The 64629-nt window shown below is 38.9% G+C and overlaps 1 protein-coding gene across 7 annotated transcripts; it reads right to left on the bottom strand.

Moving 5' to 3' along the window:
• Positions 1-4762: 4762 nt before the first annotated feature.
• On the bottom strand, positions 4763-61638 carry fgfr2 (fibroblast growth factor receptor 2). 7 transcript variants are annotated; one of them, XM_067421629.1, is made up of 18 exons: positions 61101-61638; positions 58206-58447; positions 49239-49505; positions 48560-48634; positions 45029-45198; positions 43098-43221; positions 37619-37809; positions 37185-37323; positions 33506-33708; positions 31339-31478; positions 27780-27901; positions 21736-21846; positions 20301-20491; positions 19511-19633; positions 16458-16528; positions 11634-11771; positions 8747-8852; positions 4763-6530 (listed from the first exon to the last, which is right to left on the bottom strand). In XM_067421629.1, the coding sequence occupies exons 2-18, from the start codon at positions 58369-58371 to the stop codon at positions 6366-6368; spliced, it is 2502 nt and encodes an 833-aa protein (XP_067277730.1). In that variant the 5' UTR covers positions 58372-58447; positions 61101-61638; the 3' UTR covers positions 4763-6365. The 7 variants fall into 7 exon arrangements, with proteins under 7 accessions (XP_067277730.1, XP_067277731.1, XP_067277727.1 ...); XM_067421630.1 differs by having other exon boundaries at positions 33512-33708; XM_067421626.1 differs by lacking the exon at positions 37185-37323 and adding an exon at positions 36428-36572 and having other exon boundaries at positions 4764-6530; positions 61101-61636.
• Positions 61639-64629: the final 2991 nt, after the last annotated feature.

The raw sequence follows: 64629 nt of genomic DNA, 5'->3' as shown, positions 1-64629 counted from the left end.
GGTTAATTACATATATGAACAAACCCCACAGTAAAAACCTTTAGAACAGGAATGAAACTGTAAAGTTTGGTGTATGTAAGTGCTGCTGAAATTGAGTTTTGCCTATAGATGAAATACACACATCCTTTAAATTTATCCTAATGTATCAAAAGACTCTTCCAACAGATCATGCTTTAAAATTACCCAGAGAAATTTCTCTACAGAAGTTCACACAAACTTTTGCAAAGAAAGCATCTAAACCAGCTTCCTGCCCAATGTGGTTTGTGTTACTGATTAACTCCCTTCCACCGTCAGCGGTGTGTGTTATCCGTGAGTGTGGGTCTGTCTCGTCCGCTCACGCCCGGCTCATGTTGACATTCCAGAGGACTGGACCTTGAGCAAACAGCCTCCTGACAGATGGAGGGTACGAGAACGGGTAGATTGAGATGGTAGTCAGTGCTCTGATGGGCCTCCTCACGTATTTCAACAGCTCTGAGCTGAAGAACTCTATGTGGCAGATGCTCATCGCAGTCTCTCATTAAGCGGATCATACAGGCTGCTGGAGACCAGTAATGGGGTCTGAATGCTTGTGTCACTGATGGTCATGACAGGTTTCAGTCACCATAGTTTTTGTCCCATGACCCCAGTAATCTCATTGGTGTTTCATCTAAAGATCACAACAAGCTCTAAAAACAAGGGCCTAAAATCAAAAATCTGTGTTGGAGATTATATTAAACAGTGTTAATCGAACATGAACGACACTCGGACATTTGACAGGTTTTTCTCATCATAGTCGCGATGTTGTCCATCACAGTTTGGTATAGGCGTCAGAACCGCGTCTCTTCACAGCAGATCTTGGTTTGTGTGTGTGACGGGGGGATTCCTGTCACTGTTTTAAGTCCTTTACACATTTTATAAGCTCTCAGGAGTTCTCAGCTGGTCAAAATACCATCATATAGCACATACAACAAGTGCATTTATCCCAGCACACAGCATTGTTTTGGATGTTCATAAGTTTGGTCTCGAAATATACATAATAAAAGCCAACCAATCAGCTTGTGAACATATCCCTATGCCTTAAAGGGGGGGTGAAATGCTGTTTCATGCATACTGATCTTTTTACACTGTTAAAGACTTGGAATCCCATACTAAACATGGACAAAGTTTCAAAAGTTAAGGTGGACGTTTGATGGGAGTATTTCTTTGTCAAAAATACTACTTCCGGTTAGTCATAAGTTTCGGCAAGTTTTTTGAGATCATGCGTCCCCTTTGACGTTAATGGGGGCGGAATTTCCTTGTATGGGCCGTACGGACAATTCTACCGGAAGAGCGTGAGAGAGAGCGAGGGAGAGAGCGAAAGTAACAGGCTACGCCCATCAAAGCGCTGGCTCGTAGGCTGCTGCACAGGTGATGTGCACAATTACAATGTCACCAAAAAAGTGCGTTTTTGGTTGCCAGACCAAGACAGTCCTGCACAGATTCCCCAAAAACCCCGCGTTAAGGCAACAGTGGATGTAATTTGCTTTTCCGGATCAGCAACTGAGTTGCGCGAATGTTTATATCTGTTCGCTGCATTTCGGTGCCGACTGTTTCATAAACAAGGCCCAGCTCGACGCCGGATCGCCTAATGCTGAAGGATGGAGCAGTCCCAACGATAAAGGTCCCAACGTTAGAACCGCAGGCGGTGAGTGAGACTGCTTCAAATGTCTGTGTTTTTGCCTATGCTCATCAAGTAGCCCAAACATGATCACGTATAGTTAATTGATCAATGGAGCATGCGATGTGTAGTGCGTGTACATTTGTTTAGCTGGCCACTATATGTGTAACTTTATGTTTGTGTATTGTAAAAGCACTCCAAACAACAATACACAAAGAGTGGGGAAATATGTTGAACTAAATAAGCGCGCTTCTTCATTCAAATGCGCTACTATTCCGTGTCTTTCTATGTAAACACTAACTTAGCCTGCCGTGCAAAACCAGTCCGCTTACTAACGTCTACAAAAACCACGCGTAAACACACACACACACACGTGCACAACTGCACTTCCCACATGTACACCTTCAAAGACAAAAATACGACGATATAATTCAAGTATAAATATGTAAATAACACAAGTCGCTAAGCATATTATATAGTTAGTGTATAACTTGTACCACATAGAGACGTCCTGCTCTAGTCGTTTTTGCTGCTGCTCCTGTTCAACTGCAGCCTCTGGGTCTGATTCCGGATCATAGATGTATAGCTGTATCTGATTAAAAGCCATATTTTTATTTTGAATAAAGTTTTTTCCCGCTGTTAGGGATGACACAGCTTTACGACGCACTCGACTCAACACAATAGCAGCAGCGCGCACACGTCATTATTTAGCTCCGCTCACACGATACGCCCCCACCCGCTCGGCTTTTTTCGGAAAGACTCGGAACAGCGCATCTTTCTTATATAATTATAAAAAAAATAAAGACTTTTCGGAGATATGCAGGATGCAATGCTACTCTATAGGTACTCAAGATTGACATGACACTGACTGAAACTGAGTGTTTCACCCCCCCTTTAAGGTTTGGTATCTTTAGGTTCGGTGTTAAAATCCAATGTAAATGCTATGCAGACCAGGACAAATTTTTTCTTTTAGTCCGGACCAAACAAACCAAATGAACCGAACTATCTGTGAACACACCCTAATGCTGCGTCCCAATTTGCCAACTTGTACTAACGTTACATCCTGTATGAACTCTTTTTGTGAAGAAAAAATATATACTTTTGAGAGTGTAGCAGAAAAGTATGCAAGCTTGGGATACTACTTCGCCATCTTCAACGGACTCTGTCGCTTAGTTATGTGTATCCCGTCACCGTTTAAACTGCTCTGTCAATCATCACAGTTCAATCCTCCACATTCAGTTTAATCTCCTACCGTATCGGAGAGAAATGTAGCTGCACGTTGATCTGCCATTCGTGTGTCTTAAATGCAGAGACTCTCCTCTTGTGTTTGCAGTTTAAATATAATGATGCATTAAATGGCCAAACGTGTCATTACAAAAGTTCACAATGCTGCTGCAGGTGAAATATAATGTGGACAACACAGTTATTTAACGCTTTTTATCCGCGTTTGTAGTTGTAATCGAATCCTCGTCCAACTCGTGGGTTGTGGGCAATATCAGCCGTTAGAGTGCGCATCGATCCACACTTGGAATTCGGACCAGAAATAGTAAACCATCCGGGTATCTTTGGAATACTCTTTTAAGCATACTACGATTTGGGACATACTAATTCTATTTTCGAGTACTATTTATTATGGATAGTATGCAAATTGGGACGCAGGGTAAGTCTTGCCAATTTAAATATTCAAGAGCAAGAAGTTGCCAAAGGGAACTCAATTCATTAGGCTACTTGCACACTGTGTGGGAAGTTTAAACATCCAAAGCGTGCCAGAAAGCCACGTCTCAGACAGCACAAGGATACTAAATTGAGCTCTCTTTTATGTCTTGGTGCACTTGAATGGACAAATTCAAGTCTCGGTGAGTGACAGTCTTCCAGGGCTGGATTTAAGAAACCAATCCGTGTATTTGGTGTTAAAGGAACTGTATGTAAGAAATGTATTTCAATTAATCATAAAATGGTCCTGATATGTCACTAGACATTAATACTTCTATCACTGACAACAGTAGTCTGGCTAGGATATTATCATTTAGCTGTTGTTGCAGCCCTCAACTGATGTTGACATGTTGTGTTTTGGCCTGAAGCTCCGCCCTCCACCTATCGACTAATCACAAAGTCAGTAGTGTTTGGGGTCATCCGGGTTGCCAGATCTGCTCTAGTAATCACAGCTGCAGCTACAAATGTTCCTGCTGATCCTGCAGCCAATCTGGCAACTTCGAGTCAGGGGGAGGGGGAGAGGGATACACCGCTCTACAGTCATTTGAAAGTGATTGCAGGACCAGTTTTGGCCACAATCTTACATACACTTCCTTTAAAGTGACAGCAGCCTGATATACCTGCTGCTCCCTTTGTTTTTTTTGTTAAAAAAACACTAACTGCTCTTGACTGAATAACTTTAATAAGGATTACAGTGCTATTGTATATTATTTACTTTCTCTACCTGAAAATGTTGACTTTTCATTGGTAAAATGTTGGTTTCCTATGTGCCTGTTTTTGCAAAAACAGTTTCATGGACGGTAAAAAACATCACATTTCTGTCAGGACCACTCTGTTTGATTAAGATTAACATAAAGAGTTCTGAATGTTATTCAGCAGCAGGCTTCGCTCTGAGGGGTTCAGCTTTTTTTAAGCTGAACCCTTTAAAACCCCCCAAAAATATTGGACAATATTAAGCCAGAATGAGCTGGATAGATAAATATATCTCCGTGGACAAGCAGCTGAGCGATCATGTTCCGGCATAAGGAGTTGGAGTTTACTTAAAAGTAAAGGTTCTAGATTGGCACATATGGCAAAATAGAAATTAATGTCAGATATCTCAGTATGAATAAACATTTCTTATCAAATACAAACAAGGATATGTGTCTATGAAGTACACCAGAAAAGGATTGATCACATACTGGATCTAATAACTAATCACACAAAATTCGTTTTATTTTTTCATCATTTATTTTTACAAATCTGTCAGGAACATTTGTTGAGAACAACCTCATCTCATTTGTCTGGAAGAAAATGAAACACTTTGAACAATTAATACTTTTGTGTTTTGAAAACCCTATTGTTGATGTGGGTAAAACTGCAATATATATATATATATATATATATATATATATATATATATATATATATATATATATATATATATATACACACACATACATACTGCAACCTTTTTTCCAGTATTTTGTCAAATTCAAATGCAAACTTCAGTGTGAGTAAAATAGCAACAACATCCTCTACTATAGAAAAGGGATTAGCGGACTATAAAATGTACGTTATTTTTGCATTTTAACTTACCATTCACATTTGTGTATATATATATAAAAACGTAAGAAATGCAAATCTTTTGAAACCAGCTACAAATAATTCTTTGTACCATTGCCTCACTGAAATGTCATTTTAAATTACAAAATAAACATTGCGAATCATCATTATCTTTTCTACTGTCATCATTAATATTATTATCTCTTTTATTATGATCTTTTTTTATCCTTTTGATTCTTTTTAACATAAGTCAATAAATTAACATGCTATCTCTTTCCCTGAAAGCCAATACGTGACTGTGTCAGCAAGTGAGAGTTGTGCAGGACCCGACATTAAACGTTTCCAGGATTCAAACCAGCACCACAGTTCAATGCCTCTGGAACAAAAGCATGAACAACTGTGCCAAAATAAGAGTTTTGTGGCTTTTAGTGCATGTTTTGTTAGTTTTGAGGTCATCTAAATGCTGGTGAACTCCTAATAGAAGACAAAGAAAAGAATTTTCCTGTTTTAACAGGATATACCTCAACACGCACACACAAAAAAAGCAGTTTTTAATGTCGAGTCCTGCTGTATATGTGCGAATGTTTGACAGGGAATGTAATAGAAACATCTAGACGTGTCTACATCCATTTTTGACTCTGGAGAAAAAGAGGGAAAGGGGAGGAATTGTTCGGAAGTCCATACAAAAAATAATTCATTGTAAATATATAATATATATTTTTACATATTTGAATATATTTACAAATATACCCAGCACTATATACCTTGTATTATTATTATTATTATTTTTTTTTTTCCAATAAGGATAACTGCTTGGGCTTTTGTATGATAACTGAGTTATCATGGTAAAAACGGAGCATTTAAAAATAAAAACATTTTAAAAACCAACCGGAGGCAGTGATATGTTTTCTTCTACTTCTTCTTCTGTTAGTTGTGTGTTTCCATATAGTACTCGTTTCCTATTTTCTCCTTTTTGTCTTGGATTTAGTCTCTGAAGAGTTCTGTCCATGTGCTCCATTTCATTTCACTTGGGAACACAGACTCCTGGAATGCCAAGCAACGGAATGATGGCAAGAATGGAAGAGAATTCCAACATAAACGGAAAAAAAAAATCTGCAAAATAAACAAAACAAAAAAAGAGAGGTGGGCCCTTGGGAACAGTCACTTTTCTTCGGTCCTCGTCCTCTTCTTAAGAGCTTGGTCACGTGTTTTTGTGTGCGCAAGTGTGTTTCCACAAAAAAAAGAAGCACCTGCGCTTCACACACTTCAGTTTCTTTCCGGAAAAGCAGCACTGAGGCGTCTCTGCCTCCCCCGGCACGCTCCCAAAGTCCAGCGGGAGCTTCGCCGGGAGTCTTGAGGCAGCGTATGGTTCTGGGTGGGTCAAAGTGAACTGTGGGTATAAGTCTTTCACTCTTTTTGAGAACTGGAGGTGTAGCTTGGATGTGGTGAGTCTGGAGAACGTTGAAGGGGCTCATGTTTTTATGCCTCCGTTGATGTGCTGGTACTTGGGAAGACAGGGCTCGTCTGCTAAGGGGTCGTGGGAGAAGACGGAATCGTCTCCGGAGGAGCAGGAGCTGCGTGTGTCGGGGAAGCTGGGAGAGTACTGCTCCACTGGGGCGCACAGGTCCAGATACTCCTACAGACACAAAGATCAAGATATCAGAGGATGCATTCTTATGAGAACAGTTGAGCTGCTGCATTTAATAGGAAAAAACATACAGCCATATAACAGAAATATTTCAATTAGTCAATAAGAAAGGAAGTATAAAAATAAAAAACATTTCTATTGGGAAAACGCATTTGAAAAGAGTGTTATTTTTGCATCATTACTATTATAGTTTTTATTAATATTTGGAATTAGATTTTAGTTATACATTTTCTGTTTTCATTAAAAAATTTGTTCAAAAGTCAAAGGAAATCCCGCGGTAACACTACATTTTAGGGTTCAGTTATTAACTATTAACACCTTGCTTATTAGCATGCATATTACTAGGATATTGGCTGTTTATTAGAACTTAAAACGCACATATTAATGGCTTATTCTGCATGACCTTATTCTACATCCCTTAATCCTACCCAATACCTAAACTGAAATGCTACAAAAACTGCCTTACTAACTATTAATAAGCAGTAAATTAGGAGTTTATTGAGGCAAAAGTCGTAGTTAATAGTGAATATGTGTTCCCCATACTAAAGTGTTACCAATCCTGCACATTATCAATACTTGCAAAAGGTATCAAAAATGTATTGAAAACGTTGCGGTCTCATGACCTTCATAGGTATATGCCTGATGGAGCTCATCAACGCTGACCCAAACGCTGCCAATACATTTTTGATACCTTTTGCCAGTATTGATAGTGTGCAGGATTTCCTTTGACTTTTGAGATTTTTTGTGACTTTGTGCCTTCTTTCCTACGCAACTATCTATTACCTGCAGGTGTGCGATAGTAATTCTAAATTAATTCTCGAATAATTTTGTTGTTTTATTTTCATTATTATTTAAATTATGTATATTTAGTTTATATATTTGTATATAGTTTTCTTATATTAACAAAAACCATATGATATATATGATATAGCATTTGATACATCATATGATATATGATAAGTCTCTTATGGTCACAAGGCTGCATTTCAAAAATACATTAAAAACAGTAATATTGTGAAATATTATTGCAATTTAAAATACCTGTTTTCTATGTAAATGTAAGTGTAATGTATTCCTGTGATCAAAGCTGAATTTTCAGCATCATTACTCCAGTCTTCAGTGTCACATGATCCTTCAGAAATCATTCTAATATGATGATTTCTTGCTCCGGAAACATTTTTGATTATTATCAATGTTGAAAACAGTTGTGCTGAAATCTTCAATCTAAAAATCTTACTGACCCCAAACGTTTGAACCATAGTGTATATAATTAAATAATACTTTCCACTGTGGTTCACCAGCAAAAACACTCATCTACTAGCCGCTTCCTTCAAAATAAAGTGCCTTCAATCCGAGTTTAACCAAGCTGGAAACCACTGCGCCAGAGTCCACATCTGAACAATCTCCTTCAGAATGTCAAGTCTAACCAATATTATCGAAATTCAGTGATTCAATAACAGAAGGGACCACACGTGAAGATATATATATATTTCGAAATACATCATATAAACATCCAATGCACATGAATATACAGTACAGAAAAATGCACAGAAGGGTGTTTTTTTCCTGGTTCATTCCTCAAACAAAATTGGAGCCATTTTCTCTTTGCGGCTGGTACTGAGCTATTTGACTAGAGGAAAGGGGGGGTTTTAGGTTGCTGAAAATGAGTGTTGGATTGAACTCTCGCTGCTCAACACAAGGCAGCTCACATTACTAAAGACCTTCACATCTGTGAGCAGTTTAAGACGGGGGGAAGAAAGCAAAGGCACTTTATTACATTTCTAAAGTTCAAAACGACGAGCGAGAGCGGGGCTTTTGGCATCGTCTCTCTTCCACGGCTCAATCCACCCTTCGACAAGTTCTGACAGATTTCCATCCCTCAGCCCGCCACACGGATATCGTGGATGACAGCTGGGGAACGGAAAGAATCGTCTAGCTTTCTGTCGTAGGGATCCATCTGACAATTGAGCAACGCTAGCATGAGGGCCGTGCTCAAAAAACGAAGCCTGGATGAAATCAAGCACGTGCAACTCTCGACCTGTACGCTGACCGTAAAAAACGCTTCCTTTCCCTCGCGGATCTTGCGAAATGTTGGAGCTGGAGCCAGCGTTGGCATGGCTTTGATGAATCCCAGAACTATACAGAAAGCGTGAATGATTTCAGGTCTGTTTATGCACGCGTGTGTAAATGTGTGCGCGCCTCACCTCGTTGGTTGCCAAAGTGAGAATGCGGTCCAAATCCTCAACCAACTGTTTGAATGTGGGCCTGTGGGATGAGATCGCATGCCAGCAGTCCTTCATCATCATGTACCTGAGAAAGAGATAAAGACAATGTGACATCATTTATTTATTTCAACGCTTTGTTTTGGGAATCAAGTGTGGTGCAACCCTTTGAGTAATCAGACATGCTCAGGCATGTGCTAACTAGCTGGCAACATCTCAAAGCTACTGCAACGTCTCGATTTGGCAGTCAATCAGTGTGAAAGTTTGTTTTTGAAAGTTTGTGAAAGTGTGAAAGGTCACTGACATTATGGCTGGTAGACACTTTTTGGGGTTAGGGTGAGAAGGAGCTCATTGGTCGGATGCTATGAGATTCTGACCAATGACTGCCAATGTGAAATTACAATCCGTTGGTTGTTCTCTGGTAGAGCCAATTCACACCAGCTGGGAAACTAGCTTCAAGTTGACATCAATGGCATTTTACCATTTTACTTTTATAATGGAATGTGTTTTTGTGTGAAACTGAGGAAAAACAACAACAACACTAGCTTGAACACACACTAAATGTCAGCCAAATATTGGTAGTGGTTGGTGGGACACTGGCTTAACTAGTACATGGAAACACTATGATGCAAACCATTAAGCTTTACTAACTTTACAAGACAAAAACGGTATAATAAGAAAATGATTAGTGGGATGTTAGCTTAACTAGCGCAGACAAGCTAAGAGCAAGCCATAAAAAAAGAAATCTACTGTAGGAACTTTCCCCAGGAACTATAGACTTTGGGGTGGTACTCTGTGTTTCGACCGCATGGACCAGGGTCTAAATGTAGCTTAGAGAAAAATGTCCCCATCAGAAAGTCCCTGCTCACGAGGTAGTACTTTTTCAAATTTCAGGAACTTTCGGGGGTGGGACTTGGCCGCTGAACATGCTGATTGGTAGAGCTCATGCAGCATTTTATTTCAACCACCATTTTTAAAAGTCTGTTGTGTGTGCAGTAAGAATTGTTTGCTATTCGAATTATCAAATGGAGTTTGAAAAAATAAGGCAGATGAACCAGCGGTTCAGGTTTTATTAAGTTTATATGTGGAGGACGAAATCAAGTGGGAAATGGAAAGTTGTGCGCAGTCCTTTGTCACTGGACTTATTTGCCTAATCATTACTGTACTTCAGACCACGATGGAAACGCATATGGCAACAGGTCTGGGAGTTATAAAAAAAGTCCTTGGACAAATTGTTCCGGGTAATTTTGGCGGAAACGCGGCTTAACTAGTACTTGGGGACACTAAACGCAGATATAAAAATAAAAGATTAGTGGGACATCAGCTTAACTCTGACAAAAAATAATGGTAGAAAAGAAAAGGATTAACAGGACGCTAGCTTAGCTAATTCTCTGACACTTAAAATTAAGTTTAAAAAAATGCTGAAAAAGTAAATGATTTGTTTGGGCACTAATTTAACTAGCTCACTGACAAGGTAAATCTAAACCGAAAATGCCAAAACATTTAATAAAACTGTTATTAGGACAGTTTAAAGGTGCAGTAAGCGATTTTTGAAAAATGGCCAACATCAGCTAACATCAACTGTTGGATTTTCCGTCATTTTTTGTAATATCGTTTTTTGTGTTCAACAGAACAACGAAACGCATACAGGTTTGTAACAACATGAGGGTGAGTACATGATGACAGATTTTTTATTTTTGGGTGAACTATCCCTTTAAGACCCTCAGAATCTGATTCTGAGGTTGCTTTGTTTTTTTCTCAATATGTGAGTAATGTTAGTTTTGCTGTGTTTCACAGAACTAAGATATGCTGTTTTTTGCTTGAATATACTTGTATCATCTTTGCTTGTTCGTTCATTCATTTGTAATATTACTATTATGAGCCTGGAACGTCTAAACCTCCTCCACCCCCCGTTTCGGCGCCCAAGCATCAGAATATGTGTCAGAAAAGTGAGATAACATACTCCTAATATATATATTTTTTGCTTTGGTTCCCCTTTTAGGGATCGCTATAACCCCTTAATCTTGTCACTTGTAATATCAGTTACTTAGACTCGTGTTATGTAAGGAGCTGTTCATGAAAACTGGGTTTGTTTTTTGGGGAGGGAGGATTTTACCATCAAAGGATTTAAGAGGAGCTAAATAACAATTAGACATTCAAACTGAATTATCACATTAACACAAATTGCTTTCACTTATTGTTGACCTCATATTCTCAGGCAGGTGGCAGGCACAGCAGATTTCACCATTGCATAGTTGCATTGTGTGTACGTGAATGTGGGGGCGTGATCCTTTTGAGTAGGTGCATGTGTTCAGTGATTTCAAATATCAACAGCGTTTACCAGAAATCATTTTAAGCACCTTTAGCTAGTATATGGACACACTAAATAAAAGCAAAGATTATGATTAGAGTGTTAGACTGTACCTTAACTAGCTCATTGACAAGGTAAATGTAAGACAAAATTGGTAGAAACAGAGGTAGCACTTTATTTTACAGTCCTGTTCCCCATGTACATACTATGTACTTATAATAGTTATTTCAATAACTAGATAATAACTAGGTGCCACTAGCCCTGAACCTAACCTTAACCCACGTAGTTAACCCAAGAGTACTTTTTTAGGTACACATAGTATAAAATAAAGTGCAACCAAAATAGAAAATGATAAGCAGGATGCTAAATGAACTGGCTCACTGACAAAGTAAATGCAAACATGAAATAAGGGTTAGTAGGACAATAGTTTAACTAGTAAAATTGAATGTAAGTGAAAGGTTAATGTGACTCAACAAACTAACAGGCATGCTAAATTATCTAGAAAGTTTGCTATTACAAACCATACATCATGAAACCTTTGAAAAAAAGAACACTCACAACTCATTGGTGCAGTTAGCAGGTTTGTCCATGCGATGACCCTCTTTTAGTAGCTTAAAAAGCTCCTCGACAGGTATTCCAGGATACGGAGAACCGCCGAGCGTGAAGATCTCCCACATTAAAACCCCGAACGACCAGCTGGAAGAGACAAAAACACATTCATCAGATCACTTTCCCAGTACAACACACAACAAACACGTTCCTCATCACCAGTTCAATCAGCGTTTTATGCGAGTGTATTGACGTGCGATTGAAATGTTGAACAATCAGCATTTTGTTTAGTTATTCTCAATTATTTAACAAATGCCGTCAAAGGGAGTAACCCATTCCAACCTCTTCTGTGGTACCATCACTTCACTAGCCCCAAATCTAGATGAGGAACGCTCTGTGAAATGAAGCCAGGACTCCAAATTTGATCCATTTACAGTAGTGATATTTGTTGGCGCTAACAACGCAGTAGCTGTTGGGGTCTAAATGCGGTCTTTCTGCGAGCGGCTGAGACTGTGGGACTGCTCTTACACGAATCAAATTGCTCTGGACTCAAAGCTGGCTTTTGTCCTCTGTGGAACGCCACAATGACACATATTGTCCAGCCAAAACAAACATTAGCGAGACCCACAGGAAACAAATGTCCAGAGGGTGGAAGATTGTACCAGGGAATGATTTTTCATCACATGCCAATTCCATGTTGCTTCATCTAAGATGGGGGGGGGGGGGGGGGGGATACTCAAATGATGATAAGAGTTTCCACAGAGGGTTCGACACCTTTGAGAGTAAAACGTGTCCCAAAATAGGCCAATGATATGCAGAGCTTGAAAACCTTATCATCTGCATACGCTTTATTTATCCTGCTGAGTTAACAAAAGCATTTCACAACAACAAGATATAACGCTTTGAAATCATTGATGCATTACACAATGTGCTTGAGATTCTCAAAAAAGATCTCTACAAGCACACACACACACACACAGGCTATAAAAAGAAAAGGCTTAAGTGAGATCTTTGAAACATCTCAATTGCTCATTATAATGAGATTCAAAGAAGAGCAAATTGAGACTTTTGCTGCAGGCTTCTGCTTCTCAGATGTCTCTCCTGTAAGTGTCTCAAAATTTCTCAGATACCAAAGTTTGAAATCAAAAACCAAAGAGCTCAATATGAACTCCAATATAGTATATACATACATTAAATAGCTCTTATACAGGGTCCTTCACTCTTTAAAAAATCTTGGGTTATTTTTTCTACCCAAATCCCAAGTTGAGCATTTTAGGTTATTTTTGGGGTTATTTTTGTTGGTATTTGGGTGGTTTTTGTGTAACCCAGCTCCTGGGTCAGACGTAACAACCCAGTGATTGGGTAGTTTTGTGTTACCCAGCTCCAGGTCAGACGTAACAACCCAGTGATTGGGTAGTTTTTGTGTTACCCAGCTCCAGGTCAGACGTAACAACCCAGTGATTGGGTGGTTTTTGTGTAACCCAGCTCCTGGGTCAGACGTAACAACCCAGTGATTGGGTAGTTTTTGTGTTACCCAGCTCCAGGTTAGACGTAACAACCCAGTGATTGGGTAGTTTTTGTGTTACCCAGCTCCTGGGTCAGACGTAACAACCCAGTGATTGGGTAGTTTTTGTGTTACCCAGCTCCAGGTTAGACGTAACAACCCAGTGATTGGGTAGTTTTTGTGTTACCCAGCTCCTGGGTCAGACGTAACAACCCAGTGATTGGGTAGTTTTTGTGTTACCCAGCTCCAGGTTAGACGTAACAACCCAGTGATTGGGTAGTTTTTGTGTTACCCAGCTCCAGGTCAGACGTAACAACCCAGTGATTGGGTAGCTTTGTGTTACCCAGCTCCAGGTCAGACGTAACAACCCAGTGATTGGGTAGTTTTTGTGTTACCCAGCTCCTGGGTCAGACGAAACAACCCAATGATTGGGTAGTTTTTGTGTTACCCAGCTCCAGGTTAGACGTAACAACCCAGCGATTGGGTAGTTTTGTGTTACCCAGCTCCTGGGTCAGATGTAACAACCCAGTGATTGGGTAGTTTTGTGTTACCCAGCTCCTGGGTCAGATGTAACAACCCAGTGATTGGGTAGTTTTTGTGTTACCCAGCTCCTGGTCAGATGTAATTATTTTATCTATAAATTTGTTGTTGTGTTGTATATCATTTAGTTTTATACAAAGCACCATACAGGGACATGATGTGAGTCACTTAAACGAGTGTCGCGTCGGTCTTTTCACGCGATGAAAACACCTGATTCCTTGCATAAAATGTTAAAAGGAATACAATATATTTAAAAAGGAATATAAATATGTTCTCAGAACTGTACACTGTTTGTTTATGGACAGGTTAAACACAGGACGGCGGTATGAAGTTAGAAGTTCTGCCGCTGAACAAGACACAAGCCTCAGGACAATACAGACTGGCTGATAACACTTGAATTACTTTAAATGTTTCATTTTTGCTTCTAATATTTGTTAAATGAACTTAAATGCTGGCAATATGTATTAAAATATATAAAATATGCTAAAATGATCGAAAATATAAGAATTATCATTTAAGCCAGTGGTTGTGTCGTGTATTTAAAAAAAGGTTTTGACTATTTAAGTTCACCCATAGACATTAAATCATTTATGAAGTAAAAAAATAATAATACTAATAAAAAAAAAAACTATTCTTCAACATATCTTCTTATGTGTTCAGCAGAAGATAGAAATTCATTCAGGTTTGGAACAACTTAAGGGTGTGTAAATCATAACAGAATTTTTATTTTTGGGTGAACTATGCCTTTAAGTCTCCTGAGCAACACCATTTTTTTCTGGTCGTACTCCTTTCTGGTGACCCGCAGCAATCACAATACACAAAGACTCTGCTTTGGTTTACTCCTGCGGTTACCCATCCACGTGTTTGTTTACATAATCAGTTACCCTGTTTGTCTTTTTCTGTCTTTATCTAGCGCCGCATCTTCTCTGACATGTTTTCCAAATTCATCAACTCTATTCAGTCACCCCATGTAACCGCGGCTAACCTCCTCATGATCAATCACTCACACTGAGCGCACAAAAAGGGTCATTGCAATGCCCTCTTGAACCCTTACGCTTCAATGCAATAAGCCGCAATCAGCTTGCGTCTACTATTCTCTAGCTGTATGCTAGACTTTGCCTGCTAATTAGCAGGAATGGGTGAATCTCACAAACATTCACCTCAAAATTAAAAAGAAATCATATTTTGCTTGAAGAAAACATGCTTTCCCATTTTCTTTGATGGGATAGTGTGTCCAAACTTTTGTACTGTATATAAGGGTGAAACCTTGCTAATCTAATATAGCGGACCCTGCATGGGGCCGGATGAACTTAACCATAAAAGCCATCAATTGAACATCCAAAACAAACAGGAAATCCACACATGCATCCATATTTCCATTTTTGCAAGCTCTGCATCTTAAATCATCCCATTCCCCGGGGGTCTTGTTTGTCAAAATATGCCAATTTTTATTATAATTTATGTATTCATTTAATATGATGTCATATATAGATTGTGTCTGGCTTTGAGCCAATCAGAGAGCTCAGGACCCAAGCTGAGATAAAAGATTCAAGAGTTTGCCATCAATAAGGGTCTCTTTGGTATTGATTTAATTTTACTGCACGGACCACACAAAGAGCAGACACACTCGACAAAAGATAATGACCTGCTAGAGATTGCACAACACACACACTTACAACATATTTCATTAAGGGTGGACAGTATGGCCAAAATTTTAAATGATAATGTCTGTGTTTGTACATTCCAATGCATTAAATACTGGACAAATGAAAGGTTGATGGGCGCAAACCAAAAGATCAGATTATTAATAACAAAAGAATGTAGAAACGACTGCAGCCCAAGCATGCAACCAAAACTTCAAAACGCCCCGCAGAGGCTACGTGAAAAATCCAACATGCACCAAAGCGTAACTTCCGGTTCGTTTCATCTCTTTATGAGACTAAGAAAAAAAAAGTAAGCTTAAAATGAAATGAAACAAGCATGTACTAGCGGATAAACGCTAACTCAAATGACAAAAAATAGGATTATTTCACTCTATGGAAAATAAAAAGAGGGGAAAAGACTTTCATGTGTTCAAAAAAAGAAACAAACACAATGCGGTAGAGACGAGCTGGAAAGAGGAGTGTGACGGGCCGGAGTGAAGGGAAGACAGAGGGCATTTCCGTCCGGGCTCTGGGAGGTGAGAGTCTGGCCCTTCTGAAGGGCTTTGAAGCTGCGCAGATTAGTAACACGGCACTGGTCGCAAGTCGACCGTGAAATCTCTCGCTTTTCGGTGCAGCGCTGGCTGCGAACGGCCCTTCTTCTCTCTCTGCCTTACAAAAACACTTCCTTAACTTTCCATCACTTTCCAGAAGGGAATCAATTCTCGTACCCTCAACTCACCTGCCAGCCGTTCCTATTCATTCCCAAACTCCTCGCTTTATACAAACACACAGCGACTCCAATCACAGTAGAAGTGAGTCCTTTTTTCAATTTGTAGAAAGACAAACATTTCTAACAACATCATTTTCAAAAGCCATCAAGACTTCCATTACACCATCAAAAGCACTGTGCAGAAATATTAATAAGCTATTGGGGTTCTATACACAAATGTCCTGTTATAATTGGCTAGACTCTTCACGTGTGGGTTCATGGTTGTGAGGTTTATTTGCAATTCCTTAGGTTCGTAAATAATATGCACTGACTAGGGAGGGAGTTTGGCTTCAACTTCAGGAACTTCAGCAAAGCTCTTGTTTTCTATGATATGTCCACTTAAAAATAAAAAAATGAAGGACAAATGGTTGACTTACACATCACTCTGGTGCGTGTACACACGGTCGAACAGCGCCTCTGGGGCCATCCATTTTACGGGCAGACGACCCTACAGACATCAATATGAGAAAAGGTCAAAGACGGTCGACACACAACAACATGCAAAAATCACATCTCTATCTGTACGAGAGAGACCCTTGTTAGCCTGAAATTTCATTAAGCCCCAAGCAGCCAATAATGATTGGGAATTAAACCCTGGTGGGATGTATTGCCGAACTCTAATTTCCCGAAGGAGCCATTTCGGGTTTATAAATTGAGGCTAGTGGAGAAGATACAAGAGTCAATGGCATTTACAGCACTAGATCCAATAGAAAGGGCTCCGAGTTCACAATCTCCTGGCTCACAGTGTTTTATTTAGACAGGGTTGAACTAGTGTAATTGAATCTAACCCCAGCCATTAATCAGTCATCAGTATCGCTCAATCTGGGCTTTGCTCGTTGTTTTAATAATGCCAAACTATGTTTAAAATATTCATGGCCAGATCTTGGTGACCTTGATAAGAGCTAAGAAATAAATCAGGACTTAAGCAGTACTAGTGAATTAAGCTGGGAAAAGTTGCTGCTTACATTTATTTGTAAATCCAAGTCCTACCAGTTAAAGGCTGGCAGGCTAGATTTTTGGACATGGTACTTTTTTTTTTAACTGGTCAAACCAGCTCTAACCAGCATGATCTAGAAGGTTCATAAGGATCCATTGAACAGTTGAATTTCCAGCTGTTTTTTCAACCAGGTCCCCAAGCTGAAAACCCAACTGATCAACCATCTATTCCACCTAACAACCATAAATGGCCAACTACAATCATGCACAACAAGACTAGAAATGTTTAATAAGAAAATAGGGTCAATTTTGATTTAAAGCCAACTGAACAACCATCTAACAACCATTGTTGGGGAAAGTTACTTTTAAAAGTAACGCGTTATAAAAAATATTGCGTTTCTCCCTAAAAAGTGACTAATTGCGTTACTAATTTACGGAAAGTCATGCATTATGTTACTTTAGCGTTACTTTTTCCTCACCTGGGCTGGGCTTGTTTGTTTGTTTTGTAATAACAACAAAAAAAGTTCTAGTTTTGGCAAATGTGAAGGCACTTTCACACCAAAAGTGAAAAGAATAAGCCTCAGGCTGAAGGAAATGCAAATGCATGCCTGTACAAGTAGATGGCGCCGCCCAAACAAACTTTTCAAACATGCATGAGAGGAAAGCTCATCACTCTTAGCAATTAAAAGAAAAAGAAAACGCATTAAGTATACTTGTGTTATTTAACATAGAATATCAGATAATAAGTTAGTGTTTCACAGTTTTTCTTAATACTGAATCTGTTTTTGTGCAAGTGAGGCGAGTAAATCCATGTTTAGATTTATTCTAGAACTACAATAACCATCATGTTACTCGTGATTTCTGTCAGTCACATGAGAAAACTAAGTAACTTGCATTATTTGCTTATTTGAAAAAGCAACTAAGTGTACAAATGTAAAAGTAATGATTTACTTCACTAGTTACTTGAAAAAGTAATCTGATTACATTACTCTCGCTACTTGTAATGCGTTTCCCCCAACACTGCTAACAACCATAAGTGGTCAACTAGAGTGAGGTAAGGTGTGTCAAACTCAGTTCCTGGAAGGTCACTCTCCAGCAGAGTTTAGCTCCAACCCTAAATAAAAACCTGAACCAGCTAATCAAGATTCAGGATTACTAGAAACTTCCAAGCAGGTGTTTTGGAGCTGGTTGGAGACAGTTGCCCTTGAGGCACTGAGTTTCACAATAAGAATAGGAATGCTAATTTATTAAGCAAATGGGGTCAATTTAGATTTCATGTTTATCTTTTGTGAACATTGACTCAAATTTAACAATGATTATGATGCGATCAAGATTCACACACTCTTACGCTGCCACGTCTGATGACCTGAACTCTCGGATGAGTGAATTACAGCCTAAACAAGCATCGCAGACGGGCTAAAGACTGGTATAATGGTGGGAATGAGAGTTAAAGCTATGCTAATGTGTTTAGGTTTGTCACTAACATTTCTTTCTCATGAGCTTGAACAACAAGCTTTGGAATAAGAGAAGAGGGCAGGGCCAAATAAGCAAAGAGCTGAAATCACTTTACACGCCGACTGCCTGGGAATCTGCAAATCATGCCAAGACTGGCAAAGGAGGGGGGGATGTGGCAGATAAACAGAGGGGGAAAAAAGGAGAAATGAGAGAGAGAAAAGGTGAGAGAACAAAGAAAGAGATGGCGGGAGGCTGAAAGGAGTGGAGCATGAATATATCTGTATAAAGGGCGATTCAAGACCCAATGACATCTAAATTGGAGTTTTGTAGCTTAAAGTCCTTGTATATTGGATTTGAGGACATTTATATGGTTCTGTATTGATGAAATTAACATTTAGTACATGCATTTAAAATTCAAGGTCTTATCAGGAAAAATGGACCAAAAGCATTGAGGACATATCTTCACTCAGGAGCTTCTCCCAACTTTTGTTCAATAAAATGCATTAGAATAAAGATTAAAAATGTCCTTCTGGCAAGTAGCAAATTATAGTTCATCTGATTTAAACATTAGATTAAAAAAACTACTATACACTACTGTTAAAAAGTTTGGGCTCATTAAGTAAAAAAATAAATTAATTAATACTTTTATCTAATAAGTTCAATTGATCAAAAATGCATCAGGGTTTTCAGGATCATGTGACACTGAAGACTGGAGTATGAATAAATTACATTTTACAATATATTCAAATAGTGTTAAATGGTAATGATATTTCACAATATTACAGTTTTTACTGTATTAATGATCAAACAAATGCAGCCTTGGCGAGTAGAACAGACTTCTTTCAAAAACATAAAAAAAACAAAAGATCTTTTGAAAGGTAGCGCCTCAATCTTTTTCAACATCAACACAACAGATAGTGATGAAGTGGCATTACATGCATCTTTAAATACAGACAAAAGAACATATACCAAGATGAAACGCAACAGGAAATGTGTTTGAAGGTAAAGAGAAGTGTCTCCTGACAAAAATGAAACTCACATTTGTGGTCTTTTTATAGTAATCTATATTGTGGACGTCTCTGGCCAGGCCAAAGTCTGCAATCTTCATAAAGTTGCTTTCTGTGACCAACACATTCCTGGCAGCCAGATCCCTGTGTATACACTGCCATAGAGATGAAGAAAGATAAAAAGAGCATAAATCATCACGACTTCATCTTGGAAACAGACAAAAATCACACACGCAGACACAAACACTGCAGCGCAGGAGAGTTTAGGTACTTTAGGGATAAACCGCGAGGCGGATCCGAGGGAGAGTGTCTGAGAGCACGATAAGGCTCCGCGTGCATTCCAGACGGGAAGGCGAGCGTGATGACAGTGTTTAGTTAACATGCTTGCAGCGAGAGCGTTGTGACCGGCTTACAGAGCCGTGCACATCTGCTGCGATCCATTCTTTGACCGTATGAAAAACACTGCTTATTGGAGGCGTTTGTTTGGATGCATGAATCTGATTGGACAGCTGAACACTCTGTAAGAATTAAATGCATTAGAAAGGCTTATTATATATTCGGCGTGCCATATATTAGACACTCGCAAACTATCCAAAAACATTCCAACTGGGCAGTGCTTATTTTAGCAGCCTGAGAATATGTAGATGCAACATTTTTCCCACCCGACTTACAAAAGCTTGCAATTTTCAGAAAGTGCTTGTCATTTTTGCATGCAATGTACATTAGAAAGATCACAGGGATCTGAAGATGAGACCAGCACTACTTAAAGTAAGTGACATTTATACTGTATGAGATTTGTATTTGATTTTCATGTGCGGATACCTTCTGTGAAGCTAAATACTCCATGCCACGAGCTACTTGATAAGTGCAGGAGACCAGATCTTTGAAGGTGAGAGGCTCATCTGATACTCGGGCAATATCGTATGAGTACTCCATTCCTGGGGGCCGTCGGACCCTCAAATACTCCCGAAGGTTACCCTTAGATGCATACTCTACTATGACATATAACGGACCTGCGAAAGAGAGAAAGAGAGAGAGAGAGAGGTTTTGTTAGACTGTCATTCATACAGGTGAAAACCCTGTTAAAGCCTCCCGATTGAATCACAAGCATAAAATTATTATTTTTGACAGGTTTATTGATGGACAGTTGCACCGAGGAAAAGACAGGAGAAAGAGCTAGAGGTAGCAGAGCTGAAGATGTTGAGGTTCTCTTTGGGAGTGACGAGGATGGATAGGATCAGGAATGAGTACATCAGAGGGACAGCACATGTCAGATGGTTTGGAGACAAAGTTTGAGAGGCCAGGTTGAGATGGTTTGGACATGTTCAGAGGAGAGAGAGTGAATATATCGGTAAAAGGATGCTGAGGTTAGAGCTGCCAGACAGGAGGTCAAGAGGAAGACCAAAGAGGAGGTTTATGGATGTAGTGAAGGAGGACATGAAGGTAGTCGGTCTGAGAGAAGAGGATGCAGAGGATAGAAATAGATGGAGGCAGATGATTCGCTGTGGCGACCCCTGAAGGGAACAGCCGAAAGAAGAAGAAGAATTGAAACCTTTGATGAAATATAAAAAAATTGCATTTTTTTTTTTTTTTGAGTATCATATTTGATACATCAGGCTTTTATGGCTCATATAGTATGATATAGTGAGAATATGTACCTCACACTCGAGGAGGAAAAACACCTCAATTTTATTCAGAAGCCCAAATTGAGCAAAAATACGCAATTTAGCGCAGTTGCTGATATTTATTTGGCTAAATAGTCAGAGGAAATTCTGATAATGTAATATCTTTATAACAGACTACTGACAAAAAATGGATATAAATATTAGTGTTCACTCTGAATCTCCCAATAATTGTTAAGACTTTAGAACAATTTAATGATGTTCCTCCAAAGCCTGATGGATCATATTTTGATACATTTTAACATTATTTTTCCAATTGAAAAAAACTTTATAAAAAAAGTAATGCTGGGCAATGATTAATCGCATCCAAAATAAAACTTTGTGTTTACATAATATATATGTGTGTGCTGTGTATTATTATATGTATATATTTATTATTAGTATAATAATATTAATAGATTTTACTGCAAAAAACACATGCAAACCCAGACCTGAATGATATTCAATTTCATCAGAAGACAGAAGGCATGTAGAAGATTATGTGCATTAGGTTTTTCAGCAAAGTTTTGATCACGTTGATAATTTATAGATATAATTTAAGATATAGCAGGCTAGGGTTAAAAGGCATCACTTACCGTCCTGTGTACACGCCCCCAACAGATTGATGATGTTCTTGTGCCGGCCAATCATCTTCATCATCTCCATCTCTGACACCAGGTCAGAAAGATCTTTCTCTGTTGCATCATCTAGAAAAAAAAATAAAAAAAAAGAAGAAAATTTACATTTGGTTGTGTCCACTCAACTCGAAATCGAATAATCCTCTTGATTTGGAAAAATCCTAAATAAATCTTGTTAGATTTGCCTGTTTCTTGCACACTGCAGCCCACAGGTGAGTCTGTGCTTCGATTTTAATACTAGCATTCTTGACAATATATACTGTATTCTCCAAACTATATTTCAGAATTAGTAATGCGAAACAGAACAATGATAAATGTTCCAAAATGAAATGCTGTCTTAAAGGTGCAGTGTGTAGTATATATGAGGATATATTGACAGAAATGCAATATAATATACATAACTATGTTTTCAGTGGAGTATAAAGAACTTAATGTTTTTATTACCTAAGAATGAGCCATTTCTATCTACACACCGCAGGTCCCCTTAAAGTGAAGTGGCCATTTTGTGCCGCCATGTTTCTACAGGAGCCCTAAAAGGACAAACTGCTCTACAGAGCGCTAGTCACTCTCTGCTGTCTCAAGCTGTGTCTCCCGTTTCAGTAGGCTGCGTCCTCCGGAGGTCGCATTTGAAGGCTGCATACGTCATAAGGCCGTCTCATTTCAAAAAAGTAAGCAGGACACTCCAAATGCGACCTCCGAATGAGTCCTTCTTTCACGGGATTTCGGAGTGTGCATGAGGTGTAGCCTTCGCGGCTGGAGATAACCCACAATTCTTTGCGTCGCCGCTAACAACCGTCATATATATTTTTTGATATTATATGAAAAAAACTGCACCACTGCCAGACATACATGCAAGCGTAGGTGTGGTGTTTAAAATGTACGTTTCGTAAGCTCGTTTTTGTTTTTTAAGCTCTATTACCTCAAACAGATAGTTGTGAACAGGATTACAACGCTTTAGTGCTTTTTAAACATTTAGAACAGTACATTGCTGTCAAGACAAGAAACATTTCATAGTAATTTTGAAGTTATGAATCATTTTCATTTATATAAACTGGCGTGAGTGCGCAACAAGGCTGAACTTGTTGGCATAGCAACGAGATACTTCCTGCCTGTGTGCCCTACGAAGGACGTCTCGTTTAATTCTGATTAAGGACGCTCCGTATACTGCATCCTACACAGGACGTGTCCTCCGGAGGACGCAGCCTTCGAAATTTAACAAAATGAGACACAGCTTCAGACGACGACATGTTTGTCCTTTGAAGGCCACCGTAGCTTCTCTATGTGCTTCAAAAGGGAGGGGGAGGATACAATTCACAACTTCACCACTAGATGACGAAATGAAAGCTCAAATGCAAAGTACATTGTGGGATAAACTTATGCTTAGTGTTCTGGATGTATACAGTAATATATTATATCCATATACATGCACATTATATACATAATGCAAATGAGTATTATGCTAGTATGTCCCATGCTAGCACTCCCTGTGTGAGTAGACTGGCCAGCCTGGCTGTCCGTGTCCCAGTGTAACTGTCTGTCTGTGTGGTTTAGTGTTACACTGAAGAGCCGCCACACAGCTCTCCTTTCATTGCCTCACAATTAAAAAACGTTTCTTCCATTTAGAGTAATTACCTTAGAGACAGTCGCCTTTTCATTATCTGCCTGCTGATCACTGGAGCGAACCTGACACAATCCACTGACTGCCATTCCTGTCTTATCTTACTCCAGTTTCTTCTCCTAAGAATGCTGTTTCTTCCTTCTATTCTACTGTAGAATCATGGATGTTTCAATGCCATCTCTAAAAGCGAAGTTTCTGTTCAAAAAAAATATTTGCATGCTTTGTATAGTATGTACCTTTTATATTTCTATTTTTCATTTTAGCTTAAGTTTTAGTATGCGTTTTTAGTTTTGTTATGCGCTTTCGGTAACACTTTAAGTTTAGGGTCCAGTTCTCACTGTTAACTAGTTGCTTATTAGCATCGCTATTACTAGGATATTGTTTTTTATTAGCACTTATAAAGCACATATTAATGGCTTATTCTGCATGACCATATTCTACATCCCTTAATCATACCAATACATAAACTGCACATGGTTTATATACCAGGTGGATGCTGCACATTGGCGGTGGTTGAGATTCCCCCCTTCTAAATGTAACAGTTTTTTGAGGACCCAGAAAAAGCGCTATATAAACGTAACAATTAATTATTATTTATTATTATTATAAACTTAACAACTACTGCACTAACTATTAATAAGCAGTAATTAGGAGTTTATTGAAGCAAAAGTCGTAGTTAATAGTGAGAACCGGACCTTAAAGGACCACTGAAATCAAAATGTAAGTTTTTTAGCTTTTAGTTTGACTGTGTTAGCCTTAAAGTTATGAATGTGCTGGTATGTTGCAAAACTATGACATATTTGCATTTAGGAGATATAAGCATTCAAAATTTACAGTCTCCCACTTCCGTTAAAACGAATCTCAGATTTTGGTGACATCATCGCAGACTTCACTTTCTCGTCAAATCTTCTGTCCGATCAAAATGCTCTCTAGAATCTAAAGCCCCAGCCCCCTACACTGCCGAAGCTAAGGCTGAAATCGGTCAGTTGTTAACACACATTTACTAATATCTACATGGTGAAAGGCACATAGCACATTATATATGTGATAGGAAACATTCAGTGTAAATATGCTTTCATTTGAGGCGAATTAAGTCTGTTTTCACATTAGTTTCACCTACTGTAGCGCACACACCCCAACGGCTCTGGTCTAAATTTAGACTACAGACATGAGCGCAGCCGGATCATATGCGCGAGTCCGCGCAGACAACAAAACATAGACCCATTTAAATACTGCACAGAATGCTGCATTTCAAAGCGAAATGAAGGAGATTATGATGATAAACAGTGTTAGAGGAAACTGGCTTTGCCAAACAGAGAAGGTCCGCTCTTGTGCTCTAGTCAAACTGTATATTAACGAAACACTATTGGCTGTTTCAAAAAAGGGGAGGAGCTGCTAACAGCTGAAGCCGTTTCAGGGGAAATTACGTCAACACATTGAATATTGCGGCGCGTTTCAAGGCACTTCAGTGGGCCTTTAAACCGTGATTTTTTTTATTTTTGTAAGTATTTCTATATAGCATTAATTTATTGTCAAAGTTAATTTATTAAAGGTTTTCAGTTTGATTCATTTAGTATTGTAACATAAACTTATTTTATCTCAGTTCGTTTCCATTTCATTTACCAAAAACTTGTCATAGATTCTTCATCAGTTACTCCTGTACTTCCCTCACCTTGGTTAACTTCAAATTGAAGGACTTTCCTAATCCAATACCCTCAAATTTAAGGGCTTAAAGTAGGGAGCAAGTGAGAGCAAGGTTACATCGTGTTACCTTTTGTTGCATTATTTTCCTGTTTAACACTGTGAAGCTGCTTTAAAACAATCGTCATTGTAAAAGCGCTATATAAATAAAGTTGACTTGACTAGCTTGTAAGATACATTGTTGTCAAACACAACGATGCAAAAAAGCTTCTTTTTTTTGCATTTATTTTTGGCCATTTCAGTTTTGCATAAAACTGAAGTATATTCGGTACATCCTGTATTCTAAAATAATCTGGTATTAACTTTTGCATGGATTTTACTGAAAAGAGCTTAGGCTCATGTAACCAGAAGTTGAATATGCTTTTAAGTTTACCTTGCCTCAGAGGTTAACATTATCTTTACAAGCAAAGCAATTCAGCATTACATTAAATTAAATATTTAGGCACCAGGGCGCGCGTGAATGTTATGACACAAAACAACGTACATACAACACAAAGTACTTCACCCATTTAATGCAACGAATAAATGCGCAAAGCTAACCTTAATCAAGCAAGCTAGTATGTCACAAGTGTTGGTGAAATAACAGATTAGTATGCAGTATGCATCTGTTTTTGCCCATACAATGAAAGCCAATGGGGTCCAAAATAACACTGGACCCAAATTACTTTCACTGTATGGCCAAAAAAAAACAAACGTTCTTAAAAATATTTTGTGTTCCCTAAAAGAAAGTAAGTCATAAGGATATGTAACAACATCAGTGAATAATGGCAGAATGTACATTTTTTTGAGTGAACTACCCCTTTAAGTCCCTAAATGTTTTTCGGGGGCCGGTAATTAAGCCAGGTGTAAGCGGTGAACGGGCTCTTGTTTCAAGTGTTTTCTCCACTGCAGCCCTGCCCCCTCCGCCCGCTCTCCATCCTCTAAAACTTCTTTTGAGACGCTCGCTCCCTCCCCCACTCTCTTTTCTTTCTTTTAGTGTGAGGGTCTTTCTTTGTGCAGGTGAAGAGCGAGAGCTGTGCAGCTGGAGAGCGCCGGGTCAGCTATGCGGCCTCTTGACCCGAGCTCTACCAACATCACTCAGCACCAACAAATAACCCTGCGAAGGCCTCTACAGTAAAGACCTCATCTCACACTTTCTCCCCGTCCCAACATATGCACATTCCCAGATCATAACAATAAATCCACTAGTCTGGTTCATTTGCTCGTTTTTTTAAATGTGCACCCGATCAAAACACTCTTAGTTCATGCAAAGTAGTTTATATATATCAAATCTGGATTTTGATATCTTGATATTTGACCAATTTGTGATAAATGTGCCAACTGTCTACTCCAAAATTACTCTAAATAGACATCAATATACCATCACATTTATTATGTCTAAAAATATTGCAAAAAAGTTATTGTTTAGGTACATATATAAATAGAAGTACATTTAAAAATACACAAATGAAAAAGTATATAAGTAATGAGGTGTACCACAGTTTAAATTAATTAAATGTACAATATAATTAGCATATTTTGTGTGTAAATTATATAACAATAATAATAATAATAATAGATTTTATTTCTAACGCACTTTTCATTCCGAAGAATCTCAAAGTGCTTTATGTATGTATTTATAATTCATTTTACAAATGTTCACTATTTAATATTTTAATTGTATGTGTGTGTGTGTGTATATATATATATATATATATATATATATATATATATATATATATATATATATATATATATATATATAGTCTATGTATTTGAATATTATAAATATTGATATTAATTTATTAATAATTTAATTAACTAAATTAATGCGATACTGATATCAAGAGCTCAAGATGGCTGATGGTCAGTATACAGTCAGTATATAAATGTATATATGGATCCCTGATGTTATGAATCATAAATGCTTATAAACTTGTGTTATGACTTGATGATGTTTCAGGGAGTTATCTTTTGCGTGTTGCTGGGATCATAACATGCTGCTGTTTTTGTTGAAATATTTCCACGTTTTTACGGATATTTTAGCCTCATATGGTCCATATGACAATATTATTCTGTCTGTGTTGTGCTCTGCCTGTCTGTCTGGTGTTTTTGTAATGATTTTTAGCTGTTTTAGCAAATACCTTGTCTGGGCAGGCACACATTATTAAAGCTTTCTTGAAATGTTTGCTTCCCTTCATCTTCGAACACATTGCTTTTCTTTGAACACCCTTCATAACCCAGTCTAAATCAGCCGGCATGTTGTTCTGCAGAATATCACATGTGAATTTTATCTCTCTGCTGAGCTGGTGTGATTTGTAGCCTGTATCTGCTGGGCTTTGATCTTTCACTTGTGTACCATCCATATCTGGACCAGTAGTTTTGTGATTCACAACATCACAGAGGTAGCGCCCTTGTAAAAAGCAATTCGAACCATTTGAAAGGTGACGCCCACATCAATTTATGGGCTGATGAGGTTAAATGTCAAGTAATTCCCACCATCCCACATCTGATGAAGCCATTAGTGGAGAAATGTTTTCAAATAAATTAAACTAAATGCAAAAATGGTCCAGTTGCGCAGGCCTATATGAATAAAACCCTTCAGATACTGTTCACATGCAAGCAAACTAAGGGTAAATGTTGACCGAGGATGCTCAGCAGGGTGCAATTTTACTTATGTAGCAACTAATCCATAAATATTTACCTTTCAGCATCTTGACAGCCACCGTCACGGCCTCTTTAGGTTTGTCCTTGTCGATGCCAAGAGCTTCAGCCATCACAACCTGACCAAAGCAGCCCTCGCCAAGCGGTTTCCCCAGAGTTAACCTGCGCAAACAAACCAAAGACCACAAACATTACAGAGAAACTCAATGCTCTTGATAGAAGTTACTTATGCTCATTTAAATCCATCCAGACCGATGTTTTCAGTCACTTAAAAATGTTGTCTAAGCAGGTAGGTCACTAGGTTTGGAGCCAAAGTCTGTCTCTTTACATCAAATGCAAGTATTGGCAACATTAACCGTATATCAGAGTTGTGTGTACATGTGTTGGCGCGCACTGTTGTGTTTACTTAACTCGTAGGTGTTAAGTGGATGCCCTTTGCCTTCCATTGCAAAGCTTACATTAGACATTAGCAAGTGTGACAGCTGAATGTCTGGCAGGGAGATCTAGAGTTACGCTCCTCTGGGGTGAGTAACAATATGCCTTTGGGGATTTAGAGACTTTCTTCGAGTGTGTAAGAGAGGGATGGATACGGGAGTTAACACTTGACTAGTGTGCTCTGGTCAAGTGCAAAAAAAGATTAGAGCATGTATTAAGAGAGTGTTGTAACTTATACATCAATTAGGAGACTCAGACCTTTTTTAAAGGGGTAAAGTGTATTATTACACTTGTTCAAACAGGTATTCCTAAAACGAATGCAACAAAACCACTGCAATACTGTTCGGTGCCACCAAAAAAGTCCACTTTAAGGTCTGTAAAAAGTCAAACATATATGCACATTCACCTTGCCAATAAAATGTTGACTTAGCATTAAAAATAATTGCCATGTAAATCCCATATTTTTTGTAATCAGACCATATTATTTTATTATGGTTTTACAGCATTAACTATTTCGCAGCCAAACACGTAATTTTCTGTTATTTGTGGGAAAACGCTTCCCCACAAACACAGGACACTATGACATTTTCTGAAAGAGTACAGAATCTCCGGATCAAAACACATGTAAAGAAGAAGCATATGTATGCTGATGTAAAATAACATGATCACCAACATTAAGCAGCATATGAATCAAAACTGCATAGTGTTACAGAAATAAATGTCAACCCAGGATGAGCTACAGGACTGTGAAGCTTTGGGGGTGTTCTACACCATCTATGTTTTGATCATCATTCGAGATTTCAAAGTCAAGTCACCTTTATTTAAAGCATTTTATATTTATTTATTTATAATGTATGTTTGTTCGGAGCATTTGACGGCATATTGTTTTGTAAACGAGGCACAATGTCATGGTGAGTTCGCAAAAAAAACGCTTGTTGAAAGATGAAGTAGCCAACTGTAAAGAATCTGACATATTATGACAATTATTTTATAATAATTTCTCTGCAAATGACCATTTTTAATGGATAATGTTTTCAAAGCATGCGTGCAATACACTGTAAAAAAGTTGCAGCTGTTTAATTTCAACTTAGATTACATTAAACTGACTTAAAACATTAGTTTTATCTTGTACACTATAAAACGTGATCAGTAGATTAAATTTAAAAAAAGTGATGATCAAAAGTGAACTTGATTTTTTTAATTGCGCATGCAGTTTATTTACATACTGTTTCATATTAAATGACTTTAGCCAATCATAACAGTGGCCGTTTACTTGCAAGCCTTAAAGGAGAGTCCAAAAACGGATCATTTTACACAGAGGGTCAGTAAAAATATTTGGAGTTTCATTTGATTTATCCAACTTTTGGGGGCATTTTACAGCAAAAGTGTTCCCTAATTAGATTTCGTTTGGAAATAAACACACCCTCACACACACTTCATCTTCATCCCTCAGGGTAACAGTGACATTCGACCTCTTGCCCTGCCATTGGCCCTCAGTCAACCTTTGATTGGCAGGTGCTGCATCTGTCCCCGGCCCCCTCCACCACTGGGCTATGTAAACATTCACACCCGCACCGGGCCCCGGGGCCGATCTGTGGCTATGATAACACAATCCCCCTCTGTGCCGTACGGTCAATGGCGGCCTCTGTCTACTCCAGCCCACCACACATAATCAATGTTATGTTTATACTCCACGCCGACCGCAAGCGCTAACATTCCTCAGTTTTCTGCATGGCATGTGCCCTGAGGCGCGTCATGCGGGGATGAGGACAGCAGTCAGAAAAAAGTTTAATGGCTTTGTGAGATTGTAGGAAAATGTGTCTAATATCAAGTAAATTAAAAAACGTGGTTTCTAATATAAAGATCTTGCATTCCTTACAAAAAATACATGTCTTAGCTTGTCTGCCCAAGAGCAATAATTCCTTTAGTGGGCGGAAAGTTAAAACGGTGCTTCCCTTCACCTATAGAATAACCAGTTTTGGTCATTAGCTGTTTACATGTAAGGACTGTTATCCACTGTACGATGGACATCATAATCTCCTATATTTTGGTGTTGTTAAAACTCTGCCTGTCTCTCAAACTGCTTACAAATCGTCCTTGAGACAATCAAAGTACAAATAGATTCCTTTTTAACCACCATGTTTGAGACATAATGCTTAAACAGGCTTTCTTAGTCATTCATTAGAAATCTGTAAGGTTTTGGCAACATGATCGTGGATCCATTGTAAATCTCCAAGAGGAAGCATTTCGTAAATATTAAGCATGGCAATTAACCATTAATCTGTGAGTTTCTCTGGTTGTGTATTTCTAGTCACACGGTCAGTGTATGCTATCGAGGTCTTAGTTCTCAGATGAGAATGTGATGCTAACAGAACATATCAATATCCAAGCTATTTTTATTTTTACAAATATCCATCTAATTTCTGCAAGACTAAAGGTGTAATAATGAAATAAGGGTAACGGACGGAGACCTGTGTTGTGTTATGAATGATTGATTGTACATTGAGTCAGGTTAATAATTATACATAATGGGATTATGAGTGTATGAGATAAGTTTCACATCATAAAGATTTATAAGTGAAAAAGATGCAAGATTATACACTGCCTGGTCAAAAAAAAGTCGCTTAAATAGGCAAATGCTTAAGAGTCGATGATTGGATCATCATTGCAGTGATTATTATCTTTCTAGCATGCTATATGTTTGGCAACAGTTCTTCTAACCCTAAATGATGGAGTGTAGCTTTTCTTAAACAACCATAAAGGAAGACACATCATAGCCATATTCCAGGATGTCAAGATTCATCGAGCTCAAACTGTGAAAGAATGGTTGGGAGGAGCATGAAGAATCATTTCCACATTTGGCACCTTTGAGATCAGATCTTAAATTCATTGGAAGTCTTTGGGATGTGCTGGAGGAGACTTTACAGAGTGCTGGACTCCTAACAAGATCTTGACCAAAGACTGATGCACCTCTTGATGGATATAACATCACAACATTTATCACTGCATTTAACATGCATACATTTTTGGTCAAGTCTTCTCCAGTCCAATTCTCCAATGATCCAATCATTGACTTTTAAGCAGCATTTGCCTATTTAAATCCAAACTACTTTTTTTTTGGCTTGGTAGTGTACTTTGAATTGAATAAATGTGGCAATGCTCACTTGTCTCTTGAGAACTCCCAGCGTGGGTCCTCGGGGAGGTCATACTCTGGGATGGGGTCGTCGTGGGCGGAGCTACGGCGAGTGGTGATTCTGACCAATGGCGTACTTGAGCTCATAGAGGAGCTGGAGTCAGAGGACACCTGTAAGGGGAAAAATGGATGGCTGATCACCTGAGTCATGGAGACAGCATCAAACACTATTAACATCTCTGTAGGTGTGTGTGTCCTTGGCAGCTTAACATCATCATTATAGTAAGCAAAATCATCACTATAGCACAGCTGTGACTATGACATAATACAAATCATAGCACAAAATATAAGGCATCAGGCTCTGCTAAACTTTAACGAAAAGCCATGCAGTTCATACAGTTATGTTGTCATAAATTTGTGAGAATATGTGAAAGAAAATCATAAATTCAAAGAATGTTTCCAACTTACCACCATATAGAATACCTTTAACTTCTCAACAAAAGAACTTGACATGTTATTCAATATATATATATTATGCATATAGTAATTTATCTTCTCAATTATCTCAGAGTTATTTTTATACAATATATGATTTACATCATGATCATCTTTAAGTTTTACAATTATATGAAATTTTATGAAAATATGTTATTATTTTTATAAATATATAGAAAAAAATACATCAAATAAAATAAATCATCAAACATAAAAAGCTATTTATATTTAAATAATTCTCAATTAACTTTCTACAAAATATGATATAGATCATTTATGTCTGTAGCTCAAATATCCCGGAAGTTACATGCCAAATTTTAATACACTCTTAGAAGAAAATGTTCTATATAGAACTCTAAAGGGTTTAGTCAGGTGCTTTAGGGGTTCCCATCATGGTATCATTTAATGGACTTAGTTTTAATTCATTTTTATTACATTTTATGAATTAAGCGGCTTTATCAGAAGAAAAAATGGAAATAACCCATTTAACATGAGAGTATTATTAAGACATTTCTCCTTATATAGAATCTTTTTGGCATACAGTGTTCTTTAAAGGGGGGGGGGGGGGGGGGTGAAACACTCAGTTTACAGATATGATCCAGAATCACATTTGGAGGATGAAATAAATTGAATAGGAGAAACAGCAACAGCAGGACGTCCGTCTCTGTGGTATGGACTGTATTTAGTGGCCTCTCAATATTTGTGTGTCTTTACTCGCAGTTTATGAGGACATGATTCGGTTTATGGACTATTGTATGCGACTAAACCTTAGCAGTAGCAAGCGAAACGGTTTTGCACGTCAGACTAGTGTAACGTTATACATAGAACAACAATGGAGTAACGTTAGCGCATTTGAATGACGAAGCACACGATCGTGTCGTTTACTGATGTTTACTCACGTGACGATAGCCAACAGCACAGACATTTGAAGCAGTTTTACTCACCGGCTGCTTCCAAAGCATGACCGAACCTTTATCGCTGGGACTGCTCCGTCAAAAACAGACATCTTTCGTATGATTTGGTGAAGTCCTGACAGCAGTGACTGTGGAAATCCACTTTGCGACGCGACTGAAACGATGTTGTGAAGCTTCCCGTCATTTCTGCGTTCAAATCGGTTCAAATGCAGCGCTGCCTTCCCGGAATGCTGTGCTGAAGCGTTGAAGTCGCTTCATGTCACCCATAGGAATAAAGTGGAGCGCGGTGGGTCATAAGTGTTCACGGACGAGTGGATCTGCAGCTGAGCGAGTGTTTATGGGCGTGCATTTCCTCTTTCGCTCTAGTCACGCGCGCGCACCCTACCGGGAGAAGAGCCCGTACGGCCCATACAAGGACCTTCATCTCTATTAACGTCAAGTCGACCCATACTCGAAAAAAACTCTCCGAAACTTGTGAGAAACCGGAAGGAGTATTTTTGACAAAGAAATACTCCATCAAATGTCCAACATTAGTTTTTGAAACTTTGTCTATGTTTAGGATGGGAATCCAAGTCTTTAACAGTGTAAAAAGTCACGAACTCTAGAGTTCTATATAGAATCCCTTTTAACCTTTTTTCCAAGAGTGTACTTTAAAATGAGAGGTTGGTTAAATCGCTAAACATAAACCTACCCCCAAAAAACAAACTAACTACATATTCCAAAGACAAACCATTCTTATAGTGTGAGTGTATGTGTGTATAAGATTTCTGGAACTCTTTATCTACTTTCTGTTACCTGGCGGCGGAGAGGGATCTGTTTGGTCAGCTTGTGCACCGCCGGCTGACTCCCGAAATCAGGTTTCTTAGCCGACGTCTTCATTCGGCAAACCACCACGATCACCACCATACAGGCGATGAGAAAGACGCCTATGCAGTAGATGGCGATCTCCACATAGTCCGGAGGGTAGTCCGTCTCGATGGCGTCTGGCTCGGCTGTAGAGTAGCGAGAAGGATCGGAGAGAATCGGACGTGAGGTAATAAACCAAGAAGTGATACAGCCGAGGAATATTGCACCAGAAACCTTAATGTTGGACAGAGCACAGTTTTAAGATGCTTAGGACATTAAGGTTCCAAGGCAAGATGTTCCACCGATGATAACAAAACAGAAAAAGAGGAAAATGTGAAGGTGACTAAGGAATTACAAGATGAACCAACACTCACACACACTTTACACAGGAATCACTTTTCAGACTCAAATTATAAAAACATCTACAAATATCTTTCCTTCCAAGGCTGCAGCAATGAATAACTAATAAAATACACTCTGGCAAAAGATTTTATTTAGATGTTCCTGTTCCTTAGTTCAGGAAAATTTTCATTTAAATATCAAGAGTATAAAGCTATAAAACGAATGTGAACAGCAGTTTAGATCATGGTCTTGGAGTTCAAGACACGTGCAATTTGACCTTTGGTGTCGTAGGACAAAAATCTGAGACCTAAGCCTTCATTTGATCTCCATTTAATAACTGAGATATTAAAGAGTGATCTTTCTTTCCATCACAGCATATTTCCTATGCTTTCCTATACACTCAATAGCCCCTGCGAACATACACACGCTTACAAAATGGTTTGCATATGACCACAGTATTGAAGTACTTCCTGACACTTGAGGTCCTTCAGAAATACACACTTCATGGATATAATCTCACACACACACACACACACACACACACACACACACACACACACACACACACACACACACACACACACACACACACACACACACACGCACAGACTTCCATCTGTCTGACCGCAGACCAGTAAGTGGTGCCATTTGCGGTCAAAGATTTTGTCTGTTTCCTTGTCAGGAAATGGACTCTTATTAAAATGCATTGAGGTTCTCGCTTTTGCATTATGCATGTTAGCGTGTACACTTGACGCTGCCTTGTGCATAATGACAGATAGCCCTCGTGTTTCTAAAACTATGAAACAATTCACTAATATTTAGTTGAATATGCCCAAAATTTGTGGACATGTACCAAATGATCTAGCGTCTGTCACATTTAGATACACACTCAAACACACACACTGTGGTAGTGAAGTGGCTCTAATAACTAAGAAAGTCCAGTATTTGAGAAGGTTGAGACTTTCTTTAGAGAACAAAGCCGTTATTAGAGCTTAAACTGAAAAAGATTTTAAAACATATAAGAACAGTTCACCTAAAAATCAACATTTTATCATCATTAACACTCATGTCTTTTGACTCTTTCTTCAATGAAGCACTATAAGATTTTGAAAAATAATTTTGAAGAATGCTTATTTATGTAAAATGAAAGCATATAAAAAAGCAGCATTAAATAAGTTAATATGATTTGTCCAATATATTCCAAGTCATACAATAGTTCTGGGGAAAGAACATATTCCCCTTCTCTCATTCACCAATGTTTCGTTCCACAGAAGAAAGCCAATCCTACATTAAACAAAGCTAAAGTGAGTAAATAAAGACAGAATTTTAATTTCAGGTGAACTATTCCTTAAAAACATGTTTTACCAAACATGCAACCAGTGAAATGTTAGTTGGGAAGAGAAATGTTAAAATAACAAGGATCTTGAGACACTTGGGTGCAGTTTTAGAGATTTGTAAAGATTATTTTATAACTCTTACATAAAACGAACAAAGTACCAGGTTTATTATCGTTATTTAAAACCATAAAAAAATTATGTTACTTAAATAAACATTAACTGCAACCATAAAGATATATATATAATTTTTTTCTTGTTCTTCTTTTAGTTTAAATTTAAGTGCCAAAGTAACTAAAACTCACAACAAAATTAAATTAAAATAATAACTCTGATGCGGTCAAACAGTTTTTTATTGCAATGAAATAATGTAATATATTTTAGATCAATAATGTTTTTTATTTAATATTTTGTATTGATAGAAGATTTTATGGTACTAAATTATATTTGTGCAGTAGTTATAATCCATTTATTTATGTTTTGACGTTAGACCTAAAACCTACATTTCCAACTTAAACTGTCGTAAATCTTGAATGCTTTGGAGCACAGATTTAAGTTTGGTCTATTTTCAGACGACACATGGAAAATTATTGCCAATAAAAAGTTTAAAACAGTGAACTTCAAAAAAAGTTATGTTTATGAGTTATTGTTATCAAAAAAATTGCAAAAATTATATTTTCCAAAACCCATTTTCCTCTAAATTTGTGAGCCATAAATCTAAACAAGTTTGAGACTGATAACTTAAAAAATTAGCTTTCAGGATTTTGTTTGGGCCAGTACCTAAAGTTTCCACTAGATGAAATTAGTTTCCCATTCATTTCCAATGCGCTAATTTTTGACTGCAAGAAGTGTGACTTTAAATCATGTCCATTATTTTTTTGTATGTTCACATAGCAAGTACCAAAACATTTCCCAAGTTTCGTACCCTTTCGATGAAGTAAAAAAAAAAAAAGTAAACTTTTTCACTCAAAAATGACTGAAGAGCACCAGATGTAGGCAATTCAGTCAATTCAGAATCTATACAAATTAATCCAGTTCAAAATATAAAAAACTATAATAGTACATGGACACTAAAGTAACACCGTCCCAAGTTCCTCGTTTCCTCTTAATGAAACGTTGGCGCGATATCAACCAACATGACTTCGACAAAAAGGAAGTGTGTGTACAGAAGCCGTAGAGGAGTGTATACCTGGAAGCACCGTCAACCAAGCAGTGTGATAGGAGATCCCAATAGAGTTACCCGCCAAGCATGTATACTCGCCCGCATCCTCGAAAGTTACATTAGGCAGGTAGAGCACCTCGATCTCTTTGTCCGTAGTGTTCACACCTGCCGTCTGAGAGAAACAAAGGAGGAAACGCAGGAGAAGAGGAAGATGGAAAAGAGAGAAAAGAAACAAATCAGACCCAAAATACCAAGAGGAGAAAAGGAGATGTTCAATGTTGTATTTCCCATCTACGCATTACAGAAATGGTAGATGTTCCGCTTCGTTAGAGAAGGTCATAAAACAGGAAGAAAGGAAAAAAAATCGCCATAAACGTAGATTGAAAACCTCTGTACCCAACATAGGTGAACCCACCAGATCCTCAAGGGTCCATGCAAACACAAGTGAAGAAACATGGAAAACAAGCCACTGCCTTTCGGAAAGAAAGATTAGAGTGAGAAAATAAAGTGATAAAGGAAAGGGAAAAACAGATATGGGAAGCGTGACACACAACAGGAAGGCAGTGGCAAGGACAGACCAAAGGCTTGTTTCCATGGCTGATTGGCTGGATGGCAGGGGCACCAGGAAAGATCCACCAAAAAAATAAAGAAAATAAAACACCAGACCACACCACCATGGCTCAGCGAAAAATCCCAGGATCACCACGACGACAAAAAAAAACAACCCAAAACACCAGCAGAGGGGAAGGGACGCCGGGGATCAACGTCTCGTTCTTGGTTTTACCTGGTAGGACAGTGAGCCAACCGGACTGGCTGGCTTGACCAATATAATTGGACACCTGGCACGTATATTCACCAGAGTCCTCTTCCGTAACATTGTTGAGAATGAGCTCTTCCACGTTCGAGCTGTTTATGCCCGAGCGCTAGAAGGTGCCGCGACGAGGGACAAAAAACACATATGGGAGTCTGTTACAATCTCTCGCACTCTTCAGGAAGGATAGGAGAGAGCGGAAAAGGAGGGAGCACCACCCATTACATGTCATAAGAAAACAAGGATATCTCCTGTAAGAATAGAGTCTTTGCATCTTCTCATTCTTTTAGAAAGAAATTAGCTGCATCATCTACATCTGAAAATAAAGCATTCTTGTTCCTGAAAAAATGGAAAGCGATGTCTAAATGGCCAAATCAGAGTCTTATAAACATGAAAACCAAGCCTACCTTTAACACCCGGACATAGGGGAGTCCATCAGGCCCGTAACGGCTGCCGTTCTTCACAATGTGCTGCAGCCACTGGATGTGAGGCTGAGCGTCACTGTAAACTTTACAGACGAACCTTGCGTCCCCTCCGACGTGAACAGAGGTGTTGGCCGGCAGGCCTGCTTGAAGAATGGGCCGGTGAGGAGAGCGCTCTGATTAAAAAAACAAAGAAGAATGAGCAGAGTTTAAAAAAGTTTACTTTAGATGTGATTAATCGCGATTATGACACCACTATTATAAATGCCTTTACTGTCACTTTTGATCAATTTAATACATTCTTGAATAAACGTATTCATTTCTTTAAAAAAAATTCTTACTGACACCAAACTTTTGAATGGTAGTGAATGTAGCATTCTACATTTCTGACCGAACATGAACAATAAAGAGACCAACTAGCAACAGCACAACAAACATATTTACTCACTAATGTTTGAAACAACTTTCACTTCCCACGTCTATTAAGGAAGCGTGCATGCTTTTCAAAACAGAACATAATTATATTCATCTTCAGTGTAATTGCTTGTGGGTTTAATTTTTCTAAACTTTTATTAATAATCAGTCAGGCTATAAATAAAACCAGCCCAATTTGCACAGTAAAGGTATACATGAATGTTTAGCTTTCAGATCAGCACACCTACTGTCCTATCAGGCTGCTGTTAAGACTTCACAAAACAGAGGCTGTTGCATTATCTCAGCAGATAAGAGCTGAGCAAACACAGATGAAGAAAGGTAATGTAGGGGGAAAAATAAGACAGATGTCCAGTGTCCACCGTATATCAGCTGCGGTCCCTGTAGCATTGGTGTATCAGGAACATTCACGTTTCATTCCCTTTTTTCCACTTAGACATATGATCAGATATGAGTCGATTAGATATATTTTTCTCCCAAAAGGCCTCAATGATGAGTAAACTTAAGTTAAACTTAAATTAAAGTTAAAAGAGGTTTTCTATTATTAAGACACTCTTCAGTGTTATTTTAGTATCATTGAGAAGCTAATATATTTTTATAGTGCTGTCAAACTGATTAAATTGCATCTAACATAAAAGGTTGAGTTAATACGCACACACACACACACACACACACACACACACACAGCACACACACCTATATATATTAACAAACTTTTATGTTAGATGCAATTAATCACAATTAATTGTTTTGACAGCACTCATTTTTTATAACAGTAAAAGTTTTAGCAATTTTATTGTGTCTGTCATTTTTATTAATGTCTATTTTAAATGAGAGTTTTTAGTTTTTAACAGATGACGTTAAATAAAATGAAAATGAGAAATGTTTCCTAGGCAACTAGCTGAAATAAAATAAGCTTATGCATTTTTTTATATTTTATTTTAGTTAACGTTTATTTTATTTCACAGTAACAAAAATGGTTTTAGTTTTGGTTAACTATAATAATCCTGCTGGAAACAGTTAGAACTACTGAATCACTCTTTCCAAAGGAAAAAAAAAAATCAGAAACTAAACAGATTGAACCGCATTATTAACACTCCTCATTGTCTTCAAAACACAACATTACTCTGGCCCTGTAATTCTGACACGTCTCCTGGTTACCCCGACGTACACAGACACACAAGCATGATGTCACACAGGAGATGTGGAGAGGTCAAGCTTCACAAACATGCAGCGAAGGTTTGCGGGGGATGTAAGAGGATTTAGGACTGAGGGGCACAAGAGGGGCCACAAGAAAAGCTCAAAACAATGGTGCAAAGCTGAAAAAAGAGAAAAAGAAGAGAGGGCTGGGGTTAAAGGGATGCAGAGTATAAAAGATGCCCAGCAGATGGGCAGTGAAAAGAAAAGACAGACAGATGAAGAAGAACAGATGAGAAACAAAAAGTTAGAAAGGGCAAACTTTGCTCACACACAAAGATCTATACCAAATATCCAAGTCAGACTTTGCTTTGGAGTGGCTAGCAAGTGTTTTAGAGGCTGTGTTTGCAATCGCCGCTTATACCCTCATTCACTATTCCCTAAATTATTCCACTAATACGGTCCACTTGAAGGAGTGAATTAAAACGAGTGAGAGAACACTGAGCACGCCGGAAGTGATGCCGCTTTTGCATATTTTGTGCTCGCTGTTAAGTTAGCATTTGAAACTTAGCAGCTCCAGAAGTAATGAAAATATATAAAGGAACTGTATGTAAGAAATGTATTTCAATTAATCATAAAATGGCCCTGATATGTCACTAGACATTAAGAAATCATGTTCATTTCAAATACTTCTATGACTGACAACAGAAGTCTGGCCAGGATATTGTCATTTAAAAGTTGTTGTTGCAGCCCTCAACTGATGTTGATGTTGACATGTTGTGTTTTGGCCTGAAGCTCCGCCCTCCACCTATCGACCAATCACAAAGTCAGTAGTGTTTCTGCATCCGGGTTGACAGATCTGCTCTAGTCATCACAGCTGCAGCTACAAACGTTCCTGCTGATCCTGCAGCCAATCTGGCAACCTCGAGTCAGGGGGAGGGGGAGAGGGATACACCGCTCTACAGTAGGGCTTGAACGACTTCCGATTTTCGACATTTATGTGATGAAAGTCGAGTCGACGTCGACTAGTCGTTGATGATGTCAATAATTAACAAATAAGCCTGAACCTCGAGCTGAGACACGAACTCAGGTCTTTTTGTGCACAGGACAGTTATGGCATATGACACAGCACTGCCCATAAGGTTATTGATCCTACATTATTGGTGCGATTGTTGCACGTATTAGTTTACCGCGATGATTAACTTACGTGTACAATAAGCGTGCATTCTCCCGATCAATTTTGAGCATCCAGATGGTATAATCAAACATGTCTTGTTTTAGCTCACAGAGTATGCATTTACTTGTCATTTTTAACTGTTCAAAACAGAGCCTGCATGTCAGGAAATTGTTTATTCTGTTGCGCACTCTATAGGCCAGCGACTAGTCGACGTCAAGCTTAAAGTGTCATTACGGAGCATTAAGGTCGACTAGTCGATTAGTCGGTGCAACCCCTACTCTACAGTCATTTGAAAGCAAATGCAGTACCAGTTTTGGCCACAATTTTACACACTTCCTTTAAATTGAACTCTGTCACTCTGAAATTGTCATGTATAAATCTTAATTATACAATTTAATAATCAAGTAAAAATATTTTTTTACCTGCTGATAATTAGGCTGTACCCACATTGGACCAGCAGTTTGGAAAATGGATGGATGTGCATTATGGGTATTATCTAGCTGTTGAGCGTACATCGGCTATACACGTGTTATTTCGGAGCATTGTGGGATTGAACAAGTGCACTTGATAATGTCCACTATGGTTTCAGACAACACTACAAATGGCTGTCCGCTATTAAAGGATATAGGGGGTGCTTTCAGACACAGTCATTGATTATGTGTTGCATTATTGCAAAAACTATTGCTAGCCACCTGTGCACTACCCTAACTAAGGAGCCTTCCAAAAACCCAACTGAAAATATGTTGAGTGTCAGATCCTCCTCCAATAACCCATTGAGTCAGCCACAGGTTGAGCCAAGTGCCAGTCGCTTGCCCGCATTCTCCACCAATTCGCAATCGATCGATTACATCATTAGCCAGGCATTTATAGGCTGATCTGGCATCCCGAAGCGAGAGTGTTGAACTCTGGGTAACCTGCTGACTTAGCATACACAGGAGGAGCTGCGTCATGCGATTGGCTGAGAGAAATCAGGGTGGAGATGCACTGAGTTACTAGGTCTGGATGGTTCTTTTACTTTAATAAAAAACTTTACAATTTTTTATTTGCATTTTCAGAAGGAAAAAATTGTTATATTTTGATATATTACAAAGCCCCACACAACATGCAAAAACGAAAATTGTGTCTAAAAATTAAGAATTAGTTCCCACAATTTATTAATTCAGGGCCACAATACTAATTTGAAATTGCAACTAGATTCTGTTTACACTTGAAATAGTGATAGATTTTATTAACACTATGTAAAATTAGCAGTAAAGTCTTTGTAATAAGTGTAAATAGTAGTTAGAAGCTATTTATACTTATAGAGGCAGATACTATTTGCACCTCAGTGTTGTTGTCAATTAAATGGTATGCAATGATAACAGAGTGTAAATGATTATATTTCTAAAATGTATAAAATGGATGCCACCTTATTGGGACAATAAAGCCCTCCATACACCTGCCTAACCCTAACCATTTTATTATTAAACACATATTAGACAGTTTATTTTAAATGTTCAAAAATTTTCTTCAGTTTTAAGGAAAATAAAATCTGATAAGGGCGGATTCAAACTCGACTTGCGTCAAAAGTTTCTGCCATGTGTCTTAACCCTTGACCATTGCTGTTGACAATCCAGCATCTTCCGAAATTTTGTCTATCTAATCAGACGTCAGTGGGCGGAGTCAGTGTAAATAGCCTCTGCCAACAAGGCGGACAATTTGCACTAAGTGTAAATCGACACTGTTAACTAAAATGAGTACTTATTATTAAGCCATGGGAACTAATCCTAATTCAAAACTGTTTTATTTTCCCCCCACGTCATGTACTGTTACTACGACTTAAATTATGTGATATCGCCAAACTTTAGTACCAGCATGCTATGAGTGACAGTAGATGGTGACTGCGTGTGCTAAACTTAAATAAATATATAATGTGGACAAAATTGGCATAATGGGCTTTTGTTGGAAGTGATCTACAGTAGAAGTTCTGCTCTGGAATCTGGCTGACATCCACGGTAAACAGCAATAATTAGTGTCTTTTTGGCTCTTTCAAGTGTCAGCGCTTTGTACTTTGTCCAGCTTTGAAATGCAGGCCAGTTCAGACTGGCGCAACTTTCATTGACCTGTTCGAAGGGTCAGCGAGACTCCGAATCCGGCACAGGAAAAACGTTTTCTCTCTCCCAACCTTCGTTTTTTCATTCTGTCATTTTCATTGACTTCCCAGGTAGGCTAGTCTGACATTAAAGTGAAAAACAACAAGAGAAAAACAGCATAATCCCTTCCTCTGCCTCTTTTCTCTCCTGCTTTCTCTGTGATGAGAGTATTAGACTGAGCCAGACACAAAAGGGCTTTACAGCCCAGCAATAAAACAGAAAAGAAAAACAGAGACCTTCTGAAAGACTGCTTTTACTTAACCCAGAACAGGGGCCCTAAATAGGGAGCACATATATGTGTGTGTGTGAGCCTTCGCCCTTGCATGTCTGCGTTTTGTTCATGGGTGTGTGCATGTAAAAATACAGCTTGGTTCTGAGGTTGGATATTGCAGGTCTACTCAAACAACTAGTGTAGACAGCTATGAAATATAGCCATGATTTACTCCAAAAATGAGGATTAAGCTTTCCAACTCTTTTAAAGCCACATAACAGCGTTGTGTGAAACAATATTCACAATTTTACAGTTTTTAATAAATAAATAAATGTAGCCATTGGTCTACACACATGTACCGTATACAAGACTCACCTACTACATCCAGCGTGTAGGTGTGATTGATGGATCCATAAGCGTTTGTCACCACACAGGTGTAGTTTCCTTTATCAGAGGGAACAACGCTCTCCATGATTAGAGTCCAGTGCTGGAGCCGGACCTGAACAAGAAAAGGAAAAATCAAATCCTCTTTCACAGTTCAACAGGACACATTCAGAACAATTAAGGAAATGTGTTAACCGAAATCGTAGTTGGTTACATTATCTGGTGAACACACAAACACAGGCTCATTCTCAAATTGAATTCAACAAAACTCCAGGTTTAGCTCAGCACCAACTTCGCACCTGTGTGACGACGTACAAAATGGAGGGCAAATGTGACAGCAGCACTGACAGAACAAACAGGAGAGAGAGAAATTGGCCCAGAAGACGAGGGTTTTTCGAGCGAGAGCACCATGGGAAAAGTAATATCGCCGTGCCGACAGACGAGCGAGCTCCCGCCCCCACCTCAGGAATGCAGCTCTCGTGACTGCAGGCCACAAAATCCAGCGTCTCTTCCATGGACACGTTTCCTCCACAAGCCTGCTCTAACCCTCTGTCTTTTGAGACCCATCAAGAAAAAATAAAGGTTAATTTACCTCAGGTACTTTAGTTTATGTACATTATCCAATGATTAATTTTATGAAACGTGAAATTTTAGGGTGTTCACACTTTTTTTTTTAATTATAGGGATATGTTCACAACCTTATTGGTTGGCTTTTATGGCGTATATTTCGAGACGAAACGTAAAATCCAAAACAATGCCGTGTGCTGGGCTAAATGTGCTCGTTGTATGTGTTTAGCTACATATGATGATATGATATTTTGACCATCTGAGAACTCCTGAAGAGCTTATAAAATGTGTAAAGCAGTCAAAACAGCGACAAGAATCCCTCCGTCACACACACACCAAGATCTGCTGTGAGGAGACGCGGTTCTGACGCCTGTACCGAACTGTGATGGACAATATCGCGACTATGTTGAGAAAAAATGGTGTACTTGTGCATTCTGTCCTTTTATGGTCGCATCTTGAGACATCATGTCCTGTTTTTGGTCCGTGTTGTGTTCATATTTCATTCAAACCGCACCAGACTTTGTCTGGAAGGGGACCGAGACCCATCTTACAGCGGTCTCGGTCCGCTTGTTTGGTGCGCACCAGGGTTCAGATGGCAGTTCACACAAAATTAAGCGCACTAACAGATCAATCACACCAGGGTTCGTTTCAATCTACCTATTTCATTAAAATTTTATTTTGTATATTCTAAAATGAAATTGTAATTTTTTAATTTTTTGAATGAATTGTAAAACACATTTTTATTTTTTGCTTACAAACCATATATTCTGTTTTAATTAATAATTTAAAATTTTGAATTTTGTATAGTTATTATTGTTATTAAAAATTATTCATATTTATTAGCATAAACATTTGATTAATAATCACATTTAATCCTATTTCATAATATATAAAGCCAAACTAAATTTATACATTTCTTCAGAAAATGTAAAAAGTAATTTTGTCTGTAACTAAAGGGTTATTCAAGTCTGGATTAGCAAAATCACCAGTTCTTGGTCCTATAGTCAGACACTGAGCTCATGTTTGAGTCTTCAGATCAATCGAGCGTGAGCAGCTTAATCATTAGTGACCTTCAGTGTGGATCAGCTGTGTTTTCAGAGACAAAAGTGCAAACAGACACTGATCGGGGTGCATCGGCCAATCGCCCCACACATCTATTACACTTTAACCAAGAGTCAGTGCTAGACCAACTGTTAACAATTCTCAATTATGCAAAACTGCCCATTCAAAAAGAACACTTAAATCCACCTATTTTGTTTTCTAAAAAGCACTAGATTTTAGGTCTTATTAAATGTATATGGCAAAGACCATGCAATGAGTTCCAATTCCCATGCAGCACTAGTGAAGATCCTTGCCTTGTAGCCGCCCATGCGATCCTCTTGTCTGAAGGGTTTCGCGTTTTTCAGCCAGTGCATTTTGGGCTTGGGGTTTCCCGCTGCCGCGCACCGAAACTTCACAGTGTTGGCCGCAGGGACAGCATGAAGCTTCTTCTCCATCTTCTCCGGTGAGGTCCAATATGGCGTCCCTGCAGGAAAGAAGAAGAAATTACAACCAACCATTTTCCAAATATCAACAACAATCACACTTGCAGTGCACAATATATTTTCTTCGGTGTCAGTGTCTAAGCCTTGAAGATTACATGCAGCTTTGATATGTATCACAGGCAAACTGAAGGTTTATTATCTACACCCCCTCTCTTATCTGCTTTCAGCAGTTCATAGATCAGCCCCTGACATCTACAGTGATTTCTATATCTTTGTTTATGGAAAAACTCAAGATCAAAGCCAAAAACAGTAGCTTTTGGCTTGGATGGTTGAATGAAGAAGACTTTAGTTTGTTTTTAGCCTTCGCTCTGAAGATCAGCATTGGGGTCGTACAATTAATCAATATAAAACATGAAAATATGAGGGTGCAGGACAGTTTAATAATTTATTTAAAAATATATTACAATTATAGTACTCTGATTGTTGTCCAAATCGCACTTGTAATGTGCTGACAAAGCATTTGTCACATTCAATTATTTGTTGGCGTTCATGTGCTTATGAATATATTTGTGAAATATATTTTTTAAATGAAAACTTTAGTGAAACAAACATATACATATACAAATTAAAAAGTTTAAATAAAACTTTTACGTTGAAGTACTAAAGCAAAAAAAATTAAAAATTAAAGCTAAATAAAAATGTATTCAAAATATTAAATGCTATTAATAATACCAAATAACACTGACACAGAGAAATGCAATGAAATGGCAAATCTGTAAAGTAAAATAATTCAAATCCATTTTGATCCAACCTATATTTCCCAACAGAACTAGATCATTGCCAAGAGAGAGAAAGCAGGAGGCGTCTGAAACTCGGCAAGGGAAACAGGAAGCCATGACCACGGATGTAAATCGAAACAGTTATTCACACTCGCGGCACTGCATGACTGCACCGCCCATCTGCTTAATGGAACCCTGCAACTCACAGTGAGCGGCTTAAATAAAAACATATTTCCTCTGAAAATGCACAAGAGAAAAGGAGGATAAAACAAGTCGGTCCAAAAGCACAGTGGCTTGCCAAGAAGGAACTGGACCATCACATCCAATTTCTTTTGTTCGACAGACATGCAAACCGGAAGGTTGCAAATGACTTGATATGAGACGTGTAAACAGACATCTTCCCTTCAGCGTGAAGGCATGCTAATTGGTTTTCAACTTAACGGTTTCTTTCAACGTCTATCTGTCCGTCTGTTTTCTTTCCTCACCGCCCAACTTTTTCATCTCATCTCGTGGGAATTCTTTCGTAACGGTCATTCTCTATGACCTCGACGCCCAGACGGACAGCAGACTACACATCTGTAAGCCTGACTCCTTTTAACTTTGTTAACGGTTCAGGTATTCATTGAGAAATCGAAGATGACCCTCAGACATTGGGGCGGTAGTGTCAGACATCCTGGAAAACAGGTGAATTCCAGTGAAAGATGGACTGACCACTGAACCTTTATTGACATTTTTCTTCAAAAACTCTTGGAATCTGGAAGGGACTATCAACAAATACCATCGTTATCTGCAAGAATCGCTCAGTAAACAGAAACATTGAGACATCCCAGCAGCTAATTCCATCAAATTAAGCAGAGGAAAAACCTCTAGTCTTTAAACAATCCCAGTTATGTCTACTCCAGCACACCTCGTCTGAGAGCAACACAAGAGCTCACAAATAAAAGAAACTTTCTTGTGAGATTGGTGTTTTTGAGACTGCTGTTGTTGAGGCCCCTTTGCACAGAAATATCAAAGAGTTCTGAGTGGTTCAGCTGGGCAGAAATCCAACCCACTGAGCCCGAAACCGCCCCAAGCACAATACTAAACACCCCTCCATCCCTAGCCCAATTCCCCCACACACCCACCTCAACTCCACTCGTACGCGGCCAAAGGCCAGACCTCCAAAGCTTACACAGAAAAGTGCTGGTGCAGATCCAAACCAGAGCCCATTAGCTGAAAGACCTCGCTCCACCCCTCTTTCCAACAACTCTCTTTAATATTTAGTTTTGCACAACTCAAAACAGATTTTGTTGGGTATGGCACTCGTTTCAACAGTGGAAATGTAGTCAATTTCCTTTCCTCACCTGTCATGGCTTCTCTTTTACATACGGTTCTCAAAAAATATGAGGAAATTAGAGATAACCATGACAAAAAATTGGAAACTAGAAAGCTTTTGAACTTACGGTCCTATGGTTCCAAAGTCAATTGGTTTTTTCAATGCATTTTGAGGTCTCAAAGTCAATTCGTTTTTTTCAATGCATTTCAATGTGAAAAGAGGTCTCAGCAATACCCCACCCTTGGTTTTTTAAGCTTTTATGTGATGTTAAATAGGTTGTTGTGATGGGACTGCATATGTCATTGTGGACATTAAACGTCCTCAACTAATAAGTAAACTCATCTACTCAATAGTCAGCCTTGAGAATATAGTAGTTTATGCGATAAGGTGCATAACTTTCCTTCTGGAGAGTGTATTTAGGCTTCAGAATTCATAAAAGTTGGTCACATAGCTTATTTTCATCAATAATCCCCAAAATGTTGTCAAAGGGAACCAGGTAAGCAACCCAGCAAGCAATTTTGCATTTAAAAAAAAGTCCAAAAACAGCCCTGACTTCTAGGCTAAAACAAGGCAAAATTTGGACAGTCAGTGAAAAATTAATAGATGTCTAACCACAGCCCAAGAATAGACTAGTCATCAATTGCAAAGAAATGCAACCTTGTAATCACTGCTGACTTTGCTTACATGATGGAATATCATACATCCCGCACGTTATTTTAGCAAAAACGACAAGCGGGTTACTCAGGGCCGGACTATATCGGTTCTATAGATAACCGAGACGGTGAAATGATACATAAAACTTGCAGAGAACTTACAAGTTGACCAACAAAAATACATAATCTTTGCAGCACTCAATTGATTAACAAGGCTTTTATATATACTTTTATTCTTCATTAATATTCTACATCTTCACATTTTGCCATTCTCCAAATGGAGCCCAAACTCTTGAAACTCTCTAAATTACAGATAGGCCCCTAATGGACTAGCTACCTGAGAAGGGGAGGGCACAAAGACACAAAGGATGAAGGAAAGACAGGGCCGGGAATTCGGGGAATGTGACTGGAATTGCTTGATGACACAGTTAACATCAGCCTCTGCTTCAGTCTTCAGAGTGTTGTTTCACTGACAAAAATTGCCTCGGTGAATGTAGCAAAACAACGAATACTGTTTCACAGAACAAATATGCCAAATGTGTTGCATCTACAACTAGCACTTGTTTATTTTCTCTAAAAATCATCCTAAATAAAAGTGCATTTCACATGGTACTTTGTGAAAACTGGTGATCGTCCCTAAAGTCCTGATACTCACGCATTTGTTCGCCGTCCGCCCCAATATCGTCCGATCGCTCCGTGTCGTCCTCATCGTCACCGGATGAGATGGCATCTGCAGAGAGTACCAGGAATACTGTAACCTTGTGCTTTGTTTCTCCTCCCGTCACAACACCTTCACACTTATGCTAACTATCATTATTCAGTTATTAGCTATTTTTGACACATTGATATAAGCTGTCTCATTTCGAAGACTGTGCCCTCCAAAGTTCGCATTTGTTGGTGGATAAATCAATGAGGATGTCTCATTTCAACAGTAACCAATATATCATTGAGTGGTGAGGTGTAAATTACTGTAATTTCTTTCTTAACTTGCAATATAATGAGCTCTTTTCTGAAATGAGGCGGCGTCAATGACGTATGTGCAAACAAATGTGACCTCTGAAGTGGGAAGCCTTCAAAATGAGACACACCAATAGTAACGACAGCGTTAAACTTGCCAGTTTTCAGTCAATATCATATATATATACTGTAGACTTAAAGACTACATCGTCCATCTCACTGTATTGTAAAGTAAGCAATGAACTGTAAAAATACATTGAAAATAAGACAAACAAAATAAGAAAAAAAGATTCATAGCGCCGCGAACGAAAACCCATCTGCGAATATGAAAGTCTTAATCTGCCGATGGCGCCCCCTGTGGTAGACAAGCGTCTCACCTGTAACATTTACGATGAAGCAAAGCGCGTCGCTGGCCTGTTTGCCAGCAGCACTGCACGCATACAGGCCCGAGTCCTTAGGGGTGGCGTCGCGGATCTGTAGCCACTCCTGATCTATGAACGTGCGGTTGTCAGGCCCCAGCGAGGAGCCGTCTTTGGTCCAGATGATGGCGGCCGCCTCGGGCAGCGGGCAGTTGAGCTTGAGCAGTTCACCCGGGTGCACCGAGCACAGGGTGGGCTTAGAGTTTTGGATTTTGGTTGGAGGCTCTGCAGAGCGAAGAGGAAAAGAGAGGAGGGCAGGAGAAAAGGGGGTGATAGGGTGCACAGAGGAAGAGAAAGACAAAGAGCAAGAGTGTAAGACGAAAAACACTGCACCAAAATAACATCCCTAGAGTGACTAGTGAGAGTGTGAAGAAGAGGCTTCAGAATATCCATTATACAATAGCTCACCCAAAAGTATAAATCTATCCCAAATAAAGACACCCCAGAGTGTCCCATTAGCTGTAAATTGTGTATACAGAGTGTTTCTGGAAGCATGCAGCTGTACCAGAGGGAAAGAGTGTGGCATTAGCAGTGCGTTGACGGGAAAGAGGTGCCAGTTGAGAAATAGGACTCAATATTTGTTCATTTCATAAACAGAGCCTTCGGTTTTCCTTTCCCTGTCATTTCAACCTCGACCTCACACATTAGAATTAAGCCATTATTGCCGGTTTATTACAGTGCTTTGATTACTCTCTCTCTCTCTCTCTCTCTCTCTATATATATATATATATATATATATATAGTGTATATATATATTTATATATATATATATAAAAACACTGTATATGTATATTAACTTTTTTGCTCACCAGCCACTGTAGCTCGTGGTTTTCCAAAGTTACTTGCATTTTTACTGGCCACAATTTTGACATTGACACGATGGGAAAAAACTACCATATATTTTTTTTTGACATTATCTCATAATGTGTGTGTGAGTCTGTGTGTGTGAGTGTGTGAGTGTGTGTGTGTGTGTGTGTGTGTGTGTGTGTGTGTGTGTGTGTGTGTGTGTGTGTGTGTGTGTGTGTGTGTGTGTGTGTGTGTGTGTGTGTGTGTGTGTGTGTGTGTGTGTGTGTGTGTGTGTGTAAAACCCATATTGGTTGACCACTAGTTAGTTCAAGCAAAACATACACTCTATATCCATTTCAATTCACCTGAGATTTCATTCAGAGCAACGCCAAGACAGACAGAAATCAAACACTCAATCAGTTAGTCAGAATGAGCAGTAGAGAGAGAGAGAGAGAGAGAGAGAGAGAGAGAGAGAGAGAGAGAGAGAGAGAGAGAGAGAGAGAGAGAGAGAGAGAGAGAGAGAGAGAGAGAGAGAGAGAGAGAGAGAGAGAGAGAGAGAGAGGAATTCAGGAAAGATAATTTATCTGTTTAATTCACTTGATCTTTTTGGGTAGAACGATAAACAACGATTAACACTGCACTGCAGTCTGCATAGTAATCCTAATGGTGCCTTGATGTTGTTGCACACTCAAATGAGGTCAAAACTTCCTTTCTCAAACGTTCTGCTATAGAAGAGAACGGTACAATCTGTGTGAAACAACACCAGCACAGATATTACATTTCTGTGCAATTAACATAGCTGGATGATTAAACCCAGACCACAGAAATGCTGCTCAAACCACAATCTCGCACCGACAAACACATTCAGCGAATCCCCAGACTAATTGTCCAATAATTTGTCAAGTACACCATGGTCCACTGTGATAGCATAAAAGTGAATGCAAATGCATTGTCTCTGATTCTGGAAGCTTCTGGCTCTGTATGAAGATCTCATGTTTCTACAGTACTAACAATAACCTATTGCATCTGGGCGGAAACTATGAATTAACACAGACTAAACAGCTTTATAAGTGTACCAAAAGACATAAACATTGAAAGCGAGAGGTATGGAAAAACATGGTCAGACTTGTCAAGAATCAGAACTAATCAGACACTCCCAGCCCTTCCTGTAGTAACACACCTATCTTCCTGCACATTCTTGTCTTGTTGTGAATGTGTGTATATTGAAGTGCACACGGCAGGAAGGGAAAGTCATATGACTTGCGCTCAGTCCTCAAGGGGGTTGGAGTGTGCTTGAAGGTCTAAACTCTCTCCCCAGGCACGTTGCCCTACACACGTTTAGTTCCTGTATTGTTCCTTTTTTTCCACTACTCCGGAAACAATTACCTTTTCCTTTATGCCTTCCGCGACTGTGCAGCCTTAAAACGAACCCTGCCGTTGATTGATGGGACCGGCATTCATTGCCTTGCTCTTCCGGAGGCCTCTGTTTGTCCAACTGTTATTTAACTGTAATTGGCTGCGTATTTCCCCCTATTGTACAATTAAAGACAACCTGAAAAAAAGAGGCCTGCTCCCGCTCAAGTCCTGTTGGAAGCCAACACATGTGGAACAGGGTTTTTTTTTTGTTTTTTACATACACTCTTAGGAAACTCTGTAGGGTGACCAGTGGACATTCAAGTCTCACTAAACTTTTAGTATATAAATAGAGAGCAGATAAGATGCTAATAGCTATTGAACAGCTACAAGCGATTAAGGAGTGCAAAAGATTAAGCCGTGCCTGTGAAAGTGGAAAAAGCCATGCAAAAATGCAGAAATAAGCGAAACGAGAGACAAAAGAGCTCTCCAACACATTCAAATGAATATGGGTTTTGTGCATGTATGCATTTGGCAGACACTTTTATTTCAGATCGACTTCCGGTGTACTCAAGGTTTATTTTAAATGTTAACGCTTATTTTTGCTCCTTTTAAATGTTTAAATTGTAATGCTTTACAGTAAAATTCCATTACTTAACATTAGCTAACATGAAATAACAATGAACAATCATTTTTTTATAAACATTTATTAATCTTATTGAGTAAATTGAACATTCATCAAGTTTCATCTGTTAATATCATTTAATGGATCTAAGCTAACATGAACGAGCAATGAAAAGTTGTGGTTATGTGAACAAGCGATAACAAAGATGGATAAATACAGTAACAAATGTATTGTGAGTTGATGCATCTAATGTGAACTAATGGGACCTTATTGTAAAGTGTTACCACTTTTATTTATTTCGTTTTAATCAGTAAAATTCCCCACGTTGGCATTGCTAGCACCATGCCTTACCAGCAACATACCAGCCCTTTAGTTGATCAAACTATCAACTTCATGGACACTTATCACACTGAAAAAAACAGCTTCATAACTCAAAGGTTAAGAAAACTTCTCACGGCACTACAATAAATTTCGTCCGTTCTGGCAAGTCAAGAACTTAGTAAGATGCAACCTCATCGTCTTTAAACTTTTGACATGCTTTCATTCTCTTTATTCTTCAGGTCCAGTACATCTGTTCTTTACCATCAACACTACCTCCTGCTCTTCTGGTTTGCTCTTTGGCCTTTCACCTCTCACCCTGCCAACCGACCCCCTGCCGTCCACAAGACACAGACCCTCCACAAATCCACAACCTGTTGACATCCTGAAAATTCCAGATTTTTCTTCATGGGAAAGGTCAGAGAAACATCCTACTCTGCCACAGTAAATGTAGTCTTTTCCTTGTGTGCTGAAACAGGAATAATATATTACTGGGATAAAACACACACAGGGCGAGCCTGCAAACTCAGTTTCTCGAGGTGTGACTATCTGTTCTCATGTGTTTATTATTATCAAACGTCCTGTCAGGAGTGACGGATACGGACTGTCTCGCACTTCCCGTCCACTCCACCAAGTCTCATTTTTGCCTCTGCTAGAACAGATAATTAGGCTCTCAACCAAACTGTGACAGGATCCAGTCTGTCCAATTCTCACTCTATCATCCTTCTGTCTCTGCCAGCTTGGACATGGAATCGAGACCGCTGTGCACTTCACTGAGTGCTCGGGTCAATAGGATGAGATGAAATGGCTCTCTGATAACATTAGTATACACCCTATTCCGGCTTTCCAGGATTTCCAAACCAGGGAGTTGCAGACATCTAGATGTTCATGATGGAACTGGTAGAAATGCTGATGCCAAATGAAATTCCATAAAAATGCCTAATACTTAAACTTAAAGAGACGCCCAAAAATTTACTCACCCTCGTGTTGTTCCAAACCCGTAAGACCTTCATTCATCTTCAGAACACAAATGAAGATCTTTTTAATGAAATCTGAGAGATTTCTGTCTCTCCATTGACAGCTATGCCACTTTGACGCTTCAAAAAATCCATAGAGATAAAAATAATCCATATGAATTGAGCAGTTTAGTCCAAATTTTCTGAAGAGAAACAATCGCTTTATATGATGAATTAAAGATTTTATTCACATATCAACTCACATCAGTTGTGGTTAACGGAAGCTCAAGCATGTTCGCTTGACGTGCGAGAACCAATGAGGTTCATTCCTGTTACGCATCACGTTTGGGTTTCCGCAAGAACCAATTAGGTTTGTTCTCATGCGTCAAGCAGGTTCAGATGAGCTTCTGTTTATGTTCGCCAATGTTAATATGTGAATAAAAGTGTAAATTGAATCTGTTCATCATATAAATATATCATGTCTCTTCAGAAATTTTTTACTAAAATCTGGACTAAAAAACATATGGATTTTACTATGAACTTTTGGAAGCATCAAAGTGGTAGTTGCGCATCAATGGAGGGACAGAAATCTCTCAGATTTCATCAAAAAGATCTTTACTTGTGTTCTGAAGATGAACAAAAGTCTTACGGGTTTGGAACGACATGAGGGTGAGTAATTAATGATACAATTTTCATTTTTGGGTGAACTATTACTTTAAATTAAAACATCACATCAAAACTATTATCATTAATATGATGGCCAAAATCTTAATCTTGTAATTAATTCATTATTTTGAATGAACACAAAGTATTTGTTGTTAAGTGGCTGCTTACAGGCCAAAGTCACCCTAAAGTCTTCATGACATTCTGGTTCCTAGATAAGCCTCAGAATCCTCCTTCAAAGTCTAACTCTCATTATGCACTCATTTTAATTCTATAGGTCAAAAGATGTGAAACGGGTTTAGTAGTTATAATGGGAAATGTTAAAACAGTAATGGTGAAGTTTTCCTTAGCAAACACCGTTAATTAGATCACCGGGGTTCAGAAGACAAGCCACCCGCCCCACACAAGTTCACTCTACACAAGCTGTGCATTCGTCCTGTTTCCTTTCACGTTCCCCTCCTTCCTTATTTTCTCACCCCTTCCCGTTTTCTACTCCAGTTAAATCCCAACACTCTTCCGTAGCCGCTCCTTTTCTTTCTTAATCACAATCGCCTTTCAAATTGTAATTTCTGCAAGCTTTATTGTCATGACAATAGCGTGCCCAGCCAAAAGCACAGGCCTCTCTCTCTGAGGCGCCCACGGCAACAAGCATCCGGACAAATCTCATTGGCCAACTTTCCCTCCAAAACCTCTGGAGTCACATATAAACACTGGAATTTGGTGGTGGATAGATAACTTTAAACTTTATTATATAACCTGTTCCTATTTCTGCTATTGTGCTATGTGCTATGAATTATGCATCAAAGCATCTTGGGGAGAGGTGTGCTAGTTAGTGCTAGTAATGGATGTAAGCGAATAAAATGAAAGATATCATCAAAGTTACCCGTTTTATATTAAACCACATTGTTTATCAGTGGATTCCAATTAAACAAGTTCACAGTACTTGAGGTCTTAATGTACTTGCTAGAATTTTAATTTGGGTAAACTTTCAAAAATTGGTTGGCACAACTACAGCTAGTGAAGCTGAGAAAACTCAAAAACGCTTTACAGCCAGTTGCTTTATTATCTTTTATTTTAAGTTCGCTCAACTTTTAGTTTTTTTACAGTGCACCCAAAACATTTTAGCAACCATATAGTTAAGTAGGGGAACATTTTGCAAAGGAAAAAATACAACAAAAAACACTGCAACAAAATAAAATAAAAGCCTTTTAGTTTGTTTAATGGGAGAGTGAGGCTTTAGTCACCCAAGAAAACACAATAAACAAAGGGTGTGAGCTGACACTTTTATTACAGAGACTTACTAACATGATTTAGGAACGTTTAGTATAAACAGAGAACGATTCGCCCAGGAAACCCCCTTCTGTATTCAGGTGGACACTTTAAGACACGCTTACGCAGACTGAGCGACAGGCTGAGCATCTCTCACAGTTCTGGCGTTACGGGTTTGGGTATTCTCGTCGTGAACAGGAACGTCTGGGTTGCGAGAGAACAACCCTCAGGCTAAAATCTCAGAGAGAAAAGAATTGGGGACGATTCTGATTCCGGAAACAGAGTGATGGCCGTAAAGATTCGCTTGGATCTCCAGCCAATGTTTGAAACATCATCAAAGCCCCGTTTGACTGTGTCTAATTCTGTCCAAACCAACAGGGCACACACACACACTAAACACCAGCAGAACCACTCCAATGACAATAAATAAATCACACAATCCAAATAACAGTGATCCGAACCAAGCTTGTGCGATTCCACATTTTCCACCACTGGCCATACCTCAGGTTCCAACCACAAACCTTATGGGCCGGCAGGGAAAAAGAGAATAAAGGGCGAAGATCTTCAACTCTATTGTGCTCTAAGCCCTGTCAGATTACATTTGATCCAAGTTTGCTTTCCCACACTTTCACAATGTGTTGTTTTCCAACCACTCTGAAGATTTCAACCATTCTCCCAGCCTTTATCACGTCTAAAGAGAAGCGACGCCTGTTCCACATAAAACTAAGTAAGCAACATTGCTGATTCAGGAAGGTAATGTAATACTTCTATCATATACCTCTCCCTCAACAGAAAGACTAGCTCATGTGAAACTCTGTAGGAATTTTAGACTGATATGCTATCTAAAACAATTACCCCTCCCAAAAATGCAACCAAGCCCTTGGTGGGCTTTGCATGCATCAAGTGGGTGTTGTAGTCTCCCTCCAGGGGTGGGCGTTTAATGGCAGGCTTTTTTTGTCGAATTGATACACATACTGTCCTTTGGTACAAAGAGTAAACATGTTTAGCACAACCCCCTGTAAGCACCCAACTACTTGAGTTGCATCTGTGCAACAAGAAACTGGTGTAGCTAGTGCTCTCCACCTTTCACCAAAACCTCAGAGCCTATCCGCATCACATGACTCCACTTGAGCCACTTAATCCTCATCACATGACCTCTCATAATCTTCCATCATATGATAGGAGAGAAAAGTGCAAATCGTCTTACAAAGTTCCACAACATAGAGCACTTAGCATTAGATGAAAAGTTAAGCATCTGACTTTGGACAAAAGATCACCGGCAGAACAATGCTCTGCAATATTGTGCAACAGAACATCTTTTGTGTTTAAGACATTGTTGAGCGAGGCTTTACTCTTAAAGGAACAGTTCATCCAAAAATTTGAAATTAAAGCATTTCCTGCTCTTTTTCACACAACGGAAGAATAAAATGGGTTTCAAGTATAAAAAGCAACATACAAATAGTCCATTCAACTTATCTTTATATCTTCATTGAAAAACAATTTCAATTTCTCACACAAATCAAAAGACTTACATAGTTAATGAGCTGAGCTGTGTGGACTACTTTTAGTGCTTTTTTGTTCTTTTAGGTCCAATAATGGCCTCAAAACATATGCTTTCATTGAATTGGAAAGAGCAGAGATATTTTTTTATATTTTGCTTTGTATTCCAAGTAGAAAGAAGGCAATATGTGTTTGGAACAAGATAAGGGTGAGTAAATAAAATCAGGATTTTATTTTAGGGAGAACTTTCCCTTTAACCCTATTGTGGGCATGTATGGACCTCTTTTAACCCTGAGGTCAAAGGGTATCTGGATAGTGTTGGTTGGGGGGTTGGGTAATGGCTTTGCATGATTGTGTTTGACAACTCTTTAATTAACATAGTGATTACAGCTAGAAGAACAAAAGCAGACTTATCCAACACAGCAGTTCCCATTACCTGCTGGCTCAAACGTAACGGGCCACTTGGCCTATAACAGCAACAACAATCACAAGTACTAATGGTATGGAGCGATGTGGCAAAATTGGGCCAAGATATGCCACTGTGGCTGAAAGTGCCAAAGAAGCAAATAAAATCACTTTTTGAGAATGAAGACGATGACAAACCACATCCCGTTAAAAGGAAGTCAGGAAACCTCCAAAAAGAGTGAATCTCTTGTTTCATATTAGTTCAAATCTGAAAGCATGTACGGTTTATTTTCTTCCCAAACAAACTAATACGGGTTGGTTTGCGTCTGCATGCCAAGCTTGCTAGCAGGTTTGTGTGTGGTCCTCAACTCTGAACAACATTAAACTCAGACAGATGGAGAAAGAGAAAATATGGGGGGAGAAAGGAAAAGAGACGTTACGACTGGAACCACAAAAATCCTAAAAGCGACTCTTTGGAATGAGCTGTTGTGAATATACCATACGGAAAATAATTCTATGCGTTATAAAACCTCAGGGTTCGCAGTTCAAAGACGCCAGATATATGCTTAAACCACTTTCTCCACATAATTATCAGCGTTTCAAAGATGTGCTCCATGCAAAAGAAGTACTTCCTAGGGTTTGCATACAGCAACTCATAAAACCTCCAAACCACACTTCACTGCAAACCAGCACCTCCTCAGAACTTTCCTGGCTGTCTTGAAGGGCTGAACACAACCGTTTATGAAAAGCTAAATCCCATAAATCTCCACTAACTAATGATCTATAAAGCAACGAGGAATCCTACCTTTTACCACAAGAAATTCCGCTCTGTAATGTTTTGTTTCACCCAAATTCCTTATTTTCCCAAGACTTCCCCCAATAAAAACAAAATATTTTCACACATAGGTGCAGCTGTGTAGAAGACGGTGATTGTTTTTATAGCAATTAAGAAGTGAAGAAGCATCTGTTTTCGTGTCACCAATGAACTATTGAGATTTCCCCTGCTGGGAATGATCTTTGTATGGGACATCCATCACTCATATTCCTTACCTTCAGGTTCAATCGTGGTCCTCGTCGACGGCCTCGCCACAGACGCCGTTGCCAGAGTCAAAAGAAGGAGCGCACCCAGAAGCCACCCCCGGGTGGACATCCCGTCAGCAGAGGGTGTGTCTCCCCATCCCCCCCTCCTCGGCCTCCCCCTGGACACGGATCCCATCTGAGGGGCTCCACCAAACCATGAACTGCAGGCTGTACGGTCGGTCACTCACTGGAATTCTCACCGATCACCTGAGCTGAGGAGGACGGCGGAGAGGACAGCAATGGTTCAGGTTGTCCCCCAAGGAGAAAAAGAAAAGATAACAATTAGAAAAACATTCCAAATCCAACTCCCAAATCCCAACTCCTGCAAAATCCACAGCACAGACCCTAAATATCTAATCTGACTATTACAGATCAATTGATTCTGAAGCGTAACTTACAGATAGTGCGTAGGTCTGTGCTTATGGTGAGCATAGATAGAAACTTAAGACCCACGTGTCAAAATGCTGTTAAACGAGCCTTGCCACAAACATACCAAAGCTCTGATGCGTTAGACCTACCTACTACTGTCTGACACCTACACACACACTACAGCCGACAAACACCTTCATCAGCCACTGCCTCAACAGCTACCTGCAACTTTTGTTAACTTTAACTGTCCAAGAAGTGTACTCATCCAGAGTGAGTAAAAGGGGTGGCAAATTCACTCTGGACCCTTTACAACATCCAGGTCCACATCCTTTTAACTCTTGCCGTCTGGTCAACACTACTGAGCACCAGAACATCCTGAAAAGTTTCTTTCCTCGGATCATCTACCTCATATAAATGTCCTCAATGGGCAATAAACATGCAATACAATACACTATTTATACTCATATTTATTTAGCATGCCATATATTTAGCATTGTTGATTTAGCATATTGTTTATTTTTAATCTCTTATCACTTTGTTATCTGTCTTAAGCAATGGAAGCTTTTGTCACCAAGACAAGCAATAAAGCCTTTTCTGATTCTGAATTGACAGCCTAATAATGTAAATGTAATCTATCTATCTATCTATCTATCTATCTATCTATCTATCTATCTATCTATCTATCTATCTATCTATCTATCTATCTATCTATCAGAAGTTTAGAAATAGTTACCATAATCAAAAGGTTAATTCAAACATTCAAAACAAGACCACTGAAATGCCATTAAAACCGCGGGAATCAGTCAGTCAGTGAACACGCGCACGCCACTCTGCAGATCTGGCGCGTAAATGCGCTATTGATCTGTTCTGTGATCGTGCGCGTGCATTTTGAGAGATGATCGACGGATCCTCTGCAGTATTATTAATGCTCCAGTTTCTACCGTGAGAGGTGAGCAATGCAGGGTTTGATGCGGATGAGTTCGGATTTAAAGCACTGTAGTTGTAGCTCATTTCTAATCATACCCCATGTAAAGAATAACGTGTTTGAAAATGAATGCACAAGTACGCGAGGCGCATTTCTGCTTATGCTGGATAGGCACAATGAGCGTATCCCCGTCAGTGCTTCCCGAGTTTGCTGCATGAGCATGGTTTTGGAAAATATTTCCCAATGCAATACATGACGTCACCTTTAGAGAACTTTTCTAGCAAATGCATTGCTTTCCGCGGCACATAACGAGTGCACGCGCAATCTGAACCCTATTCACATTCAAATCAGTAGCCTACACACACTGCCAATAACGAGACAAACACTGGAATTAGCTGTACTGTCGTTTGATTACCTTTGAATTGTTACTTGAACCTATTCGTTCTTTATTGAGGCCATTACCAAACGCAACCCTAATGAGTTCATCATGATTATATTACGGAAGACGAACTAGATCACTTTGCGAATGGGCAGATTTTATCATTATCTCTTAATTAGCATCCATATTATAATTAGAGCTAATTATTGCTAGATTTTTACAAATAACATTCTACTTTATTTCAAAACATATATTTAAGAGTTTATCATTAAAAGTCTATTTGCAAGGAAATCCAAAACCCAGTCCTTTATGATAGCAAAGTATACACTCTAAAACAAACCTATGCCAATATTTTGCAATTTTTATAAGATGTTATATTCGCAGATTTCAAGGCATGACACCTGAGGACACTTTACCTGCCATTAAACGACACTTTTAATGAAGAAAGAAAGAAAGAAAGAAAGAAAGAAAGAAAGAAAGAAAGAAAGAAAGAAAAGTAAAACGTGTGCCTAAAAATCCAATTCGATGTTCTAATTACAAATGATTGCAGTGTGTTATTATGAATGCATTCAAATTCTCAATTTGATCATGATACTTAATTAGGAGGAACTACAAGGCTAAGTGATGATTTGGGTGGATTTAATGAGTTTGAAAATATTTCACAACTACAAAAAACGTTCATTAAACACCCCACACGATAGACAACCGATAGTTATGATTATGTAATGTTATGAATATGTAATATAATGTAATATTTTGTATCACGTATTACATTACAGTTTGGCTTGCATTTCTCGTGTACAATTATAGGCCTGAATTTTAAAGGGATTTTTTTTCATAGAGTAAGTGTAATATTTGATGTTTTATAAAAAGCACAGACTCTTAATTTTGCATTTTGCGAGTTACTTTTAGACATTTAGGCGCACTAAGTGAAACGTTTTGATAACCTTTGTGACAAGTCTGACAACTTTTCATAAACAAAAAAAGTTATGACATATGAAAGTTATGATTTTTCAGTGGTCCACATAACAGTTACATGCACGTTTGTGCACATTTAATTTTATATAGGCTATAATTAGTATATTTAAGCGTTTTAATATACTGTAGATTTGCGTATTGCGTAAAGTTGAAATGGCAACGCTAATGCCACAATAACAAGGAAACCTCCGCATTGAATATTAAAGTAACTTACAGAGAAGGAGCAGATAGTGAACTTCAGGATCCGCATTTAAACTGAGAGCTCATGGGCCGAGTCCAGACAGGAATGCGACCAAAACTATTCCCTATTCCCCCAATCCAGCAGAGCACCAACGACAGGATCGCATGCCAACAGCGAGCCACTGATAGTATCCGTGCGTTTGTGTAAATCCTTCCAGAGGAGAAAAAAATGACGCGTCCCAGCAACTTTTTTTCGTCCGTAAACCAAGTTGTTGTTGCTTCACCAAAGGGCTCGTGCAAACGCGCTGCAGTCTTCAGCTACAAGATATGCAACACAGAATAAAACATCCATCCCAAAATACACATCCAGTGACATGAGCGCAGTCTCTGTGGATACTGGCTGTTCTCAGACGCTTTGTCAGGTTTACTGAGATTTTTTCTCTCTCTTTCCAACCCCCTGAAGAAATGTCACTCCCCCCTGAAACCCGAGACGTTTCCTGGCCGATAGTTTTTGGACTCGGTCTCTCTCCTCCAATCGCAGACCTCAGAGCTCGGGCTCCCTGCGAGCTCAACCAGTTCTGCGCAATCCTCTAAAGTTTGTCCGGAACTGGGGGTCTCCCGATCTCCCTCCCCTACACGAGCTCCAGTGCTGCAGAATGCCATTCATTCACTGCAACAGCGCCACCTAGTGGCCGATCTGTCTGAGTATTAACCCTTTAAGGGGCTCGGAGACCCCAGGGCCATTTAAATTGCACACATGCTTGGGTCATGACACTTTCCATTTCACTTTTAAGATTGAAAGAAAAGGGGAAAAAACTATCATGCGAAGAATGTCTTTAAGTGTTAGTCTTTAACATTGTGCCGTGACGTCCCAAGATTCATTTAACAATATTTGTCGAGATATACTTTCCCTTCTCAACAAGGCAACAGGAGCTGATATTATTAAGCTATGACAAATCTAACAAAACAGAGATAAAAGGATTTTAGTGTGTGACAATCTTTCAAAAATGTGGTCCAAACTATAAAAACTACACTACTTTAGTATTTTATACTCACGAGGCTGCATTTACATGATCAAAATCTTTGAAATATAGAATGATTTCTGAAGGATCATGTGCCACTGAAGACTGGAGTAATCATGCTGAAAATGCAGATTTGATCAAAGGTATAAATTACATTTTCAACTATATTTAGATAGAAAACTGTTATTTGAAATTGTAATATTATTTCACAATTGTACTGTTTTTACTGTATTTATGATCAAATAAATGCAGCCTTGGTGAGCAGAAGAGACTTTTAAAAAAAACTTTTTAAAAAAATCCTTTGGCCATTAATATTATTCTTATTCATTTTTTGGAAGAAAGTCTAAACAAAGTCTAAAAGCCTCAAACCATGCAGTATAAACACTAGCTTAAACTATATAATATAATATATAGGTAACAAACTAAATGAATAATAATACATTTTAATAAATAATAATAAGACTTTTCTTTCTTTTTTTAAGCAAAATCATAGAATTAAGCTTTAAAGCTTCTGATTAATTTATTAATAATTTCTGCTTTTAAAACTCAAAAAAAAAAAAGACAGTGAGATGCAATTTTTCAGCAGTTTTTTCATATCCACAAAAAATGATTTCATTATTTACTCTATTGATTAAACTACCAATCAAGCAGCAATATTTGTATTCATATTTTAATATTATTATTTAATTTCCTTTTCATTTCGGTGTAACACGGAGCCCCTAAACTAAGGGACATCGTGGTGGAAAAAAATTAGTTTGGAGGAAAAATAAAAAATGCTTTACATTCTCTCGCTCTCGGAAAACGTTTGTGTTCCTTCGAGCAACTTTGCGTTTGCTCGCAAAACCTTCTTAACTCTTTTTGGAGCAAACACAACGTCTCTCGGAGGATTTGCATTTGCGAGAGAACGCAAAAGCATTGACGAATCATTTTTCCTCCATCTCATATTTTTCCTTCACCACGTCCCTTTTAGGGGTGTCGTACTGTAATGATTTGTAAAAAGAATTGAGTAAATCATTTCCTTTAATCTCTGCACTACATATCATCCATGCTGTTGCATACGGAGCCTGTTCTTTTCCCAGCATTACTGGCTCAGGCTGATAGACTCCCTCACGCAGCTCCCCCATGGAGCCCTCTGTCTCCCAGCGCTCACACGGGGAGGCTCCCTAATCAATGACCCCTAAATGTCATAGACTGAGGGGCCCCCTGCTGCGCTCCACACTCCCCTTCCAAACTGTCTTCTCCATTGGACAGGCCCTTTTCACCGATCCGAAGGAGAAAACTAAAGAGTTGTGGAGGAGAGCTGGATTAGGAGAGGAGGAGGAGGAGGAGGAGGGAACTGGGGCGAATACGCCTCAGCCTCTACACCAGGCTGCCCGAGCCTCCTGTTTTTTCCCCCTTCCTCATAAAAGAAACGTTCCCATTCACTCCGAACGAGCCAGCTAATAAGGCTGTTAAAGAAAGAGAGAGGTTCCTCTGTGAATGGGGCCTTCGATCACGGCTTTTCTTTCGCCTTTAGCCCGGATTCTCCCTCTCTCACTCATACACTGTGAAGCCATCACACACTCCCATAAAAGGTGACAGTTTGGATCGCAATGAGAGGGAAGCGGGAAAAGGAGGGGACAGGCCACAGGTTTAGGGCTGTGAAATAAAAGATGGACTATACAGTCTTTCACACGCTTCGCCATCGCCTGTCCGAGCCAGATTTACATTGTTTTTATGGCTGTCGTACAGGCCTGCCACATTTAGCAAATACAATAGGACAGCTAGTGAGAGTCAGAGAAAGAGACAGAACTGAAAACGGTTGGTCCCGTCTTGCTGTTCGTCACTTTCCTCTGAGCATTACACCAACAGAGAAAACACACTAACAGTGTTTGCCATGTTCAGAATGATTACTAGTTCACGTCAGTTTATTAATGCTACCCCTTGTCTCATATCATGTCGCAGGCTAGTGGCATCCTATCATAAGACTGGAAATAATTTTGATTATTTTGAATTGTTAACATATTTACAGTCTTGTTTTTTATGCTCTACTAGAAAAGGTTTTCATGCTTGAATGTTCAATAAACACATTATTTTTCACATATTCTCCATTGTTGCAGCTCCTCTCTTCCCAGTCTGTCAGTAACGCTCTCTTTAGTTCCTGTCTCTATGAAGCCCCTCCTTCTGAAAAGCACACTGTGCTTTGATTGGTCGGCTGGTTCAATTTGTTGTGATTGGTCAACCGCTTCTAGTGTGTTTGGGTTATATCCAGTTTCAACACACTACTAACTAACTCTAGCCTGACACTCTAGAGCCACATCAATTTGTTTGGTCTGGAAACTCACCATAGACAGGGCTCAATCCGAGGGGCGGGATAAACGGTTGTCTTTCAAACTCCCTCTGCACGCGATAGGATAGCGGTACACCAACCAGAGCAACGAAGGGGAAGCAGAGCTCGCTGACTGATTAAACATTCGCCGTATCCGGTCGGCTAAACTCCGAACACATCTTCCCTTTTTAAGAATGACTTCAGTGCCGTTCTTTGTTCTTTTCTCAGAAAAA

The sequence above is a fragment of the Pseudorasbora parva genome, chromosome 17 (genome assembly GCF_024679245.1).
Source record: "Pseudorasbora parva isolate DD20220531a chromosome 17, ASM2467924v1, whole genome shotgun sequence".
NCBI classification, from domain to species: domain Eukaryota; kingdom Metazoa; phylum Chordata; class Actinopteri; order Cypriniformes; family Gobionidae; genus Pseudorasbora; species Pseudorasbora parva.
The sequence above is the reverse complement of the archived record's forward strand: the minus strand, read 5'-3'. Positions and strand labels throughout refer to the sequence as shown.

Coding starts and splice junctions, on each gene's coding strand:
- fgfr2 (XM_067421626.1), bottom strand. CDS start 58,371: ATGGGATCCGTGTCCAGGGGGAGGCCGAGGAGGGGGGGATGGGGAGAC. Junction 48,635..49,238: donor CTTCATCGTAAATGTTACAG/GTGAGACGCTTG, acceptor TACTCTCTGCAG/ATGCCATCTCATCCGGTGAC. Junction 36,573..37,618: donor CCTATGTCCGGGTGTTAAAG/GTAGGCTTGGTT, acceptor TGTTTCTCTCAG/ACGGCAGGTGTGAACACTAC.